The 72,089-nt window shown below is 35.9% G+C and overlaps 1 protein-coding gene across 2 annotated transcripts; it reads right to left on the reverse strand.

The window, feature by feature from the left end:
• Positions 1-3,714: 3,714 nt before the first annotated feature.
• Positions 3,715-39,561, reverse strand: RBM46 (RNA binding motif protein 46). 2 transcript variants are annotated; one of them, XM_035023204.1, is made up of 4 exons: positions 39,389-39,561; positions 35,557-36,024; positions 34,041-34,823; positions 3,715-3,945 (listed from the first exon to the last, which is right to left on the reverse strand). In XM_035023204.1, the coding sequence occupies exons 1-4, from the start codon at positions 39,537-39,539 to the stop codon at positions 3,746-3,748; spliced, it is 1,602 nt and encodes a 533-aa protein (XP_034879095.1). In that variant the 5' UTR covers positions 39,540-39,561; the 3' UTR covers positions 3,715-3,745. The 2 variants fall into 2 exon arrangements, with proteins under 2 accessions (XP_034879095.1, XP_034879096.1); XM_035023205.1 differs by lacking the exon at positions 3,715-3,945 and adding an exon at positions 12,358-12,413.
• Positions 39,562-72,089: the final 32,528 nt, after the last annotated feature.

Genomic DNA, 72,089 nt, shown 5'->3' on the forward strand with positions numbered 1-72,089 from the left:
CTCTTTCTATATAGGAATAAAGAGTGTCTCTTTTTGTACTTCTTAATATGCACCAATAAATGTATTATTTTAATCAGTCCCCTAATGATGGGCATTTGGGCTATAAAAAATGTTTCAATGAATCACCAAAATATATCATTTTGCACACACATGCAAGTATATTCCAGAATTAGGATTGCAGGGTCAAAAGATTGAAGTATTTGTAATTTTTGACAATAGCTGCCAAATTGCTCTTTGTGTGAATTATACCAATTTATAATCCCAGCGGTAATATATGAGAATGCTTGTTTCTTTAAAATCTTACCAAAACTTTATCAAACCTTTGAATTTCTTCAAATCTGAACTTTTAGTTTGCACTTCTGAGATAAGGCATCTTTTTACACATTTAAGGGCCATCTGTTATCTGCCTATTTTATCCATTTTTCTCTTGAGTGGATGGTATTTCTTTTAAAGATTTTTATTTAAGAGAGAGAGAGAGTGAGCATAAGTGGAGGGAGAGGGACAAGCAGACTCTGAGCACACAGCCTAACATGGGGCTAGACCCCACAACCTTGAGCTCATGACCTGAGCAGAAATCAAGAGTCAGATGCTTACTGACTAAGCCACCTAGATGCCCCCTGAGTGGATGGTCTTTTACTGATATTTTAAAATATTAGAGATTAGCCCTTTGTAAAAATAACTTGCGATTCTTGTTCAAGTTTATCATTTGTCTTTTGACATATGGTATTTTCTTGCCATGCACACTTTTCTTTTCAAATTGGACTTAACCCATAATGGCTAACAATAATGGCTAACAATCTATAATGGCTACAAGATTTTAAGTCATAGTTAGAGAACTCTTTCCCACTGTAACACTATAAAAGAACTAAACTAGAGAAATAAAGGTAAGCTTTCTGCATAGCCTTCTGATCTGTTTACAAGGGGTTTTATGCAAAATAGATCATCACGGGGACGCCTAGGTGGCTCAGTTGGTTAAGCATCTGCCTTCGGCTCAGGTCATGATCCCAGGGTCCTGGGATCGAGTCCCGCATCGGGCCCCATGCTCCGCAGGGAGCCTCCTTCTCCCTCTGCTTCTCTCTGTCTCTCATGAATAAATAAAATCTTTAAAAAAAATAGATCATCACTACATAATAGGACCTACTCCACATCTCAGCCATGGTCTCTTGCACAAAGCTGCAGAGAGAATTTGATAAAGGACTGTCTTAAGAATTGTTTCCTTGACCAATGAGCTATATCAAATAGCTAAGAGGCTTATCCATAATAGTTTTGTGATGAACTAACTAGGGAAGCCCGTATTTGAATCAAAGGCCTTATACAGCCTGTAAGGACTAAAGCATCAAGTAATTACCAGCTGTGTTCACAAGCCAAATGAAATTTCATGTGCAGTATGAACAAAATTAATTGCTCATTTATAATATATAAAGGGACAGTGTTTGACATGAATGTACTGATTTCTAGATTTCTGCTTGAAGGGAGAAGAGATGAAACACTGGTACAAATAAATGAATAGTGTATAATTTATATAGTTATATCCAAATAACATCAGCTACCATTTGAGTGCCTTCTACTTGCCAGGTATTTTTAACATACCATTTTACAGATGGAAAAGTATGGCCCTGACAGATCAAAAACTGTCTTTAAGTTCAAAGAACTGTTACTTGGCAGAAGTGGTAATCCAATATGATAGCCAAAGCTTACATATTTTCCATATTACTATGGATCTCCAAATACACTGTGTGGCTGGTAAGCTCTCTCAATTGTTTGTGGCTTTGTTTTTTAATGAAAAATGCTATGTGGGAACTTGTAATTATGATTATTTGGGCCATTACATTCCTATGAAAAACTATATTAATGTGTTTTCTTTTGGTTTGGAATCTGAGTCACCTCCATATCCAAAGGGTATTAGCACAGTAGTGACTACTAAACACTATGTGTTTGCCAAAGGAGTGACATGAACCTGTAAATCATGGTAATTAAACTGCAAGATCTACACAATCTATGTCAGGAAAAAAAATTAATTTTGGTTAAGTATAGTATCTATGCTCATTTAAATTAGAAAATCTAAGGCAGTAACCTGGAAAGTTAAGTACTGCATATGGTTAAATGGAATGATCATTCTAGAGGGTGAAAAAAAATGAGACTACAGTTGACCCGTGAACAACAAACACAGAGGCTGGGGGTACCAACTCCCCCCCCCCCGGCACCAACCCCCACATAGTCAAAAATCCACATATAACCTTAGACTCCCCCAAAACTTAACTACTAAGAGTCTGTTGATCTGAAGCCTTACCAGTGACATAAACAGTCTATTAACACATATTTTGTATGCTATATGTATTATATACTGTATTCTTACAATAAAGCTAGAGAAAAGAATATGTTTATTAAGAAAATCATAAGGAAAATAGATTTACACTACTGAACAGTATAAAAAAATCCTTGTATAAATGAATCCGCCCAGTTCAAACCTGTGTTGTTCAAGGGTCAACTGTAATTTATTCTCCATACAACTTCTGCTAGAAACTTAAGCTAGAAGAAATATTTGCAACCATTTCATATTCTACGTATGCAAATCCCATGTCCTATTATGCTGCTACATAATGAGTTAATCAACAAAGTTAACATCTGGTATCTAAGAGTGGAAAAATTTTTGTCCCTGATTATCAATTATGTAAACCATCATTAGAAATTCATCATAAATGTACATTACCAAACCATTAACAGTCAAAATGGCTGGATTCACTAAGTATTCATAAATAAAAGAAGGAAATTTCACTGGCTTCATCAACAAAGTATTTCTATTGGCTCCTGAAAAGGATTTTGGTTACTATGTTTCACAAAACTAACAATTCTTTGTCTGCAGTATGCTTTGCTTTGGTCCCATGGACCATGACCAGAGGACCATGGCCTCTGAAGAGGTCAAGGTGACTGTGAGAGCTAACATTTTTGTGCATACTAATAAACAAAAATAAAACACATGCATATTAGAAGCATCACATATTTAATGTCAAAGAATTTGAATTCAAGTACAAAAATTAAACAACACATGATTTCAACATTAAAAAACCAGAACACTTATTATTCAAACAACTATACAATGAATATCAAAAACACAAAAGCACAACTATAAAAACCTGAAATACATTAACAGCAAAATTAAAATTTATTTCTATAACAAATAATTAACTAAAATATTTATAGTTATTTTCAAGGACCACAATGGTAGACTGCTTTTCCTTTAGTACTGCATAAAATTTGTATCTTAATCTTTTTGCCCTTCATTTCTTTATACATAATAGTTAGATGCTTCGGGTTATGTAACTGTTATAATCTCTAATACAGATAAGTGATCCTTGGTAATCAAATCTAGTATAACGATCGTCTGCAAGTGCTTAAATATTTGTGAAATGCTATTTGGCAAAGTTATTATGCAAAAATTTAACATAAACTATTGGGTTCTACTGCCCTCTCAGGAATTAGAAGTATTTAAGATCCCAAAAGTTTAAAAAGAGTAGTTTGCTATACCTTTATCAAGAGAAACCACTGAATAACTTTTTAAACTTAGCATTTTTACAAGTTCTACAACTGTAGGTTCTTCTGAATTATGGTTGATGTTTACTATGTTGAAATAAATATATATTTATCATTTTAAAACTAAATGTGCAAACCGATTCTAAAATAAAACAGTATTTTAATTTGCATGCTTTACAAAGAAACTTGCATACTCATGTTTACAATATCTTCTTCAGAAGAATGAGGCCTGATTGGAGATATATAGTCGCTGTCCAACATGGCTGCCATTAGCAAGTGATATTGTTGGTGACAAGGGATAGCTTGGATAAGAATAAGGCCTTGAAGTGTAAGGAAGCACGCTGGGAGTCCCAGAAGAGAGAGTAGTACTAACAGGGAAAAGACTATTTATTGAGCTGCGACGGAAATTGTAGTCTGTAAATAAATACATGAACAATTATGCTGCACATCTTTATGGATACAAATTTAATTCAAAGAGACAAAGCATTAAAACTATAATCACAGTTTAACATAATGTTCTAACATTCAAAATCCTGCTAATATTATCTCGCTGGTAAAGACTATTTCAACATTCACAGCATTGCAAATCCTGATAATTTTATCAGTCAGTCCTGTTCCTTTCACTGACACAACATTTCAGAGATCTTACTAGAATGCATTCTTGGATATCTTTTACTTGCATATCTATTAACTGTTTTGTGTGTTTTTGATCACAGAAAAAAGAGAACCTCTGATTTCTCTTGTTCCACAATGCAGCTCCTTTTAAATTTGGTTCTGATGCTAAGGCGTAGTCCATGAAAAAAAGATAAAAAACAGCAAATTCATATTTGCTTATTTTTTTTAACTGTATTAGGCATTAAACCAGCAGAAACATCCTCCCCTGGACTGCAAAAACATTTGGTGTAAACTAACTGTCCAATATTTCATTATTTAATTATTTAATTTAACATCTGTATAACTCAATACACCAATTTAACATTAGTGTTCCTATTTGTACCATAAAACAGTAAAATGAATCATGTTTATAAAATAAACTTCAAGAAACCATTATCAACTTACAATATAGAAAAATCCAAAAATTAAAACCAAATTATTTTTTTAAAAACCAGTTATATTCGTATTACTATTTCACAATAAACATTCATCTTATGCACCAATAATTTCCTGCTTCATTAATTGTAATGTTTATATGTGTGTATGAATATTAAAGACCAAATTTGTAAATCCTGTACTTTCCAAAAACTCAACTATGTTCTTTAGGGCAGAATAAGCCAAGGGTCTAACAATGACTATAAAATGACTATTTATAAAAGTTATGGTGTTTTTAGGAATGGAAGAAAAGGAATTAGGTAATCTAATGTACAAGTCAAGTTTTTTCTATATTTTCCTGGTTTTATAGATGAGGCCTAAAACATATGAGCATTAACTTAATGTTGTCATGGGACTTAATATTTAGCCAACAGGAATGAGATCAACTGCAGGAGAATAAGCTCAAGCAACATCAGTAAGGACCTAGTTAAGAAAAAAAATGGAAAAAATAAAAATCAGTTAAATATAGGTTTAATTTCTAGCACTGCAAAACTCTAACTTGATTAATTCTATAATCTTTTTATTTTTATTAATGGTACCATAAAATCAATAAAAGCAGTCTGTTCCAAGAAGACAAATACATTTAAGATATCCAGTTCAAAATATTTTCAGTATTTTGAAATTGGATAAGGAATTACTTTGATACCATTTGCTTTTCTAATATCCAAAGTAGGATAAATAGATTATCACAGAATTGTTTTTCTTTTTTTTTTTAAGATTTTATTTATTTATTTATTTGAGAGAGAGAGCACATGAGAGGGGGGAAGGGTCAGAGGGAGAAGCAGACTCCCCGCCGAGCAGGGAGCCCGACGCGGGACTCGATCCAGGGACTCCAGGATCATGACCTGAGCCGAAGGCAGTTGCTTAACCAACTGAGCCACCCAGGCGCCTGAATTGTTTTTCTTCTCTTAAAGGATCCACTATGCCTAAAGGGTATGGTATTTAGTATTAACAGAAACCTTAGTGCTCCTATAATTCAAATTAATTGCTTAAAAAAAAAGTTCTGATTCTCTCCTCTTAAAGAATATTACACAAATACAGTCAATTCCTTATTAGACATGTATCTATGATACAACTAGCTCTTTCAATTTTTAACAATGTGGTCATAGACTATATGATTCAGAGGAGCAGATCTTTAGTTACACTTCTGTAGGTGGGGAAAATGTAGTTTTCAGAGAAATCACTTTCATTTTGGGTTTATAACCATGTGACAGTTAATGCAGCCTATTCACTGAAATGTAGATAAAAGAGATATATATCTTCAGGGAATGATTTCACAAAGAAGATAGCCAGACAATTGGCTACTGGCATAGTACTTAGGTCTGAAAATGGGCATTTTAAATAGTCTCCTACTGTAAACCTTTAATTTAAAAATACACTAATCAACTGTCGTCTTCTCACATTTCTAAGGAAACTAAATTAAAATACAAAATTAAAAGTTGACTTTGATGACCTCATTCACACAGGATAAATCAAGAGAAAACAATTTCCCCCTAGTACTACAAAGGTTAGGAAATGAAAAGCTTCAATGTTCATAAGACTTTACAAGCATTTCAAAAATAAATTTTATTATAAGAATCTAAATATGTTCAGAAAAAATCTGGGTAATTAGAAAATATAATACATATCAAACTTAAGATAGTAATTACTGGCATAAACCTAGATGAATCATGTTTTCCTTAGATCTAACACATATCACAGAAAATAAAAATCAGAAAGCATCACTGATTTTTATGAAATAAATGAGTAAGTGAGTCAGAATTCCTAGCATATACTTACTTGCCCACCCCTGGTTTTTCTTCCCAATGAATATCCTTAGCTCTTCAATCCCACTGTTTCTGTGTCAGACTTGGATCTGTCCTCCCCTTTCCCCTTCTTAAGGGAATGATAGAGCCAATTTCAGAATTTAAGTTTTACACTGATAATTATTCAACTGTCTTAATACTTTTTAAACTGAGGTAAAATTTACATACAGTGAAATGCGTATGTCCTATGTGTTCATTTCAATGAGTTCTGATAACTCTATAAGCCTATGCAACCAACACCTAAAACAAGATAGAAAACATATCCATCAATCCAGAAGAAGCTCCTTGTGCTCCTTTCCAGTTAATAGCCCTTCTGTTGGAGGCAACCACTTTCTGATTTCTCACTATAGCTTAGATTTGTCTGTTCTGGGACTCCATATAAAATGAATTTTTTAAGAAATTTTAATCCTAGCTTCTTTCTCTCAATATAATTTCTAAGACTCATTATGTTGTGTATGTCAGTTTACTCCTTTTTATTGTTCAGCAGTATTCTGTTGTATGTATACACTGTAACATTTTTTTATCCATTTACCTGTTGACAGATAAATGTGTTAGTTGTTTCTAACTTTTGACTATTATGAATAAAGCTGTTACGAATATTCTTATACAAGTCTTTTTTTGTTTTGATATCTTTTCATTTCTTTTGGGTAAATAACTAGGAGTGAAACTGCTGGGTCATAGGGCAGACAGATACTGCTCAACAGTTCCCCAGTGTGACCATCCTACATCCACACCAGTAAACTATCAGAGTTCTGGCTGTTGCACATCCTCACCAACATTCGGTATTGCCAGTGTTTTGAATCATACCTATTCCAGTGATGTGAAATGGTATTTCATCTTGGTTTTAATTTGGATTTCTCTCATGATTAATAATGTGTTTAGTCGCCCATGTGAACATGTTCTTTAGTAAAGTATGTATTCAAGCCTTTTGCTCATTTTTATTGGTTTTACTTTTTATTGTTGATATTAATAAAATTTTTAACTAATCAAATTCTCTAATTCAAAATCATAAACCAGGGATAGGTTGGTCCTCATAAGTCTCTAATTCCAACCACCTCTTTCACTAAAGAATGACACAGACAAAAGATGGTTGATTAAGTGACTGCTGGATACTCTTACAGTTAAATGAAGAAAAATGAATTAAAAATTAGGTCTCCTAATTCCTAGGAAAGTATTATTTCTACTTGACCAAGCTTTTGCACTCTGGCAATCTTCTCAAAACTGGGATGAGGAAAGTGTCTCAAGACGTTGCTACAGATAGAGAGTAGAAATACAATAGATGGTGCTCTAAGCTATCTGGCTGCTGCTTGCACCTACCCACCCCCACATTTTCCATTTCGACCCACACAGCTCTGCATTCCCGTTTTATACGTTCAATATTATCTAAGAATGCCACTTGAAGAAAAGCCCTTTTGTAAAAAAAAAAAAAAAATACTACTAATAATAAAACGACTTGCTCTAATGTAATGATTAGAGATAGCATTTTGATCAAATCGTATAGAATTTCATATTTATAACATGAATGAAAACATACAAACATTTTCAGAGAATAACTTTGGTCTATACAGCAAATAGGCTTAACCTTAAGTGCCAATTCTCATCAAGCAGTAATGGCTCAAAGGACCCCAGATTCCCAAGGATTCAGAAGCTGTGGCTAGGACGAGCAGAGTAACTGTTGGGCCACTGACCTGGGAGTGAGGGCAGAGACTGGCAGCACATTCACCACCTGTTTGTCAGTCCCACTTTTGTAAGTGATAATTCGGTCTACTACCTTTCTCTGTCTGACACAAGAGATAAACACCACCAGGATGCTCCTCGGTGAACATCTAAGCAATGGATATACACTGCTTTACTCCATTTGTGTCTCATTTGTTTGTTTCTAATTCTCCTACACATCTTGGTCAAAAACCATGGATTCTCAAACTGCTTTTCTGCTTCATGTGAAGAGGGAGGAAACCCTTAATGGAGACTTTAAATTGAATTCAAAGTGTCTTCTTATGCTTATTTTGGTATCTTTTTCTTCTGGTTTGTTTCTGACAGTACTTATTAATTTTCCATTAATAAGTACATTCCTCATAATTCTTGTTAACTATTTTTTTTCTTCTCCTTAACTATTTCAGCTCTACCTTCACGTCCTCTCCCTCTTTTTGATGTACGCTTAAGTGTACAATTCGTGGTTTTTAATAGATGCACAAAGTTGTGCAACCAGTACCACTATCCAGAACATTTTCATCACCCTAAACAGAAACTCTGTACCTATTAGCAGTCACTCCCCTCCCTCTCCCCCAGGTCCAGCAACCACTAATTTTTCTGTTTCTATTGATTTGCCTGTTCTGGATTTTTGATATAAATGGAATCATACAATTTATGTTGTCTTTTTTAACTAGTTCCTTAGCATTTGTTTTCAAGGTTTACCCATGTTGTAGTATATATCAGAACTTCATTCCTCTTTAGATCCCTTGCGTGAAAACACCACATTTTGTTTATACACTCATCAGTCAATGGACATTTAGGTTGTTTCTACCTGTTGGCTGTTAGGAATAATGCTGCTAAGGAGTACTGTGTACAAAATTTCATGTGGACATATGCTTCCAATTCTCTGGAGTAAATACCTAGAAATTGACATGCTGGGTCATAAGGTAGTTTTATGTTTAACTTTTTGAGGCGACTATAAGACAGCTATACTGTTTTCCCCTCCCAAAAGCAGTGTATAAGAATGAAGCCCCTGATATTCTCATCTATGAAATACATTTCCCATACCTGTAATACATATTCCATACCTTTAATACATATGTTAAGTACTTCTTTAGATTTCTATAGGATCTTTATTAAAATTTTTGAAAAAATATCATTTCGCCATTTTATTATTTCAATTTCTAACATTCAAACAGGCCACAACTGAAATAACTCAGTAACTTTCTTTCACTGAACTCCATCTGCCAAAGTGTTAACACTTGTTAACACAGCATTGTATACACATAGAACATAAAACATGGCTGGGTTCAAAGAGAGATTTAAAAAATCTATATTATAAATGACATTTATCATTTATTTTATACTTTCCATACTAGTATTGTCAAGAACTAACGGTAAAGCAGAGGAAGGAATTTTCAAAATCGCTAATTATTAAACAACTCATAACCTATGACATATTTAAAATCATTAATTAGAAATTTTTAAGTGATATTTTTGGCTACAACAAATTAGTTATTATCAAATTTACTGGCATTTTTATCTCCTTTACTTTCCCTATTACAAAATTAAATTAAATTTTGACCAAAACAAGGTATTTTTACCCTCTACTTAATTTTTGCTATAGGCAACTGATAGCAAAGAGCAAGAAGTAGACATGAAATGACCAATGTTTTCTTCTTAAGACTAGGCTCAGAGAGTAGCTTAGGTCAGTTTTTCTGTTTTAAGATGATTTTTAGGAGGTATGTTAATCTTAGTAATGGTGGCTTGGATAAGAATGAAAGTTATTATCTCTAACTCCTTTTTTATAAAGTTCTAGTTGGTTAGTTCTCTGTTTTTACTAGAGTAATTGTATTTTTTAGATTCAGTTTTGGGGAAAAAATCATCTGCTTTTGTTTTTAATTAAAGTATTTTCTAAATTTACAATATATTTTCTATATAACTTTGAAAGAGTGATTTGAGTTTCAAATTCTTACTGTGAAACTTTGACAGTATATAACAATTTTCATAAATGTAATTGTCAGATACCTGTACTTTTATTTTTAAGAATTTACTACTGTTTCATTCTAAGTTATCTAAAGATTGTAATTTAAGCTTTCAAAAACAAAGGTTTGAAAGTCTAGGAAAAGCAATCTATAGTAATAGCAATCAGATCGGTGGTTGCCTGGAAAAGAAGAGAGAAGGAGGAACAGGTTACTGCAGAGGTGACAGAAATATTTGTTTTCTTGATTGTGGTATCATTTCACAGATGTATATATAAACCCAACTGACCAAAGTGTACACTTGAAGTGTGTACTTTATTGTATTTCAATTATACTTCAATAAGGTTATAAACAAAACCCAAGTGTTTGAGGGGCGCCTGGGTGGCTCAGTCGGTTAAGCGTCTGCCTTCGGCTCAGGTCATGATCCCAGAGTCCTGGGATAGAGCCCTGCATTGGGCTCCCTGCTCGGCGGGAAGCCTGCTTCTCCCTCCAACCCTCCCCTGCTTGTGTTCCCTCTCTTGCTATCTCTGTCAAATAAATAAATAAATAAACAAACAAACAAACAAACAAACAAACCCAAGTGTTTGTTAGTTTCAGTGTTTCCAAACCTATATCCCCGTACGATTCAAGTACCTCAAAACAAGAATTCCTTAGCCAAATAAAATCTTGAAAAAAATCTAGTAAAACCGGATTGAACACTTACACAGGTTGCTACTACAATGATTTTCAATATGCTAATAAGCATTATGATTTTTCCTAGGGCAGTATATAGTACACAACTTTTCCCAAACTCGTTTGACCTAAGGAACAGTTATTTCACTGACAAACTTTGCAAATCACTTTGGGAAGAATTTTAATGGGGCTAATATGTAATAGGGAAACATTAAAAACAAAACAGAAATATTCTTGAACTATGTTAAACACAGTGATTACAAATTCAAGTGCCCTCAGAGGCTAAGATGTAACAAACAAATGAAAAAAGAACTCAAAGAGGACCAAATGTAAAACAGGTGTCTAGCTATTTGTACTGAAATTAAATCTAGTTGCTTTCCTTTCAAAAAAACAAAGAGACCAAACAGACCATATCTAGAGCTTCCAGTTTGCTACCGTTGTTTAATAGATTATGTCAAATTCCTTTTAAAGATAGTTTCTAAACCATTTGGAAGAGATTAATAGAAAGGCAACCTATAAGAGAGGAAAATTACGATCTGAGTCCTACAGTTTATCTAAGCTTCAGTATGACTCAAAAATTGCAGCTCATTAGAAAAATTATCTGGGCAAAAGTGAAGAGAAGATAAAGGTCTTAGGAAAGATAGCAACTCTTTCAAGTTTCATTTCTATCAGTAAAATTAGTCCTCATAATTCAAAATTTGAACTATAGAATCTTATAAGAAAAGGTATTTCTGAGAATAGCATCATATTCGAATTTTTATGTTAAGATCTACAAAATAAAGTTATAAGCCTCAAGCATAATAAATACATTTCCTTGTATCTGAAGTATGAGTTCTATTAATGAGTTAATATTTATTGAGTACTTATTAAGTGCCAAAAATAACTATACAACATCAGCACTACTTAATCCTTATAAAAGCCTTACAAAACAAATAGTATTATTTTCCTCTTTAACAACAAGGAAATTGAGGCACAGAAAGATGAAGTTTTAGCTTCCTTAAGAATACAGAACTAAAACATGGATTCTACCCAGGGAACCACAACATTTCTTTTTGCCTCAACACGTGAAAAGGAATTTGAATGAAAGTAATCTTTATTCAAACTATAAACTACCTTTAACATTCTACTAAAACTTATCCTCTCAGTACCACGTTGGAAAAACTAGAGTGAATCCTGGTAAATAACTTTTATTCTAAATTGTATCAACAATAACTGTGGTTTTATTTGTTCAAAAAAACAGATAAGAAATTTTCAGATAAGCTTGAGAAATGCTGAATAATCTACATATAACACACTCACTCCAACATCTACATTAAAATACTGTTTGCCATCTGCAGTGGTTCACAACATACACTAGTATGTTATAAGCTTTGAGAAGAACCTGAAATATGGAAACCAGTTTAATTTTTTAGAACTTTGCTTAATGAATCTATGATTAACAAAGCTATTATAATCAAATATTTCACAAGCTTCTTTAGACAATTTTAAATATTTCTTCTTATAACCATAAGAAGAATAATTTATAACTGGCTTTCTGAAAACTAAATATATCACTTAATATTCCTAAAAGACTTTTTCTTACCTGTTTATTTTCTCCAAATTCTTCTACATAGGTCCAGGCTGAAGAGATTGTGTTCCCTGTCTGTAAGCAGTGAAGACAGAAAAGAATTGAGTCTTTAGATTGATGTTATCCCTAATCTTGGAAGTGCATGGAATCCTTGATAACTTTAAAAACCTTCTGATCAGTAAATAGGAAAATAAACTTAAAGAACAAAAGAAACAAGTGACAAATAATTATCATTTCTGAATCTCGGCAAAGATGAACAAAGAGAACAGTACTTTGATATATGAATGAAAAGTATGAGTTAATACATAATCAAAAAAAAAATCTTTCTATACCAATTAAGTCCTTATTAGTTGGTTTCTCCAAGAAGTACTAATAAAATAAAGGACTTTAAAAACAAATAAGATTGCCCAATTTCTGATAAGCAGACAGCCCAAAGAATCTAAACAAATTTGAAAAATATCAAATATCCTTTCCTTCTGTCTGTCATAAAAAGAGATAGATGGCCAAAATAATACTAAGCTTAAAAAAACATGTTGCTTATTAACAGCTAAACTTTATCTACTTGAAACCTAATATAACCATATATAGTACAACTTTGGACATCCATACATTTTAGTGGTTATCTTTATATCCCTTAAAGCTTTCTGGTAGGGATGTACATCCAACCCTATGCTAAGATATTGTGCAAAAAAGTATGAACAAATGAAAATGTTTGATGATCCACATAGAACTACAGATTTTTAAATAGCCATCTTAAAGATTTTAACTCAGTAGAAAAAACAGTCACAATATTTTCTTGATATGTACATAATGAAATTAGGTAACCTCAATCAACCCTCCTGGTGAGAATTAGAAAATGCAGGTAATTATTAAAAAGCAAAAGTACTTATCAAAAAGCACTGAGAAGGACCAAGGAAGACAGTGAAGAATTACAGCACCATGATCTCGGATAAGAAGGAAACCCAAAATAGTTTTCACATCTTTTGGAGGTGTGTTTCCCCTAGGACTGACCAATTCTGAACAGGGATCTGACAGTCAACGGAAGATAACAAGAGACAAATTTCTGAGGATAAAAGGACAAAATCAGAACTGAGGAGCTAGTGATAAGGCATGCCTGGAACCTGAATAAAACTGAACTAGAAGTAGACCAACTTTAAAAGAGACTAAATTCAACTTTAATTCTTACCAATCCCTGCCTGGATTAATAAGGCAATCTGTGATTGCCAGTCCCTTGGCCATCTTTCTGAAGCAAAATAAATCTTCCCTGAAATAAACATAACAGCATACTAGCTTTCAAACTGTCCCTATATTTTTCATAGACAATATCTGACATTCAATAAAAAATAACCAGTCATACAAAGATAAAACAATGTGACCTAAAACCAACAGAAACAACAGTCAACAGTAACTGATCTACAGGGAACTTAGATAAAGTTTTCAGAACTGGATATTAAAATAACTATGCCTAATATGCTCAAAGAAATAAAAGACTAAAATTTTTTAAGGAAAAATATAAATCATAAAAGAGTCAAATGCAATTCTAGAACTAAGAAATAAATCCAAATAAATGGTTTTATCAGCATGTTAGACACAGATTAAAAAAAAAAAAAAAAAAATGAACCAGACAAAAGGCCTGAAGAAAATACACAGACTAAACATATAAAAAAGTGGAAAATGCTGGGGCGCCTGGGTGGCTCAGATGGTTAAGTGTCTGCCTTCAGCTCAGGTCATGGTCCCAGGGTCCTGGGATCGAGCCCCACATCCAGCTCCCTGCTTAGCGGGAAGCCTGCTTCTCCCTCTCCCACTCCCCCTACTTGTGTTCCCTCTCTCACTGTGTATCTCTCTGTCAAATAAATAAATAAGATCTTAAAAAAAAAAGTGGAAAATGCAGAAAGAACATAATAGATACATGGAATATAGTAAAGAGGTCTAACATAGGTGTAACTGGAGTACCATATAAAAAGGAAGAAAAAAATGAGACAAAAGCAGTATTTGAAAACAGAATAACTTAGAACTTTCTACAACAAGTGAATAACATTGATCCACAGATTTTAGAAGTGGTGAAAAGTCTCAATTAACATAAAAAAAACAAGAAAATAGTATGTAAGCCCATCATAGTGACACTCCCAACAATCACAGATAATGAGAAAACATTAAAACTCCCTACAGGGGTGATGAGAATTTATGTTCAAAGGAACAATAAGTAAATTACAGCTGACTTCTTGGCAGAAACAATGGAAACCAGAAGACAGTGAGTGGAATTATAACTTCAAAGGACTGAAGGAAAATAACTGCTGATCTAAATATATATATCCTTTCAAAAGGCGGGTGAATCAAAGACATATTCAGGTAAACAAAACTGAAGTAATCTGTCATAAGCATATCCACACCAAAGGAAATACAAATGAATGTTCTTTGGGCAGAATATAATCATAGTGGAAACTTGGAGATGTAACAGGAAATGAAGAGCAAAGGAAATGGTAAATATGTAAATGGTAAATGAATACAAATGTATATGAACAAAAAACTATTATAATTAGGTATGTGGGGGTTAAAATATACAAGTTTAAAACTTTGGAAATACCAGGGTGTAACTGGGTGGCTCAGCCAGTTAAGTGTCCGACTCTTGATCTCAGCTCAGGTCTCGATCTCAGGGTCATGAGTTCAAGCCTTGCATTGGGCTCCATGCTGGGTGTGGAGCCTACTTATAAAAAAAAAAGATAAAACATATGGTAATACCAAGACACTATGGAAATTGGAAGAAATAAAGTGTACAAAGGTTCTTACACTGTTTAGAAATGTGATAAAAGCATTAATATTAGACTTCAATAAGTTAAGAATGAAAGTTGGAGTCTACAAGGTAATCACTAAAAGAATAGTAAAGATTCTACAGCTAATACAGCTAAAAGAAGAGAAAGGGACCAAGTAATCATCTCTCTAAAGGTCAGAAAAGAGAACAGGGCAAAAGAACAAGGAATGGAAAGCAAATGGCAAGATGAGAGATTCTAAGCAAATCAATAAGTACATTAAATCAAGCTGACCAAACACTCAAAGAACAGACTTTCAGCAAAAACAACAGCAACAAGAACAACAACAACAGAACCTAACTATATATTGGTCTCATCTTATGGCTAAGATATAGGAAAAGTAAAAGTTACAAAGTGGAAAAATATATAATATGCAAACTAACCAAAAGACAGTTTATAAGCCAATGTTAACATCAGAGGAAGTACAGTACACTTTAAGGCAAGAATGCATGATAGAGCTAGAATGACAGTATAATGATAAAAGGTACACTTCACCAGAAAAATATAACAATTCTAGATTTCTATGCACCTAATATATAACCTCAAAATATAAAAAGCAAAAACTGACAGAACCAAAGGAGAAATAAAAATAGACCCATAATCACAGTGGGTGGTTTTTATAACCCTCTCTCAATTACAGAATGAGCAGACAAAAAAATCATGAAACAAAAACAAATTTAAATATGACTAACAAACTTGACCTAACTGAATTGTGTGCCCCAAAAAGATATGCTGAAGTCCCAAATGCTCACACCTCTGAATGTGACCTTATTCAGAAACAGAGCCATTGCAAATGTAATTAGTTAAGATGAGGTCATAGTGGAGTATGATAGAGCCTTAATCTAATATGATTGGTATCCCTACAGGAGTAGAGAAAACAGAAAGGAAACTGCCTTGTGAAGACAAAGACACACAGAGAAGACAATATTACAACAGAGGAAGTGACTAGAGTTATGTATCTGTAAGCCAACAACTCGAGGACTGCTGACAACAGAAGCTAAAATAGGCAAGGAAATTCTCTCCTACTGGCTTGAACGGGAACATGGCCCTGCCAACACCTCGATTTTTGACTTAATTTAGTCTTCAGAATTGTGGGCGAATAAATTTCTGTTGCTTAAGTCACTCAGATTGTGGTACTTTGCCACAGCGACCCTCGTAAATACACCGCCATTAACAACTGCAAACACATTCTTTTTAAGCAGGCATGGAATATGTACATTAATTGGTTGATAAAAATCAAAAGGACTGAAATCATACTTTCTGATCATAATAAAAAATATATATAAGTAACTACAAAAATTCCCATATGTTTAGAATTTAGAATTTCTCGTGTTCAAGAAGAAATTAAAACAAAATATTTTGAAATAAATTATAAAAATAAAACACAGCAAAACATAAGTGTTGCAGCTATAACCATACTTCAGGAGGGAAATTTGTAGCCTGAATATGCATTATTATAGTAAAAGAAAGGCTGAAAACTCTAAACTAAGGATGGTTTCCTAGATATTTCACATATTCAAAAAATATATCACACCAATTGTATAAAAACTTTTCCACAGAACAAAGAGAAAAAACTTCCTGTTTTTAGGAGGAAAGGTAGGGGCCAATCTCACTAATGAACACAAGTGTAAAATCCTAAAGAAAATATCAAAAACCAAATTTAGCAACACATAAAAAGGATAATGCATGATGACCAAATTGCATCTGTTACAGAAATACAAGGTTGATGTCACATTGAAACACCAATGCAATTCACTACATTAAAAGAATAAAAGATGAAAATTATATAATTATCTAAGTATATACAAAAAAAGCATTTGATAAAATTCATCACCCAACTCATTCCTGGTAAAAGCTCTTAGCAAACTAGAAATAGAAGAATATGTCCTTAATGTGACAAAGGGCTTCTATAATAAAAGCTACAACAAACATCACACCTTAATGGAGAAATAGTGAAAGTTTAAAAGGATGCCTTTTATCATCATTTGTATTCAGTGCTGGATTATAGGGCAGTAAGGCCTATAATATATCCAGCAGTATAGCCAGTGCAGTAAGACAAGAGAAAAAAGAAAAGTATAAGGATAGAAAGGAAGGGAAAGGCTCCTTATTTGCAGTTGACATGACTGTGTAGGTAGAAAATTTAAAATAATGTAGGATCAAACCATTAGAATCAAATAAATAGTTTTATTCAATACATAAAAAATAAATTGTATTTATATAAACAGGAACAATCAGAAATCAAAATTAAAAGGCACTTTTACAATGGCATTGAACAACATTAAATACCTACAAATCAATCTAATAAAAGACGTAGGAGAAATTTACACAGTAGACTACTGAGTATTTGGAAAAATTAAAGAAAGCCTAAATAAATGGAGATCTATAATGTTCATGGATCAGAAGTTCCAATATTATAAAATGTCATTTCTTTGCAAATTGATCTGCAGATACAATTCAATTTTAATCAAAGTTCCAGTAGGACTTCTTTTTGGTATAAATTTGGTATAAATTTATAATCTAATTGTAAAATTCATATGGAAATGTAAGGGCTGAGAAGAGCCAAGATAATTAAGAAAAAACATGTAAAGATGTTCTCTACTAAATATTAAGACTTTTCAAAGTTATGTAATTAAGACAATGTAGTGAATTAAATTAGATCAATGGAATAAAGAATCCAGAATAAGCATGTATGTGCATATAGGTGTGCATGTGTGTACATATACATCCATACTCGATTTACATTAAAGGTGGCACTTCAGAATCATGGGAAAAGGGTAGTCTTTTCAATAAATAGTACTATGTAAATGATTATACATACTGAAGGTAAAATAAAACTTGAACGTGTACTTCACACCCTCACTAAATTTAAAAGATAAAAAAATTTCTAAAATATAATATAGGAGAACATTTCATGACTTTGAGGTAAGCAATGATTTCTTAAGCAGGACACAAACAAGACTAACTTTAAAAGATTGATAAATTGAATCATACTAAAATTAAGAACTTCTCTATTTTTCAAAGTGTACCATGAACAGAGTAGAAATGAAGTAGAGTAGTAAGCCACACAGTAGAAGAAGGTATTTGTAGAAAATATACCCAACAAGGGGCTTGTATCTTAATAAAGGCAAAAACAAGCAACGCACAACAATAAAGAGACAAGAAACTTAAAACAAGAAAGACATTTCATCAAGAGTGAATGAATAAAATCTTTAAAAAAAGAGAGTATTTTAATGCCCTATAATCCTATTAAAAGATGTTTGATATCATTAGTAAACAATGATATAAAAGTTATAATCTCGGGGCGCCTGGGTGGCTCAGTTGGTTAAGTGACTGCCTTCGGCTCAGGTCATGATCCTGGAGTCCCGGGATCGAGTCCCGCATCAGGCTCCCTGCTCAGCAGGGAGTCTGCTTCTCCCTCTGACCTTCCCCCCTCTCATGCACTATCTCATTCTCTCTCTCAAATAAATAAATAAATAAATCTTTAAAAAAAATGTTATAATCTCAATGAGATAGCAATATATACTAACCAGAATGTTCAAAATTTTCAAAGGTTAATAATACCCAAGTGTTGGCAGGAATTTGGAACAACCAAAACCCATATGCTGCTCATGAAGTGTAAATTTATATAATCACTTTGAAAAACTGGCATTATTTACTAAAGTTTTAAAAATATGACCCACTTTTATTCCCATGTATTCAACAGGAATGCATGCAAGAATATTCACAGCATCATTATTTGAACAACACAAACTGAAAGCACCTCAAATTTCTATCAACAATAGAAAACAGCAAATAAATCCTAACATCCTGTTGGAATATTACTATCAGAGAGAGTGAATGAACCGTACTGCCACATGCAACAACATGGACCAATCTTTATTCATAAGCATAATGTTAAAAGAAGCCAGACAAAAGTATATAAAATGCTGTACAAATTTCAAAAACACAGAAGTCAGAAGGATAGTTCGGGAAGAAAGAAGGTAATATGTGCATCAGGGTACAAACGAAGAAGCTTTTTGGAGTGTTGATATTTTATGTCTTCACCTGGTAGTTAAACAGATGCGGTCCCTCTGTAGTAATTCACAAAGCTTACAATCATGATTTCTGTATGTAATGTAATAACTTACTAAGTTAAAAAAAAAAAGTGGGGAATTACAATAGCTACCATAGTGATATACATAAATAAGAAACTGATCATTTATAATTATGATTAAAAAATAAAACTATTCATAACACAGTTATCAAAATAAAATAAAAATGATTCAGAGTAATTTAAAAACTATAATCATGATTTTCAGTAAAGATGCTAACTGAAATTACTGTTAAATATGGAACCAGTCGTCCTTCCATAAGGCCTTCACATACTATGACCTGGAGTTTTACAATTAATTTTTTGTTAATCTTTAGTTAAGTTTAAGAGGAAAAAATGCTGGCATTTAAATTATCAGTCTAGAACAATTACATTTCTGTTAATGTACAGAAGAGGTGATGATAATCCTCAAAGGAAAAGTAAAAACCATCAGCAGAATCTCAAGTAAATGTCAAACACAAGGTTACTACTGGTGCTTTGTCATTTGTTAGCGTCATTCCTTTTAAAAAGTATAGACTGTTAATAAATTTAGTCTAAGAAATTATTTCAAAAGAATTTTTTTTTTTTAGTTTCAGGTATACAACATAATGATTATTCGGTAAGGGATTATTCAGTAATCCAGACACAAGGGAAAAGCTAGAGAAAAGAAAAGGCATGTCAAAAAGTCAAGAATCAGAATAGGATACATTAAACTTCAAAGATCAGAAACAGGATCTTGTTTTCTATAAAACTACAATCATTAGATACAGTATTTTTAGTCTTCTGTTATGTAGGAATAAAAGCCAAAAAAAAAGGTAAACTAGGTAAAATTCTTACTAATTAGGGTATTTATTTTCATTATATCCACTAAGACCTAACATTGTAGATATGAATTGTTCTATAAACAACACTACATCAAAAACTAATGATGTAATGTATGGTGACTAACATAATAAAATAAAATTTTAAAAAAAATTTTAAAAGTCACTTAAAAATAATTGTATAAGCATACTGTGTATCTTTGAAGATTTCACTGGTTTTCAGTTTGAAGAAGAATTTCATATAAATTTTTAAGTAACTGGTACAAAAAATGAAGAACTGTGTTTCAGACTTTCAGGTATGGCATACTGCTCTTTCTTCTTTTCAAAACAGAAAATAACTGAATGCACAGGATTCCAGTATATTCCAACTTCTATATTAGCAACCTGAATTTTCAGGGTTTTTCCTGCCTTTAGAAAACTAAACTGAAAGAACTCCATCTTCTTAATCTATACCTGTTTAGAAGAATGAAGAAGAAATGCAAGCTAGTATAATAAGTTTAGAAATAACATACAATAAATAAGCTATTGCCAATTATTTTCCATTTGTGAAGTCTTAACAAATGTTATAGATGGCACTAAATGTAACTATGGCTTATGTAATAAACTTAAGAAGTTATCATAATGGTTAATAAAATTATAAAACTGTATGTAATATGATCTATTATATTCCATACTACTATAATCAAAATCTATTCTTCCACTATCCAAATTTCATTTATAAATACATATATATAACATATACATCTTTAATATAAAATAATCCATGACTCAAGTCTATATTTCAAGGATTTCACTATTTTGAAATACTCATTTCATCAGCATTTTAATAACTATATACTTGTAATTTCTACTTAATTGAACTATAAGTATATATCATCCTGTTAACCACCATTCATAATATAATTGTTCTGTGTTTATACCTACCAACTCCATATCTCAGATATTTCTTTTCCAATATCACTTTTTTTCACTTCCTGCTCAAAGCATAGTCTTTATCTTTCCTAAGAATCTTTATCGTTTAATCTTAGAGCATGTTGATAATTTTCAATTATTTGAAAAGCACTATATGCTAAATATTAAAGGAGACAGTACTAAACTATATAAACGCAGTAAATAATAATTAAAAAAAAAAAACACGTACAAAGTCCCTTGGCTTTACAATCCTGAGGGATCAAAAGTTTTATAATAGTAAATAAACAGTAATCTAAAAATTACTATATTGTTGAGTAATATTATAAAGAACAAGTCATCCTCAGTAGTTACTATGTCTAAGAAAAGCTTAATATAAGAGGTTAAGTAAATGAAAGTAAGTAGAAGAATATTCCAAGCAGAGTGACCAACACTAAGAAAAGCCTGGAAGTGCCAATGAGCATGATAAATTCAGATGATCAAAACAAGAGGTATTTGTCTATGGTTAGGTAAGATGGGGAAAACCAGGAGAACATTCTGAACAAGAGAATGTGGATTTCAGAGGACCTGATCATACCACAATAGCAAGCCACTGCTGGTTCCTGAACAAGGAAATAACAATGAAAAAACATAGATACAACTGGAGTGAAAATTTATATGGTTGAATTATGTGTTTGAGATGTTTTGAGTATAATCAGAGAGCAAATGAGAGTACCAAACAAGAGACCATGAAATAGATATAAACAAACTCTGCCTATTTGAAATTCTGTCTAGCATCTGATAGAGGTTAAAACACCATCTGCCCCCTTGACACACATGCTACTGGTTGTCAGTGTTCATCCTAAACTTAAAAATCCCAAAGTTACCTTGTAAACAAAATATGTTCACAAGATCTCTGTAATTTAGAATGATTCATTTAGATTTGAGACAGATGTCCTAGATCCACACTACACTGAAGTGGTCTGATATATGGGCTTGTAAGACTGGTAAAGATAAACTGTCTCTGAAAAGGATGTAAAGCATGGAACAAAGACCCATCCTCTTCTATTTTAATTTTTAGAAGAATAACTGGCCAATAATATCCTACAAGTTCACAGTTTGTTATCAAATGTTTAACATTAGACTCAGGTCAGTTTTTCACTTGAATCGCGTGATATTACAAAGACCAGCAGCTAAGAGCATACGGCCTCTTAGCTAACTGGGGGATCCTGGACAAACTATTTAATTTCCTAAAGGCTCAGTTTCTTCATTTGTTACCAAAAAAAAGTGTAGACATTAAAGTAATATTTACCTCAAGGAAGTGTCAGAATAATGTATTATATAAAGGCATTTAGCATAGTACCTATATAAGTGTTCAAAGAATCTTAACTATTATTATTACTAATAATATTCATTATTAATGATTAGAAACTGTTTTCTTAGATTTGTTTTCTGAGTAAATGTTATTTTTCAATACTTATATGGCACATTTTTATATACAAAAGGCACTATTGTGGGCCTTTTAACATTTTAACTCATTTAATATATACCATTACCCTATGAGATAAATACTGTTAACATTCCCATTTTACAGATGAGGAAACTAAAGAACAAAGAGGTTAAAATAACTTTTCCAAATAAGTAATGAAGCTGGGATATGAACTCAGGAAATCTGGCTCTAAATCCCATGCCCTTTTAGTCTAGGAAGCCTAAATGCTATACTAAATTTAAAGTACTGACTCATTTTGCTGAAATTCTTTCTAAATGCAATGTACTATTTCCTCACCCTGACCCTCTCATCTCAGATTAGGTCAGGTCATCCAGTTACATATTCTCAGACACCCTGTACCTCTTCAGAGTGTTTATCAGAACTGTAACTGAGTATCTTCCTCATAGAAGGTAAACCCTATGAAGGCAGCAACTGAATCTGATTCACTAGAGATCCTCAGGACTTTATAGACAAAGTACAGTGTTCAGTAAGTATTTATTGAATGAACACACATATTAACAAGGATTAACAATCAATCAGCTGCCAGTTAATAAACCAAAAAGGAGAACAGAAAGCCTAAAGGAGTGAATAATAAACAAAAGGGTTATTCATATGAGAATAAAAATGCCAAAACCAAACTTTCTTATGTTAAAGTTTCGAAAAGCACATTTTCAGAGGGCTTCAAAACTGCAAGGCTAATCTACTCTAAGTGATGTTATGGAAGATAATTCGGAGTTATAATAGTATAGTAAATAAAGGAAATAGTCTTTCCCCATACATTTCTTTAACAGTATAAACAGATTTAAAACAAAGGTTATTATTATTTTTTTTTTTTAACTGAGTGCAACAGAGCTTTTAGTACTTTAAATACTTACATGGTTCTGGGTTGTATTAAATCATAATATGCCCCCCCCCCCGAAATTTTCCTCTATTAGACCTAATTCTAACCCCTGGACTTCATATTAAAGTCTTTTTTCCTATGTGCCAGCTCTTCAAACACTTGAAGGCAGCAATCATATTTCCCCTGTAAATATTAGTATTTATGGACTAAAAAGCCCCAAATTCTTCAGTTGTTCACTGTCCTACTTCGCATTAGAGTTTCCAAGTCCTCCCTAGTTGTCAAGAATTAAACAAACCCTAGTGCCCAAAAGAAAACAAAACATTTCACATAGAGTCTGAGCAGGATAAAAATATTTGGTCTGGAAACAACACAACTTTCCTATATTACTATTATATGAATTTGAGAATCTCTAGAGTACAACTCACTCTAATTTTGATAAAATAATTCAAGTTCTTAACTCTTGGCTGGTTGGCTAACTTTCATTTTTTGCCAGCTTATTTACTTAATTGTAAAAGTATGTTATACAAAGTGAAAAATATATAAAATATAAATGTATAGTTACATTATTTACAAAATAAAAATATATACTCACCCCCCAGGCTTAGAAACAGAAAACTATCAATAACTTGGAAGTCTCTCTTGCATCCTTTCCAATTTCTCCTTCTAACCCTTAAAGTAATCATGATCCTAATTTTTTTTTTAAAGATTTTATTTATTTATTTGAAAGAGAGAATGAGAGACACAGAGCACGAGAGGGAAGAGGGCGGAGGGAGAAGCAGACCCCTTGCTGAGCAGGGAGCCCGATGTGGGACTCGATCCCGGGACTCCAGGATCACGACCTGAGACAAAGGCAGTAGCTTAACCAACTGAGCCACCCAGGCGCCCATTATGATCCTAATTTTTAAGTGTTAATCATTCCCTTGCTTTTCTCTATGGTTTTGCCACATATTCATATACCCCTAAACAATAAATTGTTTAGTTTTGCTTGGCTTTATTTTCCTACTCATAATTTCCCATTGCTTCAATTCTTTCAATTTAAAATTTGAATCTTGGGGTGTTCTGGATGGCTCAGTCGGTTTAGCATCTGACTCTTGATTTCGGCTCAGGTCAGGATCTCAGGATCTCAGGATCTCAGGATCTCAGGGTCATGGGATCAAGCCCCAAATCAGGCTCCCTGCTCACCGGGGAGTCTGCTTGAGATTCTCTCTTCTCCAACTCTGCCCCTCCCTAGCTCGTGTGTGCTCTCTCTCTAAAATAAATAAATAAATCTTTAAAATTTGAATCCTTTCGTATTTTACACATTTTTAATAATCCACTTCACATCTTTCATAAAATGAAGTAAGGATTAAAGTGAATAACCTGTCCATTACCAGCAAAAAAAAAAGAGATAAGACAGAGGGACGATGAATATTCTACTTAAGTCTGTGCACTCCACCAGCATGAGAAAATGCCATCCTCCCCAACAGGAAACTGAGCTGAGGAGAAGTTTCCAACTTTTCCTAAGCTGGGTTTTATAACAGGGCTTTAGAATGTATGTAAAGTCCCTGAATTGATGAACCATACATGTAAACAGCATCCTGGGATAAATAAATATAATTAAATAAATAAGCCAATTATACTTGGATTATTAAGTTTTGGTTTATTCATACCTCATATCTAAACATAAATATTTGGGAGTTGACTATAGAATTTTTGTCATAGAAATGAAAATGAAATTTTTCTTGTCATTGAAGGAAATGAAAATAAAAATTACCTGAAAATTCATTTAAAATCTTAAGGCAATGGAATCATGCCCTTAGTTACCAATTCAAATGAAAGAGTGCCTGACATCACCAACCTACTTTCTGAAGCCTTAGAGGACTGATGAAAAAGCTTGTCCATCTCCCTCCCCAAGTCATGTTCACTAATGCAGCAACTCCTTCTTGTTTGCACATGAACTACAATAAATACAAATAAATAAATAAGTAAAAATAAAGTACAAAGATTTTTAAAAGCCAACAGAAGAGAAGTTTTTTAAAAAACACTGGTACATAAATAAAAGTAGATGATTGCAAAAAGAACAGAAAAAGCACAGATATCCTAGCTGCACTGCAATACAAGAAGCTAAAAAATCTTGTCTAGTACTAAGTAAATCATAGGATAAAAATTTAAGAAATGAAAAAGGAAAAACAATTATGACTATTTCATATTTGTAAATCCCCCTCAGAAGCTAGGAGAGTGCTTTCATGGGGCAAGTAATCCTATTTTTGCTTAGTATCTCCTTTTTCCCTCTAGTTCTTAAGAGAAAAGGAATAAGCTTTCCAATGCTCTAGTACCATCACTATTTCTGTACTTGATAAAGCTAAGTTTCATACCAAGGAATCCCTAAGGGATTCTTAATCACTCAAGGAAACTTGATTTGTGAGAGCTCAAGGAAACATGGAGACATAATACACACAGGTAAGAATCATTTAAATTAATAAACATGTCCCTGCTTGAATTAGTTTTTTACTTTTGGTAAAAATTATTAACTTTGGGCGCCTGGGTGGCTCAGTTGGTTAAGCGACTGCCTTCAGCTCAGGTCATGATCCTGGAGTCCCAGGATCGAGTCCCGCATTGGGCTCCCTGCTCGGCGGGGAGTCTGCTTCTCCCTCTGACCCTCCTCCCTCTCACGCTCTCTGTCTCTCATTCTCTTTCTCAAATAAATAAATAAAATCTTAAAAAAAAAAAAATTATTAACTTTAGTTAGGGCAGAATATAACTTTAAACCTTTTTTTCCAAAGATTCATAATGGCTCACTTGGAGTCTTATAAATTCTGTGCTCAAAATAATCTGTAATTTTCATAAATTCGTAACTACTGATTTGGTCATTCTTGAACCAAAAATTAACACAGTAGTGGAAGAAAAAAAAAAAAAAAAGCCATACACATATATGGCACAAAAGCTGCAAACTGATTTGTTTATCCCATAACCTAGCCAGTGACTGAAAAACGTATTATGAAAACAAAGGTAACAAAAAAAAAATACTAAGTTAATGGGCTTGCACTGCAGTCTTACAAAAATCTACATACAAAACAGGATTACAAGGGTGCCTGGGTGGCTCAGTCATTAAGCATCTGCCCCTGGCTCAGGTCATGATCCCAGGGTCTTGCAATGGAGCTGCACATTGGGCTCCTGGCTCAGCGGGGAGCCTGCTTTTCCCTCTCCCACTCCCCCTGCTTGTGTTCCCTCTCATGCTGTGTCTCCCTCTGTCAAATAAATAACTAAAATCTTAAAAAAAAAAAAATGGATTACAAAAAAAAAGTTAAAAAAGTAAAGTATTTCTAGTAATATCCTTTCTAGGAAACATAATGAAAGAAAATCAAAATGTGCAAGAGAAAAAGTGACAGTCAACATAGATATCTACTGTATAAGGAAGCTGGAGTTGTACATCCTAGTTTACACTTTTTTTATTTATTCAAGTTTATTCAAATGCAAATCCCTTGAGTTAATCTGCATATAAAAATCAAGCTATGCTGTTTAAACACAAAACAAAAGAGACATTTCAGAGTACACTCACCAAATTACCAGGCAATACAACAGACTGTTTTCTAATGATTGCATTCCTACTTACTTTTTAACCTAAAGTTATAGATACAATTATAGTAGAATTCATTATCAGTGTGGTATACAGATGATATTTACCGAATCAAAACAATGCAGGAAGGTATATAAACAAATCACTTTCTTAAAATTTGAACTATATTATATATATAAAAACCTACATACAGGTCATTTTTATAGTTCAAATGTCACTTACTATGAGATAGTAATGGCTCACATGTAACTAGCATATCTTTAGGCAAATACTACAAATTTAGGGAGCAAGGAAATCAGAGTACTTATTAATATTCTGGTGATTTAAAACTTCTAATTAGATTGGGGGACTAAAGTTTTTTATCTTGTTTTCTTTTGTTTTGAATCCCCGTAAGTAAGAGCACCATTCTTGGAGGTAGTACACTACCATGTCTTACATAGAGGATGTATTACTCTAGAACAGAGGAAATTGCTCTACAGTAGATGATATATCTGAAATTAACTAATAAAAGTAGATACTATATGTAATCTATCCAAATGGCTTGGAAGCAACTGACACTGAATAATTTTAAAGTAGTTAAAAGCACAGATAATTACTTGAATAAAATCATCACAGTAAAACCATCTTTCCAAAACCTTTTGTCTCCATTCACTAGTCCACTCACTAAATTATATTGCTATAGCATAAGTAATTATTGTCTACTAAATTTTAAATAGGAAACAGAAATAGGGGCATGACAGGCAGAAGACTAATGCAGTTTTTCATACAGATTTTGCTAATTCTAACCACCCCTCCCAAAAAAATAAGCCATAAAGGAGAGAAATATCAATATAACATTGAAATTCCTTTCAAAGCCACACTAAAAAAATATATTTAGAAGACATGATGTGGCAAAATTATAAACTGCTGCTGACATCCAAGAATGGAGTATACATGCAAAATTTATTGTGGCATTTGATACAAGAGGGGAAAATTTACAAACCATTATTTTTTAAATATTAAATGACAAGATCAGATATTAAATTTAAAAATAAAGCAGTAGCTACTGTTAAAATGTGTATTAGAACAAGTATTTTAGGAATGTATTAACCAACGATACAAAAGAAAAAAGGATCAAACATGATTAAATATATAAAGCAAATGAAATCACAGATCACATTAGCCAGTTAATAACATAACTATGGAATAAATACTGGTCACATGATATGTTTTAATACATATCATTATTTTCCTAGATTCTCTGTTATAAAAGAAAACAAATTTCCAAACTTTTAAGTAGTTAAGCTGTTTTATAAAATCTTAGTTTTGATTATATTTAACTGAAAAAATTCAGGGAAGGAAATAACCAAAAAGCAATTACTTGTCTTCATGCAAATAAAATAGGTGACTCTCCTTTTTTTTACCAACTGCTCTGCCGTGAAGTAGACAGATAAAAGCTTTCAATTATATAAAGAAAGGGATATTAAACTGATAATTAATTCTTACAAAAGCAGCTCTTGGTTTTAAACTATTTGAATTCAAATATATGTTTTGGTATATATAAAAAATTCAAATATTATTTCTGGTCCTACATAAGATTTTTTACTGTATTTTAAACAAAACCATAAGTTGGGGGGATAGAGGAATCCTTAAAGCTCACCAAGTAAAAACCCTGATATTTTAGAGGTGAAGGCATGGAGGTGCACAAAGAGTGAATGATTCATTTGCCATCCAAGGTCACGGTTTGTTGGTGGTTGAGGCTACAGGTCCTTATATTTTCACTCAATACTCTGTGTTAATAAGTTGCTTCTCTCACATTCTAACTCCATGATAATTATGGTTCATTAATACAAAAGTATTAATAAGAATTATGAGTAATACCAGATGATGATATTGCAGGAAAAAATAGTATGTTTCAAGAGGAACAAAAATACATTTTCATTAGCACTGGGCCCTCTGGAGGGTCAAAGACACATAGTTGAGTTAATGGAATTTTCATTTCATTATTTGGTCATATGAAAACAAATTAATGTACACATGTTGATGCTATTCCTACTTCTTATTTAACTAGGCGAATTTTAAAGCAAATTCAGCAAATTATTTTTCTTTAAAACATCAATTTGAAATAGTATCATCGAAGTTAGGTCTGTAATTAAAACTGGAAAAAATAACTTTCTAAAAGCATTATTTTTCTTTTAATTATTTATAATAAATTTCGTTATGATACAACCATTATATATATTTAGCTTGTCTCCCAAAATTATTTCCTAAATTAAAAAAAAAAGTTTCTCTGTTTCAAAGCAGTTTGTTAGCAAATTTTTTAAATCAAAATTTTATTTTTGCATTTCTGCCCATCAATCTGGAAATAATGATAGCTCGTAAGAAAAAAAAGCACCAGTTATTTTTCAGATTAAAACTTCTCAGAAGTTTTACTTTCATCCTATTGTGTCTTCTATTTTATAACTTTCAACCAAATTACAAGTGGTAGCAAAAATCAAAACCTAATTTTAATGATATTAAAGGGATAGCAAAGATAATGGCTATCATGCTTAGAATATATATCTAAATATTTTACCACTCTATGACCAGAAAATATTAAAAATTCTAATGAGTATGTCATTACAAAGTCAAATATGAGAAGCAATATGTAAGTCAGCCACAAAATGAATACTTTTCAAGTACAGGAGATAGTAGAAAGATGACACATAAAATAGTCCACACAAGTTAGGATGGATTCATCCAGAAAAAATCACTTGCTCAGAAGAAAAGCAACTAAAGCCAACACAGTTGTACTAAAAAAACTTGCAAAGTTTTAAAAAGCAAAACTGATGAAATTTCAATTAATTAATGTCCACATCTTTTCAATTTCTAATCCTTAAAATCCAACTGAAATCACCAAAGCAAACACTATACACAACTGTTTGCCATTAACCCCCCAACATGCTATTTTTCTAGCAGGTATTTGCTCATATTGTGCCCCTCTGCCCATAAACTCTCCTCAAGATTTACAACTCAAATCAGGTGGGAGGTGTGCCCTTTCTTTGTACCCTCAAAACTTCTGCAGAGTTTGTCTCTGCCTTCTTCAATAGATGATGACTCCTTAAGACCAAAAACAAAGTTTCATTTATATTTAACCCCTGAAGGCTACAAAAGTATACTCAGCACATGAGAGGCATTCAAGAAAATTTGTTCTTTAACAAACTTCATCAGTCATAGCCAAAACAATAGTATACAAGTCAGATGAAATTAAATCAATGGCACAAGCTGGTCTGTGACAGAGGTTCTTTACTCCTGTTTGAAAGCTTTGTGTGGTTCATACAAGTAACAAACTGCCACTTGTGTCAGTATTACACAAACACAGAAGTAAGAAGAGAAATGCCTTGCCTTCAATTAGTTACTAATAAATTATATAACAAGGTGAACTGTCAATACACACTTGAGGCTACCTCCCTCCTTCCAGTAAGTGTTCTCCAGGACTTTCTTTCTTCAAAACTATAATTCTCCAGGACCTTCCTTTATCTCCTTGATTTTGCTTATCCCACTCCTACGTGGTGAAGAATCCTCCAGGGGAAAGCAGTGGCAAAATTGGAAGGCCCATACTCAAAACAGAGGCAAATTTTAGGAAAAGCAAGATTATTCACACTGATAGTCTGATCCATTATTAAACAAATACCAAATTGTGAAACAGAAAAAAAGAGATATGATACTGAATTACCCACGATATCTCCATACATCAACTACTTAGCATAGAACCTATCTATCTCTTAGCCCACAAGTATGTATTCTACGTATTAAGCCCACTATGTATCCCACATATTATAGGTGCCTAAATATAAACAGGTGACATTTCTTATCCCGTTGGTTGGGTGATCAGTTTCCAGTGAGGTTAGGGAGATCATTCTCAGACATTATGAAGATGAAGACAGTCTCCAACTTTGAAGTTAAAAAAAAAAAAAAAAAGAGGGTTCAATTTTGGCATTAATCCCAGCTTTTAGCTTCTTCTATTAGGGATATTTTGCTTAAAACAGAGTTCACTTTAAACAGGACCAAAAAACCCAAATTTTTTAAAAATTGATTTTTAAAGTACTACCCACCAAGAACTTTTGGGGTTCTGCTAAGAGCATTAAATGGTCACTAGAAGTAAACTCACTGATCTCTAGTACTCGTTTAGGTACCTATTATAATCCCTTTATAAGAAAACTATTTTCCTCATAACACCAATGATAATCCTTTAACTGAAGTCTAACTTTTTCTCTTTTATTTTACAAACTCAAAAAAGGGGCATAGTAACACCAAAACAACGTGGATATTAAAAGTACATTCTTAAAGGACTCTGAAATAAAAAGGTAAATGACTATATTACATGTAATAGTCAAAGATCATCAAGGTAAGACTGGATAATAATGCTCAAAATAGCATCAAACTGAAAGGGTTAACAGAAGAGTATCAAAACAAACTTAAAAAAGAAAAAAATTACTACACCCAAAGAAAACATCTTAAAACCATAGTTAAATTCACTATCTACAGAGGTACATTCAAATCTTTAGAAAACAGAGACAAAAGATGATTTAATATTTAATGAACTCTATTTGAGAGACTCCAGGAACCAATAACAACCTCTCAAGATCTCAGAAAAATCCAATGCTTGCAACATGTAAATATTTAGCAGGATAAGAAGAACACACCACTAAGAATACACCACTACCACCAACTGATCTCAACCCTTAAACCAACGAATAAAACCCTGCAACCTTTAGATCTGCACCTAAAAAGGCATCAACTCTTTAAAGCCCAGAGACTCCAATATTAACAGAAGTAAAAAGCAAACCAGAATACTGCTACAACAATATTCAATCTATATATACCTTAATCTCCCATATAGCAACATGTAACCTCCTGGCTATCTATAGTTCCTGCCCTACTTTAATAACCTCCAAAGGTCAGGCATTTGTTTTCTGATTAAAGATTTCTAGACCCCTGATTTCTGATTCTTCTACTTCCTTAAAATCTATCCCTCCTTCTCCTCAGCTGCCTCTACTCAACCTTCACTCACATTCCTAGTCAACTGCAGTAAGGATTTTTATGTTACTTCCTGTAGACAAGGCCTCAAGCCTCGTGTAGTGCATCCAAGCCCTAGTGTTTAATTAAAATTTTTGGCTTATATTTGGATCTTAGGTATTCTCTCTGATGCTAATTAGAAACTGAGAAAATATTTGAAACACAAATTGTCCATTGTTTTATTATAAGGAGCTTTTTATATAAGGTTGATAAAATCTGAAATAGATGACTAAAGCAAACTGTGCCCTCTAAGTATTTCATTTATTGAAGCTAATTTCATCCCTAAATAACAAAATCAAGTTGGGAATACTATACCTGAACAGGGGTTCTCTTTGGGAACTATAAGGTCAATACAAATTAACTATGGTCCTAGGACTCAAGTAAAAACCATCTTAATAATGGAATTAAAAGCTGATGAAAAACCTCTGGTTCCATATAACATCTGATCTTCTTTATGGGATAACCAGATGGGCATATCATGTCTAAATAGAAAATCTGACATAAACTAAGACTATATTTTAAGAATCTTGGAAATTTAAGCCAAGTTAAATTTGTAAGGAAACTGAGTAGGGACAGAAATATGTTTCAGCATTACTATGTTAGATCAGATACAAGTATCTTGAGAAAATCTTGCTCAGCAGCTAATTACCTGTATTCCACTCCAAAAAAATAATTTGATCCATTTCTTCTAAGAGCCCTAATTTGAATTATTTGCTGTTACTATAATTTTTCTTTAACTTAATTGTCTTTATTTAAAGAAAAAAAATGGAAGGCCTCTATTTTGTGCATTAATGAAAATCATACTTAAGAATTTATTAATTTCAATGACTGTAAAATTCCCAAACGTTTCCAACTAATAATTGAAGATACTACCGAAAAGTTTTTTTGAAAGAAATCCTACCTTCAGGCCTAAAATTCTAATGATCAGAATCTCCTAAAAATATGCATACTGTGGGAGTGGTTATGATGGATAAGCACTGTATAAAATACATCTATACAATGTATAAAATTCCCTCTCCCCTTGACAATGGTTTTCCTTTTAGACGGCCTTCTTTTTAACAAATTTGAGAGTATCAATTTTAAATAGACATAAGCTTCAGTAGTATGGTTCTGCAACCATATAACAAATCATCAATGTTAAGCTAAGAGTTTGACAATTATAATTAAGAAACAATTATAGGGCGCCTGGGTGGCTCAGTTGGTTAAGCGACTGCCTTCGGCTCGGGTCATGGTCCTGGAGTCCTGGGATCGAGTCCCACATTGGGCTCCCTGCTCAGCGGGGAGTCTGCTTCTCCCTCTGATCCTCCCCCTCTCATGCTCTCTGTCTCCCATTCTCTCTCTCAGATAAATAAATAAAATCTTTAAAAAAAAAAAAAAAGAAACAATTATAATCTTTCTTGGGGACTCTTCCTTTTTATTGTTTTTTTTTCAAGAAACCACTATTCTTCTAATAACTATCATTTGGGGCACAAAATAATCACCAACTGCTATTTATAGCTGCGTTAAAAAACAGAAAAAGTGGTGGTGGGGGGAGGCTAACATAATAAAAAACAAAAGAAATATCAGAGTGATATTGCATCTCTTCCTTCACAATGCAAACTCTTTTGTTACCAAAGCCTTTTTAACTATCCCTCAAAGGCATTAGAGAAACTTACTTTTTTAAAAGCATGAAATTAAAGAAGAGAATGGTCATAAACATCTCTTAGTGATGCTTTTTGTCTTTTATGAGTAATAATAACAAATTTCCAGATTGGTGAGCATAAGGCTGTGTCTACACATAACCCATCTGAAATACCTCTGATTTTACCAACTCCCTACCGCTGTCCCCCAAAATGATTACTGTGTAGACTTCACCAAAGATGCAGGGACACTCTTACAAATTGGTTTAAGTAACATCCTATAACTTACATAGAAATTATTAAATGAGGATAAGTCATTACAAAAACAATAAATTAATGAAATAAGATCATGTACTCTGTAAGAGTAAATCAAAACCAAATTTTCCCCTAAGTAATGTTTAAAAAGCTAAATATAGGAAGATTATACGAGAGAAAAGTCTCAACAAAATTTACCATGAATTCACAAAATTGAGGTAACATTTATGTTAAATACCACAAATTCAAAGTAATTTATAATAACTGTATTTCCTAGTTTCATATTCTACAATAATTATTTAAAGTATTTTTAAACTTACCCAAATGAAGTAATGTAAACTGGGCTGCCAGTTCCTTTGCATCTTCTAACGTAGTACAGAGCTTGTCTGGCATAAAGTAACTCTGGGATCCATTTGCAATAGCAGGAATAACAATTTTATATACCAAGAGTACTTTCCCATCTTGACTTGTTGTTGAATATAAATAATATTCTGGTGGTGCCCAATTATTTTTGTTGCAGTAATAATCCAAATGCATTACTGCAGAATTGAAATGATTGGATTTTAAAGAATACATACTAATTGGAGTAAGCTTTGTTCCAGGAAAAAATGGGTAAGTGCATCTTTCAATTTCGGGGGGGCTTGGGCTATGCTGACCATTGAGACGAGCTGGAAGAGTTGGCGGTTTGCCTAGAGTTTTTGGGTGGCTCTCTTCCTTGTTAGCAAACACAATCAGGTTTTCAGAATTAGGGCTAATCTGACCATTAAGATGCTGTCTCCAAGTGTTTTCTTTATTTACTGGTTTTGCCAGTGTTACCTCAATACTTGCTCCATCAATGCATTTTCCATTCATAACAGACATAGCAGCCACTGCATCTTCTCGGTTGAAGAAGTGAACAAAAGCATAATCTCTAAGTTTCTTTACTCGTTCAACTGCACCAGGTTTGAATTTGTTGAATTCTGCTTTAATAGTTTCCTCGGTAGTTGAGATCATTAAATTTCTTACATAGAGAACTTTAACTCTCTGCATGGTTTCCTCATCAACCTCTTTCTCCGGGTCAGCCCAATCTACCTGAATGGTATGGCCCCATAGTTGGAATGTACCTGTAAAAAAATAAATTAACCTGAAGACAATTAAAACAACTAAAAGTCAAAAACTATTAAGTAAAACTTTCTCCAAAGAAGCAAGAACTCAAATACCTATCAGCGTATTTGGTTAAACACTAGTTTTTCACATGAAAACTTCCATGAAAGTTTTTACTAAGGCAAACCCAGCCAGAACTTACAGTGGAATTCATTTCAAGAATCAACAGAACAAATACATTTCAAAAATAGACTTTTATCAGGATGCCTGGGTGGCTCAGTCAGTTAAGCATCTGCCTTTGGCTCAGGTCATGTTCTCAGGGTCTTGGGATGGAGCCCTGCATTGGTGGGGAGCCTGCTTCTCCTTCTCCCTCTGCCCCTCTCCTTCCCTCACCCCCTGTTCATGCTGTCTCTCTCTCTCTCTGAAATGGGTTAGAGCTTAAAAAAAAAAAAAAAAAAAGGCCTTTATCAAAAAAATCAGGTACTGTCCTTTGGATTTTTATCAAACAACACCACCACAATAAAAGCATATATATTCAGTAAATTAGTATATTATTACAGATAATGACTCATTTTATAGGAACAACTTCTTGTCTTTTTAGAACCCTTTATTTTACTTCCTTAGTCAAAAAATCTCTATACCTCTTTAAGGGCATTATATATTTTCAAAATATTGATCTATGAGGTGCTGTCATTTTTCCATATTTACAATAAGGTTAATATGAAAAAATAAACTTTAGAAGGACAAGTTTACCTGGAATTAGTTTTCTCCTAGCCATAGCAGCAGCTCTGTGAGATTCATATTCAACAAATGCAAAACCACGATTTTTGGTCTTATCAGTTGCACTTGGATAAACAATGACATCTACAACTCCTTCTGTAACTTTCTTCATTTCATCCAAAATTTCTTCTTTCTTCTTTTCCTTAGGAATAGCTCCAATAAATAATCTGCAATTATCCAAGCTTACACACACACCAATAAACTTCCCTGGTCGAATCTCATAATTATTAAGAATTCTGATGGCTAATTGGGCCTCTTCTTTTGTAGTGTACATCACAAAAGCATACCCTCGATTTTCACCACTAAATTCCATCATAAGTCGAAATTCATATATCTTTCCAGCTCTTTCAAATACAGGAACTAACTCATCTTCATACATATCACGAGGTATTTTTCCTACAAAAACTTCACAGCCTCTAGGTGGAGGTGGACCTTCCCAACCTGAAAGACAAAAATAAACAAATTCTAGTAAGATATTTATATGCACTACTCAATGACTCATTCATTCCACAAATTTACTGTGCCTTCTATGTGCTGTGCACTATTCTAGATGTTGACGATACAGCAGTGAACAAAACAGAAGACCCTTCCCTCATAAGGCTTATATTCAATAGAGAAAAGAGACAATGATTGGTAAATGCTATGAAGAAAAAGCCACAGAAGAGTTGGTATTTTTGGTAGTCAGGTAAACCTTCTCTGCGCATATGAGGTTGAAGCGGAGACCTGAAAGAAAAATGAGGGAATAAACCTTCACAATATATCATTAAGAAAGAGCAAGTGTTTTATACATTAGGACAACATACAGTGCGCAGACCTGTACGGCTAACGCATACCTGAGGCAGAATTAAAGTGGTGGTCAGTGTTGCCATCCCTGTGGCCAGAGGTCAAGATTTTATTTTACATCTAGTAGAAAGTTAATTGGAGGGTTCTGAGCAAATCAATTACACCGGCTACCAGTAGAAAGGCAGGACATCATATTTATATAGCGGTTTCCATCTGGTTTGCCTCTAGTATAAACACCACTCCTCTCTACTCACTGCTTTCAAAATCCTCCCAAAAACAACCTCCCCTTTAATAGCTAAAGTACTCTTTTCCCCAGTGACCCAATCCTGACTTCTTTATAAACCCAACTAGAAAACCTGAAAGACTCCAACAAAAGTTGCTAGAACTAATACACAAATTCAGCCAAGTCGCAAGATATAAAATCAATGTACAGAAATCTGTTGCATTTCTATACACTGATAATAAAGAAGCAGAAAAAGAAATCAAGGAATTTATCCCATTTACAACTGCACCAAAAACCATAGGATACCTAGGAATAAACCTAACCAAAGAGGTAAAAGATCTATACTCTGAAAACTATAGAATGCTCATGGAAGAAAATGAAGAGGACACAAAGAAATGGAAAAACATTCCATGCTCATGGATTGTTAGAACAAATAATGTTAAAATGTCTATACTACCTGAAGCAAGCTACACATTTAATTTAATCCCTATCAAAATACCACCAGCATTTTTCTTTTTTTAGAAGATTTTATTTATTTATTTGAGAGAGAGAGAGCACGAGACGGGGGAGGGTCAGAGGGAGAAGCAGACTCCCCACTGAGCAGGGAGCCCAACATGGAGTTTCATCCTGGGACTCTGGGATCACGTCCTGAGCCAAAGGCAGACACTTAACCAACTGAACCATTAAGGCATTCCATCCACCAGTATTTTTCACAGAGCTAGAATAAACAATCCTAAAATTTGTATGGAACCAACCACAAAAGACCCCAAATAGCCAAAGCAATCTTGAAAAAGAAAAAGCTGAAGGCAACACAATTCTGGACTTCGAGCTATATTACAAAGCTAAAGTCATCAAGACAGTATGGTACTGGCACAAAAATAAACACATAGATCAATGGAACAGAACAGAAAACCCAGAAATGGACCCACAACTATATGGTCAACTAATCTTTGACAAAGCAGGAAAGAATATCCAATGGAAAAAAAAACAGTCTCTTCAGCAAATGGTGTTGGGAAAACTGGACAACAACATTCAGAAGAATGAAACTGGACCCCTTTCTTTTACCACACACAAAAATAAATTCAAAATGCATGAAAGACCTAAGTGTGAGAAAGGAAAACACCAAAATCCTAGAAGTGAACATGGCAGCAACCTCTTTGACCTCAGCCATAGCAACTTTTTTTTTTAAATATTTTTATTTATTTATTTGGAGAGAGAGAGAGAGAGCACACATGCAAGCATAAGCAGGGGGAGGGGCAAAGGGAGAGGGAGAATCTCAAGCGGACTCCGCACTGAGTACGGAGCCCAATGTGGGGCTTGATCTCATGACCCTGATCGTGACCTGAGCTGAAATCAAGAGTCAGATGCCTAACCAACTGAGCCACTCAAGTATCCCAGCTGTAGCAACTTCTTACTAGACACATCTCCAGAGGCAAAGAAAACAAAAGCAAAAATGAACTACTGAGATTTCATCAAGATAAAAAGCTTCTGCACAGTGAAGGAAACAATCAACAAAACTAAAAGTCAGCCTACAGAATGGGAAAAGATATTTAAATGACATATCTGATAAAGGGTTAGTATCCAAAATCTATAAAGAACTTATCAAACTCAACAGCCCCCAAAAAACAAATAATCCAGTCAAGAAATGGGCAGAAGACATGAATAGACATTTTTCCAAAGAAGACATCCATATGGCCAACAGACATGAAAAGATGCTCAATATCACTAATCAACAGGAAAATACAAATCAAAACTACAATGAGATACCACTTCACACCTGTCAGAATGGCTGAAATTAACAACACAAGAAAGAACAAATGTTGGCAAAGATGCCAAGAAAGGGGAACCCTCTTACACTGTTGGTGGTAATGCAAACTTGTGCAGCCATTCTGGAAAACAGGAAGTTTCTCAAAAAATTAAAAATAGGACTACCATATGACCCAGCAATTGCCCTACTAGGTTATTTACCCAAAGGATACAAAAATACTGATTTGAAGGGGCACATCACCCCAATATTTACAGCAGCATTATCGATGATAGCCGAATTATGGAATGAGCCCAAATGTCTGTCAACTGATGAATGGATAAAAAAGATGTGGTGGTATACATATACATGGAATATTACTCAGCCGTCAAAAAGAATGAAATCTTGCCATTTGCCACAACATGGATGGAGCTAGAATGTACTATGCTAAGTGAAATAAGTCAGTCAGAAAAAGACAAATACCATATGATTTCACTCATATGTGGAATTTAAGAAACAAAACAGATGAACATAGGGGAAGGGGGGGAAAGAAAAGAGAGGGAAGCAAACCATAAGAGGCTATTAACTATAGAGAATAAACTGAGGGTTGCTGGAAGAGAGGCAGGCCAGGGGACAGGGGGGTTTAAAGAGGTGATAGTTATTAGGGAGGGCACTTGTTGTGCTGAGCACTGGATATTATATGTAAATGATGAATCACTAAATTCTACTCCTGAAACCAACATTACACTATGTGAACTAACTAGAATTTAATAAAAAATTGAAAAAAAAAAAAAAAACTTCCTTACTATTTCTTAACCGACTGAGCCACCCAGGCGCCCCTCCTTACTATTTCTTAAACAAAGAGCAGAGTTGAAAAAAATGTAAGGGTCAAACATGCATAACACATATAATCTATCTCTTCTCCCTCACAACACTAAAAACGATTGCTAAGGTCTTAAAGCAGTTATAAGGAAAGAACTATTGTGTGGGGTATTTGTGGATATATATACATAATGTACATTAAAGAGTCAGTATTTTTTAACATAAATCCATACCTGGAGGAGGACCACCAAATTTCCTTTGCCCATTTTCTTGAACCATGTTGTAACCAGTCTTTTCCATCAAAGCAAGTAATGCTGCTTCATTTTGAGTACCAGTTCTGACTTTACTGCATCCATTTGTTCCATCTATGTTTTCTTCATTCATGGTTGCAGTTCCTGAAACAAAATTCAAAAACAGTGTTTATGACATGAAGCACCTGAGATCTATGAAGGATTTCTTTGCGTTTCAAGAAACCAAAAACAGTTGTGGCTGCTACATTTGTTGACCACTGTGGTCCTGCCCACAAAGTTCTGCTCCACAATGGATGCTGGGAACTTCATTTAATGTCACTGATCAATTAAGTAGTACCTTTAGAAAGCCTTAGCTACAAAAAAGGGAGGCAAAATTTAAAAAGAGAAAAGAAAAACAAAAAAAAATATAAAACACAAATAAGTGAAAAGGAGTTAGCGAAGAAAAAAGCAGAAGTAACAAAGATACTGCCATCAACGATTATATGATCACTGCTGATCTACAGAGCACAAGGTTTAAATTATTTTTATCATATAGGCCAACTGGATTTTACTATGCCTTACACTTTTCAGATAAATGTAGCCTAATGCCAATATGGCTCATGTTGCCAGCAATCATTAAGAGCTCCACCAGTTATCAGAAATTGAACAGATGCTTGGAGTAAGTAAACAGAACTTCAAACCAGCCCCTGCTCCCAGAAGAAGCTACTAGAGAAAGTAGGGATCAAAACCACTTCCTCTGAGCAGAAACAGGAACTACTGTGATTTCCAACTAGCAGCAGCTTAAGAAAATTACATCAGGGGCTCATCGGTGGCACAGTGAAACATCTGACTCTTAGTTTGAGCCCCAGTGGTGATCTCAGGGTTGTGATATTGAGCCCCGTGCCTCAATATCAGCGCAAAGTCAGCTTGAGGTTCTCTCTCCCTCTCCCTCTGCCCCTCCTGCCCATGCTCTCTCACTCTCTCTCTCAAATAAATAAATCTTTAAAAAAAAAAAAGAAAGAAAGAAAATTACATTAATGGGTAAGCAGGAGCTAGGGAGAACCTGAGATCTGTGTTGACCACTGTATATAAAAATGTGTTTTTATTTTTTTTTAAATGAACTTAATTACCAAATCCTTAGGTTGTCAGAAAAATCGCATTGATCCTAAAGATTAATACTGTGATTTATTCTGTTTCTTAACTTTATTTTTCTCTCATTTGGTGCTATCATGAACAAATACAAAAATTAAAATCCACAGCAGTGCCTGGGTGGCTCAGTTGGTTAAGCATCTGCCTTCAGCTCAGGTCATGATCCCAGGGTCCTGGGATCGAGCCCCGCATTGGGCTCCCTGCTCTGGGTCTCCCTCTCCCTCTGCCTGCTGCTCTCCCTGCTTTTGCTCTCTCTCTGTCAAATAAGTAAAATTTTTTTAAAAAAATTAAAATCCGGGACGCCTGGGTGGCTCAGTCGGTTAAGCTTCTGCCTTCAGCTTAGGTCATGATCCCAGGGTCCTGGGATGGAGTCCTGCGTCAGACCCCTTGCTCAGCAGGGAGCCTGCTTCTCCCTCTGCCTGCCACTCCCTCTGCTTGTACACTCTCTCTCTTTTTCTCTCTGACAAATAAATAAATAAAATCTTTAAAAAAAATTCTCTTTAAAAAAAATTTTAAATCCACAGTATGGGAAATGCACTGGGCAAGCCATTTTGACTTTCAACAGAATTTTCCTAATTATAAATGGAAACCAAGTCATTGTAGCACAGCATTTTAAAAAGTATGAAATTTTCAGCCAGAGCACCTCAGTTTGACTTAGCTCTGCCACTTCCTAGCTGTGCAAACTTGGTCAGCTTATTGTCTCTTTACTCACTGTAAAATGAGAATACCAAGTTATTGCAAAGTTGCTGTTAGGATTAAATGGGGCAATAATGTAAAAGTCTTGTTAGAATTACCAGAGGCTTAATTAAAAAGTTAGTTCTGGTAAATACTAGAGGGCAGCACATCTTAATTTTTCCCATAGCCACATGGCTTTTGTTTTTGCTTTTTTCAGAAACATCTTGCATTTTCTCAAAGATTGGGGCGGGGGGATTGTGATGTGGCAGACACAAACCTAGGGAAGGTGGGAATGGAGAAGACATCACCAAAGAATCACTGCTCTAGAGTAAGTGAAACTGTCACTGCAGTTTTACTCCCCAGTACTTAGTATAGCACAATAGCTCTGACTGCCTAGATTCAAATCATTTTGCACTCACTAGCTATAATTTTGGGTAAGTTACTTAGCCCTTCTGTATCCTAATTTCCTCATCTTTAAAATGCAGATAATACACTGCCTATCTCATAGCTTTTATGAATATTAAGTCAGTTAACTGTTCTTAAAAACTTCTAGCACTCATTTTTTGGACATGAACACAAAAACCAATGTTTATGCATATATTGGAACCTTTCAAATCATTAAACATCAGCAAATAACCATAGCTTAGAATCCAGATATTTATCTTTACAGTAAATGATTTCAGAAGTATGACACTGGATAGAAACAGGCTAAAAATAACAATCAGAAGAGGTTCAGTTTATTTAGTAGACTATTATAAATGACAGAAAATTTCTACACATTATCTCTAGTCTCTACAACTACTAAAAGGGAGTCTCAACCTTGCTAAAAGAAAATTATCTCCACAGATAAAAAAAACCGAAGCTAAGAAAGATAAATTATCAAAGATCATAGAGCCAGAAAGTGGCACAGACAGAATTCAATCCCAAGTCTGCCTGATCTCAAATATCCCCTCCTGCCAAGAAAATGCCTTTTTGCCACTTTACCTTCAAAGTCCCTCAAAAAACAAAGAAGTATCCAAATTGACTTTTATGCAAGTAGAATATTCAGAAATTATAAATTAATATACCTGAGTCAGGTGACCTCTACGGTCCCTCCTAGTTGTAAAATATCTGAAGTTTTCTGAGTGGTGAATATAGCTATAAACACATTCATATCAGACACATCACACACATACAATCTTTTCAGTCTTTAAAGCTCTTTGCAAGCTGTTATATTGCATTCAATGGAATAATTCTGAAGAAAACAAGGCAGGAAAGTAGCTCCTAGACCCATAATAGTTTCTACCTGGCATCTACCTCACTTCCTTAAACTTAGTAGCCCAGTTTTTTTTATGACGCTAAGATTCATTTATCAAACTACCTAATGAATGTATTGAAAATGAGATATTAGGGACACCTGGGTGGCTCAGTCGATTAAGGGTCTGATTCTTGATTTCGGCTCAGGTCATGATCTCAGGGTCCTGAAACAGCCCCACATCGGGTTCCACGCTCAGCGAGGAGTCTGCTTGGGATTCTCTCTCTCCCTCTGCCCCTCCCGCACCCCCACTACTGCTCTCTCTCTTAAAAAAAAAGAAGGAAAGAAAATTAGATATTCAGTAGGCATCCTGAATTCAACATATCCAAAACTGAATATCACTTTATCTTCCAAACCTGTTTATGTTCCTTCCTGTTTTACATCTCTATCAATTCATCCATTCAACCAATAAATGGCACCACAACATACCCCCTCTCTTCCAAACTTTCACAACCAGAAACTCGTGAGCTAATGCAGTCTTCCTTTGATTCACAGTTAATCAGTCACAAAGACCTGCATATTTTACCTCTGGATATATCTTGAAATCAATCTCTTCCTATCCATCCCCACGGCCTGTTCTCAATTATTTTTTACTGGAATTAGCACTAGGTTCCTAACTGTTGTTCCAGGTTTTAGTCTTATGCCCTCCAAACAAAATCTCCATGATGCTATCAAGGTGATATAAAATACGTATCTGATCATCTTAAACTTTGACTACAAATCAAAACTGAGGGGAAAAAATGAGTACATTTATGGTTTAATCTTAGAATCAAGAAGCCCCTTCTAAAATATAAACAAAAAAGCCTCAAAGGAAAATATTACTATATTATTTTTACTACATAAATATTAACTATTATTTTGAAGGCAAAAAACAAAATCAAGACAGAAAATTATAAATAGGGAAAAATGATCTGCAACACAGAGCAGCACGGTGTCATAATTAAGAGCAAATTCAAGTACCTAAATAATTGCTTAAATGCAAATCCTGGTTCTCCCCCTTACTAGCTCTCACTTTGGGCTTCAGTTTACTTGTCCCTAAAAAATGGATACTAATAGTTTCTACTTTACAGAGTTGCTACCAGGATTAAGCATAAAGGGCTTAAAACAGCATTTTGCATATAAACACTATAAATGTATTTACTAATTAATATACAATAAATAAAACTAACTTCTAATAAAGTATTGTCTAATAAATTTATTAATAAAATAATAAGAAAAGCACAAACTGCAGACCAGGAATTGCAAACTCAGATTCATTCACTTGTTCAACATATGTTTGTTGAGCACCACTGTACTATTCCTTTTGTCTGGATACATCAGTAAATGAAAGACCAAAATTCCTCCCTGGCATAGCGTGTTAGCCAGTGGCAGAAAACAACTGATAATAAAAGTAATAAGGAAATAATATATGTTAAAAGGTAGTAGTGTGGCGGGGGGGTGGGGGGAGACAGGGATAGGACACATGGAAGGAATTGAGAGAAGACAGGGTGCAATTTTAAATAGGATAACTACTACTGACCTCAATGAGAAGACACAGACCTTATAAGTCAGATCACAAAGGACTTCAGCTTTTATTCTGAGTTAAATGAGGAGCCACCTAGGTTCTTGAACACAAGAGTAATATGATCTTTCCTTTTAAAAGGATGATTTGGCTACTGTTTTGGAAAGTCAAAAGAGGTGGGATGCCTGGCTGGCTCAGCTGGTAGAGCATGGGACTCTTGATCTCAGGTTGTGAGTTCAAGCCCCACACTGGGTGTAGAGTTTACTCAAAAATCAAATCTTTAACAACAAGAAAGGAGAGCAAAAGTGGAAGCAGGGAGACCAATGGGAAGACTATAATTAAAACTCAGGTGACAGATAATGGCAGCATGGACCAGAGAGGTTGGTGAAGGGGAAAAGAAGAAAAGTAGTCTCTGATATGAGATATATTTTGAAAATATATCCAACAGAATTCACTGACAGACTAGATATGGATTGTGAGATAAACAGAGAAGTCAAGGGTAAGATCCAAGTACTGGCCTGAGCAATGAGAAGCAGAAAGATGAGGAAGACAGAGTTAGAACAGATTTTAGGGGTAGGATCAGAGTTCAGTTTTGGACATGTTAAGTTTCTGTATCTACTAAATGACCAACTCAAATGCCTACAAGGCCCTGGGAAAAAATGTTAAATGAGCAGAAAGGCCAAGGATAAAACTCTAAGAAATGCTAAGCACCGTCTGAAAAGGGCATTGACTACCCAATTCTAGCAAACTGTTACCATGATCAAATCCAGTTTGCCAAATTTCCCAATTTTTCAGGAGGGAAGCCAGAAATCTGCAGATTTTTATGTGAAATCGCAATTTTTAAAATTTGAGAACCAAAGAGCTGCTTTTACCTACTAAAATGGCAAAACCGGTGGGAATGCAATTTGGTGCAGCCACCATGGAAAACAGTATGGAGGTTCCTTAAAAAATTAAAAACAGAATTACCATATGATCCAGTAATTCCATTACTGGGTATTTACCCAAAGAATACAAGAACACTAATTTAAAGATATATGTGCCCCTGTGTTCACTGCAGCATTATTTACAATAACCAAGAAATGGAAGTAACCTAAGTGTCCACTGATAAATGAATGGATAAAGAAGATGTGGTACAGTGGAATATCACTCAGTCATAAAAAAGAATGAAATTGTGCCATCTGTGACAACATGGATGAACTTAGAGGGTATTATGCTGAGCAAAATAAGTCAGAGACAGACAAATACCATAAGATTTCACTCATATGTGGAATTTAAGAAATAAAACCAAATGGACAAACGAAAGAGACAAAACAGAGACCCTAAAAAATCCTCAAAACAAACTCTTAAATACAGAGAACCTGGTAGCTGCCAGAAGGGAGGTGGGTGAAACAGATAAGGGGATTAACAGTATACTTAGTTAGATAAGCACTGAAAAATGTACAGAATTGCTGAATCACTATATTGTACACCTGAAACTAACATAACACTATATGTTATACTTTAATAAATAATAAAGTAAAATACTGCAAAGCTACATAAATGTCATTTCATTTACAGGTGCAAATACTCACAGGCATTAAAATGGCATGACTAAAAAGTAATCTGGTAGAAAGTCATGTTCAAACTTAGTCCTGGGTATATATTAGTTCTAAATTCCAATTCAAAACTTAATGAGTCAAATTCTCACAATTCAGTACAATTCTCTTACATTTATTAAATGTTTTCTATGTCCGAGTCACTTTACTGGACTTTCAGTCACACTGATGACCCTGAAGGGTAGAACTACAATCATGAGTGTTTGGTGCTGGGGATAGAGAGTATGCCTTAATATAACTTTCTACTAAGCAGACAGAACTGTACTAAGTTAGAAAGGACTGCCACAGAAGGTAACTTCCTGCCAAGTGGAAGTATTCAAACATGGGCTAAACATGCTGTAGAGATTCAAGCAAAGGGGGCACTGCTGGACGATGTGGTTTTTACCATTCCTTCCAAAATTTAGTACAGAGTTAAAGCAATAGATGCTGCCTTAAAAGAACTTATAATCCAGGATATAGTAATATCATCATCATCCAGTTAGATGCCTTCTGTTTTAAGCCTGCATTTTCAAGAGCAATCTCTCTAAGAGATTCATGGTTCCTTAAAAACAGAGTATTGCATAGCCAAAACAAACCAAACAAAAAACTGAAAATTATTTCAAATATAAAAACAGTAACAAAAACTATACAGACCAAACAAAACACCTACAAATTTTCTATGGTTTTAACTCTGGGCTGCTTAAGGGCAGAGATTCCATCTGCCTTGAGCACTTTGCCTGTTATCCACTACAGTGTTTGGTACACAGTAGGTACTCAATAATTATTTCTTGGATGTGGAGTCTAACAGAAAATTCAGAAAAATCCTTACCAGGACTTCATAGACTGTTAAGAGGCATGTATTTCATTGGAATTATCTTTTTAGAGGGAAATTTGGCAATATTTATCAAAATCTAAAATGTTTATAAACTTAATAATTACTAAACAATTAACTACAGATATAGTTGCACAAGTATGCAAAATATATATGTGCAAGCATGTGGACTGAAACAATGTATGTAAAAGCAAAAATCTGGAGGGGCCCCTGGGTGGCTCAGTCCATTAAGCATCTGCCTTCCGCTCAGGGTCCTAGGATCAAGCCCCGCATCAGGCTCTCTTCAGCAGGGCATCTGCTTCTCTCTCTTCCTCTGTGCACTCTCTCGCTCTTGCTCTCTCTCAAGTAAATAAATAAAATCTTAAAAAAAAAAAAAGCAAAAATCTAGAAAATAGCTATTTGTCTATAAATAAAGTATTCAAAAATTATGGTATAACTACATAATGGAATATTATGTAACTGTCAGAGAATGTCAGACTTTTATGTACTGATATGGACAAATACTCAAGAAATATGAGGAAAAAGTACGTTGGAGAACAACTGAATGCTTTGTTTAAAGATATTCACGTATACATTCACATGTTTGTAGAAGCGTAAAAAAATTTTAGAAAAATTTACAAGAAACTTTAACAGTAGTTATCATTGGTAAGTAGGAATAAGGAATCAAAGCACCCTAACTTCTCACTTTCCTGTGACTGTCAAGAACATGTGCTACTTGTATTGAAAGTAAGAAGCCTTTTCAGGGGCTTCCCACTGTTCCTTAAATATAAAACCTAAACTCTTTAAAAAGCCATAGGGGCGCCTGGGTGGCAGAGTCGGTTAAGCATCCAACTTTTGGTTTCAGCTCAGGTCTGATCTCAGGGTCTTGAGATCAAGCGCATATCCAGGGCTGTGCACTCAGCGAAGAGTCTTGCTTGGGTCTCTCCCTCCTCCTCTGGTCCTCCCCCTCACTGCAATAAATAAATCTTTAAAAAGAAAGAAAGAAAAAGAAAATAAAAAGTCATAAAGGTCCTTTCACAATCTGGCCCAGCCTACCTCTCCAACTTCATTTCTTACTATATGTCAACAATACTTACCTATTTGCAATTTGTCAAATGTGCCAAGTTCTCACACACCAGCCTTTGTGTAGCTTGTTCCCACAGTCCTTTCTCTTTGCCTTTCCCATTTCTAATATCCTTCAGGAAAACCATCCCGCGACCCTCCCTTCTCAATGCTAAATTAGGTATTCCTCTATTTGTACTACCATCACAGAACCCATCTCAGAGTGCTGGTCTGTCAACCCCTTCTACCTCCTCCTCCCCTAAATTCTGCCATCTATCAAGAAAGGTCTAGTCTTTTATTTCCAAATCTCTACCACCATGTACACTCCCTGGTATGTGATTACTGTTCAGTGAATGAGACAGAAAGGGAGGGATACTGTGATTTAGAAATAATAGGCTTGGATGAGAGAAGACCTGAGTGCTATGCTTAGTCAAGAGAACTTTGATGAATTACTTTACAACCTTTATCTTTCCTAATCTGTGAAATTCCATTTTATGTTTATTTCTGCATTCAGCTATTTATGCCTGCATGATGACAGGCACTTTATAAACATTATTTCATTTAGTACTTAAAATAACCCTGTGAGGTATTATTCTATTCCGTTTATAGTGCTAGTAAATTGGTAGAGTAGATATTCAAATCAGAGACCTGTCTGCCTAAATATTGGGCTCCTAAAGCCCTACTTTAGATTACCTTCATTTTAGATATTTAATAATCTGAGATCTCCAAAAAGTGATGTGATTTGCCTGAAATCATATAAATTGTGAAACTGAACCTAAATCCAGACTTTTTCCCATCAATAGTTTTCTTTAACACGACTATAACAACTATTCAATTACTCATGCCTCTTTTGAAAACTATAGCATCATTTAAAAAAAAAAAAAAAACTGTATTAATTTAAGAGGGAGAGAAGTCAATAAAAAAAACTTTTTGGAAAAACTCTAATAAAATAATTTCAGGTTTATTAGAGACCTTAAAAATAATTTCATTTTATCACCCACCTGATGTTTGCATCTCCTTTACAAAATTGGTGCAAAGCAGTCACCTATTTTATTCTTGAATTCTTACAAGAAACTCACTGTTCTCTAGAACAACTTAACTTTGGCTAACTCTTTAAGAAAGTTCTTCCTTATAATGGATAATTTCTTCCTTTGTAACTTTCACACACAGATCCTCATTTTATTCTTCTGGCCAAACTGAACATGCCTCTTTCATAGAACTGCACGTGAAAAATGATTCTCCTCTTCTTCAAGCTAAACATTACCAGCTCCTTAAATCCAACATTTCCTAAAGTGTTATGTCCCTTAGAATATTATTCCAGGAGCTATTAACAGGCCTCAAAAATGTGTTCCATACCTAAATACATCTGAGAATCACTATACCTCTCTCTTAAAAGTATCACAATAAGGGGCGCCTGGGTAGCTCAGTCGTTAAGCATCTGCCTTCGGCTCAGGTCATGATCCCAGGGTCTTGGGATCGAGCCCTGCATCGGGCTCCCTGCTCTGCGGGAAGCCTGCTTCTCCCTCTCCCACTCCCCCTGCTTGTGTTCCCTCTCTTACTGTCTCCCTCTCTCTGTCAAATAAATAAAATCTTAAAAAAAAAAAAAGTATCGCAATGAACATCAGCATATTTAAGGCCATGAAAAGTTTCACTTAAAACAAACCTTTCACCTTTAACTCCTGTTTTTCAAACATTTCAACACAATACCCTAATTTTCCTTGCTACTTCTATTAACTTTCTATAAAATTATTTGGAAAATGCTGCCTTAACTGCTCTTTACATGATACAGTTTCATGTTCCCACACTATCCTGTCTCTTTTTCTTTTAAAAGCATAGTGGCCAAAATTACAGAGGAAAGATGACATTAGTGTTCTACACAGCTGCATGGCATTGATGGTTCAAATCAAGTACACCGTCAACAAAATACCCAAATCTTCCCTAGCCTATGTCAAAGTAACTGGATTTTAAAGCCATACTGAATTTCATATTAGATTCAACCCACAAGTTCTTCTTAACCTCCCCTGATCTTTTACCCACTTGTGTCCCAGCTATGAAATGGCCTGACTTAACCCCCTTTTCCAAGACATAACTTTTTTTTAAGGGAGGGAGAGAGGCACGAGAGGGGAGAGGGAGAAGGAGAGAGAGAATCCTAAGCAGGCTCCACACCCAACACAGCCCCAAGATCATGACCTAAGCTGATCCAGAGTCGGACATTTAACCAAATGGCCCCCCAGGCGCCCCCAAGACATAACTTTCTTATTCATGCTTAATTAAGAGCAAACTTTCCAAATATAATCAGAAAATATCTAAAAACTGCCCTAGTTGGACCAGTGAATAGTAATGATTCTACATTTTCTTTTTAAATAGTCAACATTCTGTCATCCTTGTAATGTGACTGATTATCCACCCATTAATACTATTTGGGTCCTGATAATTCATTTTAAAAATGTATTTACATCTGAAGAACAAGTATATGTGATATTCTGAAGAAACTTTTTTTTTAAATAATAAAGCTACCTTTCTCCATTTAAGATTGTTTTTACTAGGTTTCGACATTATACTATCATTGAAGATTTTCTACTAAGAGAATATTAGAATTGCAAGTGGACCTTAGACCACCTCCAATTTTACACATAAAAAACCAAGAGCAAATAAAGTAGAGACTTGCTTAAGGTCACAAAACTACTAACTGAAAAGACCTGTGGCTTAAACCCTCAGACTTTTATAAACTCTGGCTCTCTTTCATTATTTAGTCCAGAGGGACCTTAATGGTCTAAACATCCCATGGGACACTGCACTAGGCCCCTTACACTAAAGACACCATGTTGATACAATGTGGAGAATAGGAAAATATGAGATTTATATATTTTATTTTTTTTAAAGATTTTATTTATTTAACAGAGAGAGACACAGCGAGAGAATGAACACAAGCAGGGGGAGTGGGAGAGGGAGAAGCAGGCTCCCTGCTGAGCAAGGAGCGCAATGTGGGGCTCGATCCCAGGACCCTGGGATCATGACCTGAGCCGAAGGCAGATGCCTAATGACTGAGCACCCAGGCACCCCGATTTATATATTTTAAACATGCTACTAGTTTAATATGCTACCTTACATATATATTTACTGCTATAAAAACAACAGATATACCTTCTGCTTCCATTTTACCCAAAATGTAGAATTTAACTAATACACAGTTTTGTTTTGTTTTTCTGTAACTCATAGCTTACTCTAAATGGCCGATTTGTGCAATCCAACCCACCCCTGCAATTACTTACAGACCTATACTTTGGGTCAATTCATGTCTCTAAAGTTGTATTTTTAAAGATATTACCTAGGGTGTCATGCTGAAATTGGTTAATCCACACATTAAAGACTCTTTTTTAATAGATGACTAGAAAAATATGCTAGACTTAGTACATTTAAAGAAATCTCAATCAAAATATTTTAAAAACTTAAAATTACAGAAGTATAAGACATACAGAGAGTCACTAATCTCACCCTATTTTTTTTTTTTTTGTCTCACCCTCTCTTTAGAAAGGAATGTGTTTTGGGGCACCTGGGTGGTTCAGTCAGTTAAGCATCTGCTTTTGGCTCAGGTCATGATCCTGGGGTCCTGGGATCCAGTTCCCATCAGGTTCCCTGCTTAGCAGGGAGTCTGCTTCTCCCTCTGCTCCTCTGCCCCCCAAGCTTGTGCTCTCTCTCTCTCTCTCTAATAAATCTTTTTTTAAAAAAAAGAATGTAAAGCTTTATCTTAAAGCCTCCACACAAAAGTAACATATATACATATCTAATTTAAAAATCTAAAAATATCTACCTTTAATACCACACTTAATTTAACAAAATACATTTCTAAAAAAGCCAGAATTCAAGAACCTCAACCAGAGAATTAAAAATCAAATCTAAAACAGGCATATAATATCTTTATATTTATTCTAAAACATTCCAGAATCAATCTGAGAATTACCAAAATTCCAAGGAAGCATAGCAGTCCTATACGTTATAACAAAACGGACATACCACTGAAGCTTCTAGGCTCAATTAGTCTTGCTGAGCCAAGGAATCTGAGTAAAGGAAGGAGGGTCCTGAGCAAGAGAATGACATAAACAGAAAAAAAAAAAAAAAAGAAAAGAAAAGAAAAAGTGGGGATGGCAGATTAAAAGTTGTTATACCCACATATAAACACAAATAATCTGTTGTCACAGATAAATCTTTTTTCCTAAACTTTGGACTTTCCTCTCCAGCTCAGTTTCAAAAGGAAAATTAGAAGAAAAGTTAAAGAAAAAAACCTAAGCTATAAATTAGAAGGCCAAATGGCATAACCAATCAAAGGATAGGTATTCAAGGAACAGTTTGAATCAAGCCTTTAGCTTTAAATGCTAACTATATCCTCATTAATTTTAAGCATCTTAGTAAGTTGACAAAAATACAAATTTTCAAATTCATACTTTCAAAATAGAAAATATATTAATAAAAAAACTACTAGCACAATTTTAGCAAAATATACATGAAATTAATCACTTATCTAAAGGAATTTGTGTCAGCCGAATTCAAACTACTTAAATTGAAACTTCATCTTATGAATTACTGTAAAAATTTATGAAGTGAAAATGAACATTTTTATAAATTTTACTATAATTTTTAAAAAGTGAATGCAATAAGTGAAGAAAACATTAATTTTTAAGGTATCAAAATGCTTTTATAGAAAGCACATTAGATCTTTATGGAATTCTTAAATTACATGGTATTAAATCCCTATTTGTTAGTTCAATTGTTATTGAGTATGGTATGCTGAGACCACAGTTGCCAAGTCAGTGGAGGTTTTTTGGTGGCAACTCATTTTAGTGACAGACTGCACTATTTTCCACATGGTTGGAAACTAAGAAGGATTACTCAAAAGTGTATGGATTTAGAAGTCTAACATTATTTCAAAATAAAAGGTTATAGATGGATCAATTCAATTCCATTTTAAGTTATTTTTATTAAAAAAATGAGGACACATTTTTGTTCCTAGAAGTTAAATATATAATGTATAAAAAGTGTTGGTACAGGGTGTTTCACAACTTTTAGTAATACTGTGGAGGGCAGTATTGTTTTTAATTATGTAATTAAAAATAATTTTTTTAAATATTTTGTTGAACACAAAATTCTCTGAATTTAGAATAAAGATATCCACAATACAACCAAAATTCTTGTATGCCACTACACAATACACTGCTATTCCCCCTACATAAGGTCTTCTATAAGCTTTCATCCAAAATGTTACAATTTGAACACAGAAATCATATTTTCTTTCCTCATTTTTTTTTTTTTGTTTTACCAACGATCAGATAGTAAAATAAAATAAGACACAACCCAGCATTAATATAGAAATCTGGACAGATTTTACAATTACTTGATTTGTATTCACAAACACTCCTTAAAACATGTCTGTTTCGTAACAACAAAAATGACAGCATTAAAAATACGAGGCTTAATTTCAGTCCATAAATTCGGCATACTCTCATAATTGTTAACTCATAATACATCCAATAATACACGTTTATATTCCAGATGTTGATATGTATTATAATCTTTGGCAATAATGTTCAAGTCCAATACTCCACCCTCTAAAGTGAAAATTAGTAATTAGAGCAGTGTCTTAAACAGAAACTAAGGTGCTGCTAGTATTTAGCAATTGCAGCCATCTTTATGTCTATTATGGCATATAGGTGCAAACAAATTTTTAAAAAGAAACTTTTAGATGTGTACCCTGGAAAGAAGGCAATCATTACAGCTGAGGAGGAGCTTTAATTCTGAAAATCTCTGAATGGAAGTTTGTCCAACTGCTCAAAATTTGGACATTGTAGGGATTCTTGAAATGAAAATATCTTCCTATTATTCAAGTAAGGAAAATTCTACCGACATGTGCGTATGTTATTTATATATTAGTGTACTTAAACATTCAATATATCCTGCTTCCTGTTTCTAACGCCAGTCTCAAACACAAAGTGGAACAGATCTGTAAAGAGAAGCCAAGTCTTAAAAAGCTCCTCCTGATATTCCCCCGACAATACTGGCCTATATTAAAATCATCGTATATTATAAAGGCTATGTATTATTTGTCCAGAACCTAAAGAGAGAGCTTAACGAAACTTCAACATTAACTAAATTCACAAAGGAAGAAACTGGTGCTCAATTAACTGGTCCTGGCTTCCCAAGGATCTCGGAATTCACATCAATGCCACGATTAAGTCTCGGGTCTCTGACTCCAGGTTTCGTGGTCTTTCCAGGACTCCAAAGAAAATACCCTAAAAAGTTTGTAATTAAAACTCTCTGACGTTAGGAAACACAGATGATACTACGGCGTGTTATTACCGCCCATGGCTGCCTGCCGCGCGCGTCGGGGGGAGAGGGGGCCAATTATCTTTCCCGCACACCCGCAACCTCCCACTGTTCAAAACCCTACACACGAGAGAGCACTCGGGGAATAAATAGAAAGAGTCAAAGGCAGAGGAAAGTTCGAGGCTCATCCCCAGTTAGAACTCAGTGAAAACGACCTGATAGCCAAATCTCACCCAGCAGTCGGGACGCCCCGGACGTCGTCCCAAAGCCTCTAGAGGGGACGCGCGGGCGCGACAACGGCCAGACGCCCTTGACGTGTGGCGGTCGACGGACGCAGTGTTAGAACATGGAGGGCAGCAGGTGGGAAGCAGCCGGAAGGTGGCGGGGGAGAGCGGAAATAAGGCAGAGAGAGGGCAGGGCGCCGGGGGGCGGAAGGAGCCGCCGAAGGGCCCCCGACGACACGGGCAACTGGGCGCCAGACGGCTGGGACCGCGCGGCGCAAAGGATGACAGCAGGAGCTATCCAGTCAAAGATGCCCTCTGGGGCCGGGAAGCCGAGCCTGATGCTCGTCGGGGCAGGGGAGTGAGAAGGGCGAATCCCGCAGACACTGCCTCCGGCGGGGCGGGGGTCCCCACTGCGTATCTGGCGTGACAGTGTGTCGGACAGGGCCTTTTGCGGCCGGGAGGCAGGGTCTCCAGCCGTTACCAGCGGTTTGGCAGTGACCCCGCTGTCCCCATCCCCTCCTCACCCCTTCGGGTCTTCAAATGTTGGTCCTAAATCCCTGGGACCAACGACCACAAACCGCCGCCACCGTATCGGGGACCAGTCGGTCGGAGCGGGAGGCGTGGGCGGGGGGGGGGGTTGCCACAGGGGGAGGGGAGCCCACGAGGAGGAGCTCGCGCCGTCCTCGCGCCTAGGTTGTCTCCCAGCAGGCGCTGCGGGCAGCGGCCTAGGCAGCCCCACGAGGAGTGGAGCCTCAACCAATCAGTGACCAGCCCCGGGGAGGAGTCAGGGAGGGGAGAGTGGGCGGGACCAAGGTTTTAATTAGAAGGAGGCTCTCGAAAGGGGGTAAAAGCGGTTGGAGTGACAGGCACTTCAACCAATTGGGATTAGGAGAACGAGTTTTAGGGGGTGGGCGTACATGTAATGATGCCAAAAGAAAAGGCTGCGTGTTTTGTTAAGGTGTTTAAAAACAAAGACTATGATTTTGACATACTTTTTTTACATCGGGGAAAATATAGGTACATGGCCATGGTTCTCTAACGACTGAGCCATGGTTCTTCTCATTTGACGGAGTTTTCAAGTCTTAAACTCCTAATTTAGACCACTTTTAATAAGGGCGTAGGGATGGAGGATGGGAAGGTAGAAGGCTAACAGGCGGATTTGCAAACACGACTAGACACGTAAAAATTAAGTGCTTTAAATGCCTAGGAGAATGGGCTAAATCAGGAGACCGCATAATAGGCCTGATTCCACCCGTAATCAGTTTGGGGGAGAGATGGCGGTGTCGGAGTTGAAGAACCAGGTTTTACGCTTGTGTAAAACCAACTTTCGCGGATACAGTTGTGTGTTATTCTGCATACACGCCTTGAATTTTGCTTACTTTGAAGATAGAACATGAGTTTAAATTGCAAAGAAAATAAAAATGGCTTTAGGGACCTATTCTGTTGACTAATAGAAGAACAGGGCGGGAAAGAACCTCGATCACGTAGCTTCTGCTTTAACAAATGAGGGACTTGATGCCCAGAATAATTCACTGGGTTACACAAAGACATAGGTGCCCTCATACCCAACCTCGAGGTGCTTTCTTCCACATTAACTAGTGATTTCAGTTTGTTGTCTCCATATGTTCAAGACACTAATAAATGTCTCAAATTTTGTTAACAAGACATGCTTATGTACTTTTTACCCCTCCTCTCACAGTAGGAATTAACAAGGACTTTGGAGTCTGACAGAGCTGGACTCAAATCCATGTTACCATTTTGTGGTTGTGTCATAACTTCTCTGAGCCTGTTTAAAATGGGGATTGGGAGGATTTTTTTTTTTTTAAGATTTTATTATTGGGCGCCTGGGTGGCTCAGATGGTTAAGCGTCTGCCTTCGGCTCAGGTCATGATCTCAGGGTCCTGGGATCGAGTCCCGCATCGGGCTCCCTGCTCCTTGGGAGCCTGCTTCTCCCTCTGCCTTTCTCTCTCGCTCTGTCTCTCATGAATAAAAAAAAATAAAAAAATAAAAAAAAAAAATCTAAAAAAAAAAAAGATTTTATTATTTATTTATTTATCAGAGAGAGAGAGGCAGAAGGAGAAGCAGGCTCCCCGCCCTGATGCAGGACTGCATCCCAGGACCCTGGGATCTTGACCTGAGCAGAAGGCAGATGCTTAACCAACTGAGCCACCCAGGTGTCCCAGGGATTGGGAGGATTAATGATAAATAATGTTAACAAATACTGAGCACTTGGTTATGTGCCAGAAACAACTATAAGGTATTTTCACATATTAGTTCATTTAATTCTCACAATAACGTTGGCAAAGGTACTTGCCCCATGTAGCTGCACGTGTCAGATGAAGACAGCCAGACAGAGAGCTTGAGTAGTTTGTTCAAGGTCATACAGCAAGTAAGTTTATTTCTCCTCAGAACCCTGCAAACATAACCACTATGCTATACTGTCTCAAAATGTGTCCAGAGAAACAAGTGGCATAATGCCCAGAGCATGTTAAGTAGAAGTTTAACAAATATCTTCCTAAACTGTCTGCCCTTCAGTCCATGAATACCACCAATCTCACATATATAGACTATATGCCTATATAAATGATAATGAAATATAAAACAACTAGAAAATCTAGGCATAGAATGTAACTACTTGGCTGTTATTTTGTTTTGTTTTTTTAACACGTCAATTCTCTACCTCAAGAACTGCAAAGGTGGCAAGCTCTATCATATTGAGTACCATTAGTGACTAAACTATTTCTAGGACTTGTTCTAACAGTTAAAGTATTTCTAGGAGTTGCTGTAAGATCCTTAAAACCTCACTAGGTGGAGATGTCACCTTGTGAGGTGCAAAAGATAGTTCCTGGAAGTGGCCTGAAGGGTTATTTTACATTTCTATCTTCCTTTTTAACTTCCACCAGACACCCTCCCCCACCCCCATATAAAGAAAACCAAATAAACAAAGGCTTTTCAACTGGCATTAGCCAGGCCATAGAACGTTGCTTAGATGAAGACAATGCTATTTAAAGACCCTTGCAGTACTTACATTGTATGTCCTTTTGGTCAGATTTCTTCTAAATTTTTTTACCATCCAAAATCTATTAATAGATGTATTTTTCAAATGCTATAAAAACTATATTCTCTGTATATAAAAATAAAGGAATGACTTTTATTTCTCAAGGCTCCTAGAAAAGAGCCTCTTAAATACCTTTACCAACTAGAATTCTTTTTCAGGAATAAATTCCAAATTAGGGTTTGTTATAAGTTTGCAAGTTTATGGGGAAAGGAGATCCAAATTAATAGGAAGAATGAAGATAAGTGATATGGAGGTATTTTTTTTTTACTGAAAAGAAGCTTAAATTTGGATACTTGTTGGTAAGGGAAGAAAATAGAAAGGCAGCTCTCTCCATGACTATGGGACCTGGGAAGAAAAGTTATCAATAAAAATTGAAAGGGATGTAAAAAATATACTTGGTTCAAGTAGTCTAGATATCATGTAAATGTGTTTTTTCTCATATGAAATGCAATTTTTCAGAATAAATATCTTCATATACCTTCTGTAAAAGACAAACCCCCCAAAAAGGAAGAAAAACAAAAGGAAGTCTATATAAATGTTTAAAATCCAACTTAGTCCTGGGGCGCTTGGCCGGCTCAGTCGTTAAGCGTCTGCCTTTGGCTCAGGTCATGATCCCAGCGTCCTGGGATCGAGCCCCGCGTGGGGCTCCCTGCTCAGCAGGAAGCCTGCTTCTCCCTCTCCCGCTCCCCCTGCTTGTGCTCTCTCAGTCGCTGTGTCTCCCTCTGTCAAATAAATGAATAAAATCTTAAAAAAAAAAAAAAGTGCAACTTAGTCCTAACAAAAGAAATGGTGAATAGTTTCATACAAAAAAGAGCATCGTATAGTGTTAGAGCTTCCTCCCTCTGTATCTGGCAGTGTTAGTACAGATCCACCAGGAACATAGCAACTGTTTGCGTGTTTATAGAATTAATGATCTTTCTACAGGACACAGCTTGGAAGCTAAAGACCATCCTTTAATCTGGTGACTCTCCAGTCTAGATGATATCTCAAAATGCTTTCAGAAGTATGGGAGCTTTTAAAAAAAAGAAGTCTCAGAGTAAATATGTGTATTTTAATTCACTGACCCTCATTTGATACTTTCTGCTTAACAGATTAATTTGAACTTTTGATGTCTCCGGGGTGTAAATGTCAGCACCAAGATGATTATAAGGTGGAATAGGTGCTTTTTCCAATTGTGTGATAGGCTATCCCGAGCCATCTTTACATTCAGTCAGTGTACCTCCCGTGATTAACAACCTATCTTCCCAAGGCAACAAATTAGAAATAGAGATCTTTGTACATAAATTAATGGTCTCTACAGGGACCAAACCTGTAACTAAGGCCTCAGTTAACATAGGTGCTAACTAAAGGAAGCAGCAGTAAAGCCAACTTTTGCTGATTGGTATTAATTGTTAGTTAACATCAAGATCCAGTCATCCAATTGTTATTTTTTTAATCAACTACAATATTAGAAATAGTGCTTGACAATCCCATAAAAATCATCTTTTCCCCCCTTTAAGAAACATAGACTTAACTCATATGAAATAACTAGCATATGTAAAAAATAACTTTCTCTCTCTCTCTCTCTCTCTCTTTTTAAGTAGGCTCCACACCCAATGCAAAGCCCAATGCGGAGCCCAACCCCGGGCTGCAGCTCATGACCCTGGGCTTGGACTCATGACCCCGGAATCAAAACCTGAGCTGAGATCAAGAGTCGATGCTTAACCGCCTGGGCCACCCAGGCACCACTAAAAATTAACTTTCTGATTAAAAATTTAAACACTTGGTTGGGGAGAGAGTATGATGAACTCTTTCCTGTCTTATCTCACTGGAGAAGCTTTCTTAGGTAACAAATTACTGTGGAACTACAGCTGACCGACACCCTAGCAGTTGTTCAGCGAGGAGAGCCAGAATGGCTTGCCCCAAATCACAGAGCCAGTTCGTGGCAATACAGGATCTCCAGCTTCTCTTCTGACTTTCAGTCTTAAAACCTGGCTCTCACAGAACTTTTAAATTGTGCTTTAAATTCTACAGTGGTTTAACAAACCCCATCATAAATATATTCAATGAAGAAAATTATTTTGGCTGAGGACAAGAGGGTCAGCTTTGGCTCAGGGATATTAATACACCTGGCCATAAAGGATGTGTGAAGCAAAGCAGTTTCTTGGGTATTGACATTTCTTTCTTCTCGCTGCATGGGTGGTGCCCTCCCAAGGTGACTCCAGCTATGTCTATCTAACTCAGTTATTGTCTTAGCAAAAGAAGCAGAGGGAGACTCCCTCTCTTTGCCTAGGAGAACGTTTTTGCATTTTCTCAAATGCAGGGAATAGAGTCCATGGAACTCTAAGGGGGAAGTAGAATACCATTACAATCCACAATCCAGCCGGTCAGTGTTTTAAATTAAAGCATCAGATCTTTCTAATAAATCATTATATTTGTTTTAATTTGCATTGATCTGCTTATATGTACAACCTCTAGGGCATCCTTGAAATCACTGACCTTTTAAGTTTCGCCAACTTTTACTTATTCCATTACAATCCTCATTCTTAATAAATGGGATACTTTCCCTTTTCATCTCAACCCACATTTTAGCACCACTGAATTACTAAGCCCTTGCAAGTTAAAAAACAAAAACAAAAACAAAACCCTGAATCTTGTTCTGTCGAAATAATATATTTAAATGTAAACTGTGGAAAGAACTATGATGTGTAATTCTGATTTTCATCAGGACTGTCCTGTATATACGACGCAGGCTAACCAGACTGGGTTAGAACTGCTTCTTTGGTTCAGTCCAGCAGCCCTGTGTAACCCAAAGATAGGGCTTTAGTACTACAATAACTAAGAGACACAGCAAGTCTGTAGTATGTGTTTAGAGGGCTGGGAAGTGGCTGAGTAATATATACATCAATTAGCTAGATGTGGAGAAGTAAAGAAGGAATAGGTGTAGAATGACCATAAGGTCTAAATTCATAATGACTGCTTTGTTTTAAGAACAAATATTAATAGCATCAAATCATATTAAAATTTTACACAGGTTTGTTTTTCTCACTACTTATTTATTACATGCAACAGTTAAATATATATCTTAGTTTATCTTTGTAGAAAAGCCTGTTTTTATATACATCTCATATGTAGGATGGTTTAAAAAACAAAGAAAGAAAGAAAACACTGGAATTAGAGCCAAAAAATCTATATGCCAATTTCAGCTCTTCTTTTTCCAGTTGTATATGGCCTTGGTCAACTCAACATCTCTGAGCTTCAGTTTTCATGGTTGTCCAATGGACAAAACACCAACTGTCTCACAGGTGGGTCATATAAGAGGAGGGAACAAGTGAGAGGCCTGTAGGGCCCATTTCATTTGTGGGACGTGAGATTTTTAAGTGTCATCTTTTGTATTGTTGGTTGTGTGTTATTGTAATTTTAGCAGTTTAAAAATAGACATTTAACGGGGCGCCTGGGTGGCTCAGTTGTTAAGCATCTGCCTTCGGCTCAGGTCATGATCCCAGGGTCCTGGGATCGAGCCCCGCATCAGGCTCTCTGCTGAGCAGGAAGCCTGCTCCTCCCTCTCCCACTCCCCCTGCTTGTGTTCCCTCTCTCGCTGTGTCTCTCTCTGTCAAATAAATAAATAAAATCTTAAAAAAAAAAAAAATAGACATTTAACAAATTAAGTGCAATGTACTTTCTCACAACTCAGAATTGATTGCTGTTAACATCCAGTCATCTTTGCTTTAATTCTTCTTTTATTAAAAAAAAAAAGTGTATACATATGCACACGTATGATAAAAATTGAATCTCCTTTGGCCTCCCATTTATTCCCTTTGCCCATTGATAGGTTCATTTATTCGACATACGTTTATGGAGTGCCTACTACGTGTCAGGCATAATGCCAGTTGCTAGGGTGGGGATTCATGGTGAACAAGACAGAAATATGTCCTTGCCTTCACTTTACTACAGCCACACTGACTTCCTGATTGTTCTTGATTATACGAGGAAAACTTCTGCCTCAGGGCCATTACTCTTGCTAGTCCATATTCCTGGAATGTGCTTCCTATACATGGCCAAGTAGAGGGCTATTTCATCTTCTTTAAGGCTTTATTAAAATTCCCCTTTCTCAGTAAGACCCTCCAAGGCTATACTATGTAAATTACATTCTTCTTCCTCATCACACATACAAGCTGTATCTATCTCTGCTTAATTTTTCTCCACAGTGCTTCTCGCCATCTACCTCTCCATATTTTATCTTACCATTATCTGTCTCTCCTCCTAAAATATAGGATTCAGGAAAGCAGAGATTTTTGACTATTTTATTCCTTGCCCCATCTCCAGTGCTTAGCACAGTGCCCCTAACAATTATTTGTCAAATGACACAAAGGAATGAATAAAAGTTTAAAAATTAGAGGCAGCTAATTTCTTCTCAAATTTGAATGCTTAAAGTGACTGAATGAAAGGAAAGTATAATTCCTATGTGATTTCCCAAATTCCTAAAATGTTCATAGACATTATCTCCATCTCCCTGCCTCTATAGAAAAACTAAAGTACTTATTTTCAAAATATGAGCGAAATGATTTTCATAATGTCAGGGTTTAGAGAAGTTATCACTGAAGTATTTTGAAACTGATAGAAACGGGACTCCAAAATTAGCTTTCGCACAACTTAAGCTGCTCTGTTTATTTATCCCTGGATTTGAAATTACAGTGAAGCTTAAATTCCTGTAAACCCCAAGGGAAATTTTACAGTCAGCCTTCTCTTTGGCCTCTGGAAGTAGACTTGGCTGGCCCAATAGAGGACTCCCACCACAAGCATCACTGCAAGAGTAGTTCAAGGACATGAGCAACACTGTTCAACAAATATTTGTCTACCGCCTACTGTTCTCTAAGCACTTAGGAAGTCTAATGAGCTGTGTTTTAAGATATTTTTTTAGTTACAGTAATAAAGCGGAAATACAGCGGGCTTTGGAATGACTCATAGTTCAACTGCTGGCTGTGTTAAGTTTGGACACAAACAATTTAGCCTCCCAAAGTCTCCATCTACATATCAATTACGCATACAGCAATCCTGGCCGCCTTGGATGTTGGTAGTCTAGATGAAATAAGATACTCTATCAGTCAGGATGAACTAGGTTATACTGCAGTAATATACAATCCCACGGATCTCAGCTGAAAGTAACAGAGGTTTATTTCTCTCTTGAGCTACACTAGCTGTGGTGTGGTTCCCATGCAGTCATTCTGCAGCCCTTTACTCAAGAGCCCGGACTGATGGCGAACGGCTAGCTATTACATTGCAGGCTGCCATGGCAGAGGGAAAGGACCATCTCACCAGGCAATTAATTGCATGCCAGATGTCAGACTGACACATAGCCTTCCAGTCACATTGCATTAGCTGCGACTGGTGACATGGTGCCACTCACAAAGGGGCCTAAGAGGTATAATGCTAGGGACCCAGAACGTGAGCACCTGCATTTTGGCTGAGCAGCAAAATCAGTGACTGCCATACATGGTAAATATAAAGTGTTTAGTATAGATAGCATCCACCTCAGATCTGTCCCTTTCCTCTCTCAAGGTGACATCCTGTATGCCTTCTTGTTTACTAAGTAGAGATACCCACATTTCAAAAACAGTATCTTTGAATTCACAAACTGTGTTCAGTACAATGCTTGAACTAGAAAATGCGCCATGAAAAAATAATAATGTGATCAAATTAATTTGAAAAACACCATTCCCAATACATTGCCCTTCTTAAGAATGCTTATTGTCTAGGAGCTTATTAGAAGTTCGGAAATGTCCTATGGTAAAGATAACTGTTAACTTCTGTTTAACCCAAGGTTTAACAAACTTATTTTTTCTAAAGATTTTATTTATTTGAGAGAGACAGACAGAGAGAGAGAGGGCACATGAGAGAGGGGAGGGTCAGAGAGAGAAGCAGGCTCCTCGCTGAGCAGGGAGCCCCATGTGGGACTCGATCCTGGGACTCCAGGATCATGACCTGAGCCGAAGGCAGTCGCTTAACTGACTGAGCCACCCAGGCGCCCCTTAACAAACTTATTTAATTACCAAACAGGTTCATATTGTTGGAAAATGCTACTCCAATGACTGTAAATTTAGCCTCACTAAATTTCCGGATGACAATGAAAAGGTCTTAGCATTTAAAAACAAAATGTCTTATTCTGAAATTTATTATAGATTTCCTAGTGTGTTAGTTGTTTAAAGTAGTTCTCTATCAGTATATCAGTAAAAGGATGTTAATTACTTTATTCAACAACTATTTATTGAGAATTTAATTCTACCTCCGGTACTACCAAGACTAACACTACTATTTGCATTTATTGAACACCTCCTATGTACCAAATTGATATTCGACCCTCAAGAAACAAAACTGAAAAAGGCAGACAAGATCCTTGCTTTGATGGTGGTCGTGGTCTAAAAGAGGAATATCAGTCAGCATGGTTCTGAAGATTTTGCATGTGTTCATTCCTTTAATTCTCTTGACAACCCTTAAAGTTGGCATTATTATTGATCTCATTGTACAAATGAAGAAAAGAGAGGTTACACAGCTAGCAAAATGTCCAAAATCCAAGGATTGAATAAATAAATTGTAAAACATCCATATGGTGGTGTGTTTGATAGTCACTAAAAATTCTGTTATGGAAGAATATCTAAGAGGTGGAAAACACTGCTTATGATTTTAATGGCAAAAGGAGAGTCCCATTTTTATTAAAAGTAGAATATTCTTATGTAATATTAACAGAATGTTAAAAAAAAGAAGAAGATAGCAGGAGAGGAAGAATGAAGGGGGGGGAAATGGAAGGGGGAGACAAGCCATGAGAGGCTATGGACTCTGAGAAACAAACTGAGGGTTCTAGAGAGGAGGGGGGTGGGAGGATGGGTCAGCCCGGTGATGGGTATTAAAGAGGGCACGTACTGCATGGAGCACTGGGTGTTATACGCAAACAATGGATCATGGAACACTACATCCAAAACTAAGGATGTAATGTATGGTGATTAACATAACATAATAAAAAAACTATATTCATTTTATTCTGCTATAGTGTACATGTAATATAATTCTTTTGTTAAAAGAAAAAAGATAATGTGATTTTTAAGGAAAAAAAATCAGATAATTTATTTTTCTTCCTGCACTGTGGTGGCAGCCATTGAGTATGTCTGGGGTTCAGAAGAGGCTGGCTTCCAGCATCCTCCGTTATGGCAAGAAGAGGATCTGACTGGACTCCAATAAGACCATTGAAATAGTCAATACCAACTCCGGTTGGCAGATCTGGAAGCTGATCACGTGCAAGCCTGTGACTGCCCGTTCCTGGGCTTAATGCCAGAAAAGGGCAGGCATCTGGGCATAGATAAGCCAAAGGGTACTGCTGGTGCTCGAATGCCGAGAAGGTTACCTGGATGAGGAGAATGAGAACTCTCTACCAGCTGCTCAGAAGGCACTACAAATCTTAAGGTTGGTGGTCACCTGTGTAACAGCCTGTACTTAGCAGTCCAAGGGGAGCATGTCCAAGAGCAGGTGGATTCTCACGCAACATGTCACTAGCTGAGGGTTGAAGAAGCCCACAAGAAGCTCTTGGCTGACCAGGCTGAGACCCGCAGAGGTAGGCCAAGGAAGCACCCAGTGCCCTGAGGAGTCACTTCAGGCCAGGAGGAGCTCATCGAAGCTCATCGAAGCTATCTGTCCAAGAAGAGACCAAGAAATTAACCTTCCCCTCCTTTGTGCGTACACTGTGACCAAGGCAATTATATAGATCAATCATTCAGTAAAATTAGCCTTCATCTGCCACAGAAGAAAAGAGAGATAACTTAGTAATCCGCCAAAGAAATATGTGTTGCATTTAGTTTTAATAAGGAATCTGTTACTTGATTATGCACCATTTGTCTTGTCTGAACACACCCTCCTGATAAATGTAAAGTTAAAAAAAATCTAGATACTGCTTACTCTGAGGCGTAGAATCACTATGGATGGGTCGGCTTCTTATTATGAAGTCTACGCTGTCAAATAAGATTAACACGAGGTCAGCTAGAGTGTTATGTTGCACTTAGTAAATATTTAATGCTGGATTCCTCTTTACAGTAGAAATTTACCTCTTTAATTCAGATCAAAAGAGGGGAAAGAGCTTTTAGCTTAATTTAAGAAAAATTCAAATGTTTTACATGTCCAGACTGACAATAAGCATTTATTATTTTAATAACAGAAACTTGAGCATAAAATACCGACTGAAAGAATTCTTTTGAGAACCGACTTAATGAATACATAAGAGTGATTTATTTACCTTAGCGTATTTGCAAGTAAATGGGTGTGAGTAAATGACTGCTTTAGAAGTATTTGGGATCCCGGGCGCCTAGGTGGCTCAGTTGGTTAAGCGACTGCCTTCGGCTCAGGTCATGATCCTGGAGTCCCTGGATCGAGTCCCTGGATCGAGTCCCTGGATCGAGTCCCTGGATCGAGTCCCTGGATCGAGTCCCGCATCGGGCTCCCTGCTCGGCGGGGAGTCTGCTTCTCCCTCTGACCTTCCCCCCTCTCATGTGCTCTCTCTCATTCTCTCTCAAAAAAATAAAATAAAATCTTAAAAAAAAAGAAAGAAGAAGTATTTGGGATCCTTAAAATGATTGTCTCAAGCAATTTAAATATGCTCCCTTGTAATCTTGAATACACGACTAGTTTTCTTAAATTCTTGCAGAATTAAGCCTTAACCCATCCCGTTAGTAGTGTCAAGGAATACAAAGTGTAGCTCTGAATTGATGAGGTTTTAGGTCTATTGGCATATAATTTAGCCTCATTTTATCTGCCTTTTGCAGCGACAAGGGAATAACCAAATTGAGTATGTGACCAATTGTTAACTACTAATGAGGTTGGCAACTTGTGCATGGTGAAATTAAGAATAAAGGAAGTAGGGATTTAACATGATGGACAAGAAAAGGATGGGGTTCTTTTTTTCTTTCCCTTCCCCAACTTCTACTATAGATTATTTTTCTGTTGATGTGAATATTATACATTCTCTATGCCTAACTTAACTAAGACCTATACTCATCAACATTTTTATTTTTTCTATGATTAAGGCAAGGACTCTAGAACTCTCTCAGCTCCCTCTTTTCTTTACCTGCTCCCCAGCCAAACCACACACACATGCTTTGTTGCTGTTACATGGAATTTTCACTTTGGATTATCAGACATGTGTACACATGCACACATACACACATTCCTTTTCTTATCAATTATTTAATAAGTTATTTATTCACCCATTATTCCCATATATCTTATGGTGACTGGTTAGATTAATTTCTTTTTTTTCTTAGGGTATTTCCTCCAATAGTCTTTTCAGAGTTGTCCTTTGAATACAATCTTTCTGAGCCCTGAATGCCTGACACCATCGTTCTTGCTCCATCATATTTAAATAATAGTTTTCCTGGATATAAAATTTTACTTTCTCAGCTCTCATATTTCAACACCTTGAAATAGTACTTTGTTTTCTTCTTGTATCCAGTGTTATTGTGGAGATGTCTGATGTCAGTCTTGTTCTTTTGAAGGTGTTCTATTCTTTCTTTCTGGAAGCATTTATAATTTCTTTCTTTGACCTTAAATTTTATCATAATGTGTCTACATATAGTTTTTTTAAAAGATTTTATTTATTTATTTGAGACAGAGAGAGAGAGAAAGAGAATGAGCAGGGGATGGGGCAGAGGGAGAGGGAGAAGCAGGCTCCCCACTAAGCAGGGATCCCGATGCGGGGCTCGATCCCAGGACCCGGGAATCATGACCTGAGCCGAAGGCAGCCGCTTAACTGACTGAGCCACCCAGGTGCCCCTCTACGTATATATTTTTTTCTCATCCATTTTGTTTAGCTCTCTCTGAGCTCCTTCACTCAGAGATATTTCATCTTTCTTTCATTCTGGAATAGTCGTAGGCTTTTCCTCAAACATTTTCTTTTTTCCACCTAATTGTTTTTCTCTTCAAGGATTCCTATTAATTGAATGTACTTCTCTCCTACATTTAAAATTGTTCTTTTATACATCCTATCCCTTAATAATAATAATAATAATAATAATAATAATTTATATTTATGTAGCATTTGCTATGTGCCGAAGACTCTTCTGTCCATTTTGCATATATTAACTAATTTAATCTTCACTACAAATCTATAGGGTAGGTCCTATTACTCTATCCATTTTACAGATGAGAAAATGGTTACAATTAAGTGATTGCTCAGGGTCATTCAGCCAGTAAGTGGCAGAGCTGAGATTTGAACCTCTGCGTCTAGATCCAGAGTTCACATTTTTATTTAAAATCACTATGCCTTGAAGCTTGTCTTTATTTATCCCTAATGCTGCGGGTAGAGTTTTTTGACCTGTTTTATCCAGCTTCTTGTTAATTTTTGGTTATACACATTGTGCTATTTATCTCTCCTATTAAATTTTTATTTTAGCTCATGTTTTTCATACTTCACTATTTTTGTTTTTTTCTTCATAAGTACTAGTTCTTGCTTCACGTTACCATTAGCCTCCCTTATTTCTTAGGGAATATGTATGATGCTTATTTTAAATTTGACAGCTATTTCATTAATGTAACTTCATCCACTACAGCTTGTCCAGTTCTTTGGTCGCTGTTGTGCTCCTCAGCTCTCTAATGTTCCTTGTGAGCTCAGGGTCACGTTGACGCTCTTCATTAGTAATGTGAACTGAGGCCCAGTCCCTATATTGTATCCTTGCTGGTGAGTTTAGGGGGTTGGCAGCTGGCCAGAGGCTCCCAGAGTAAAGGAGGAAGCAGGGAGAACTCCAGGACCCCCTCTTCACTGCAGCCAGTACCACCCTGATACACTCCTCCCACTAGGGGCTGCCATTTTTCTGCATCCCAGTGTCACTGTAGGGGTTCTATTCTTTCCAATAGAATTTGAATGAATGAAATGATGTAACACTAACTCTTCCAAAAATTGTTCCCATGTTCTCCCAGGAACATAGGCAATATTAGGTCACCATTCTGTTATTAATTTTGGAAATGTTAGAAGCAGGATCTGGAAAATGTCTGCATTCAAGGAAAGTGATTTTGGTTTTCCCTTATTAGAAACTTCAGAGAAGAGGTTTAAGAGAATGTATTTAATAAAGTCTCACAGATGTTTTATCATCTAGTCAGAAACACACAATGAAGCTGAAACATTTAATAGAAGGAAAATTTACCAATCACAGCTAACATTTACTGAGCACTTACGTTGTTTTGGCACTGTGCTCAGAACTTTAAATGTGTTATCTTACTTATTCTTCACTACAATTTGATGTAAAAGTACTATTTTTATCTCTGTTTCATCAGGGAAGAAAACCAAAGCTTAGAAAGTTTAGTTGTTCTTCTTTTTTAAAGTTTTATTTATTTTTTTAAGTAATCTCTACCCCCAAAATAGGGCTCGAACTCATGACCTTGAGATCAAGAGTCACATGCTCTGCCAACTGAGCCAGCCAGGCACACGCCCCTCCCCCCCACTTTTTTTTTAACTTCAGTGTTCCTGATATGTAGAGATAAGAATTTAACAACCACTTTATCGTCAAGCATTGCCTTGTGATAATAATTATGAAATCTCTGGCACTAGATCTCAGTAGCATATTCCAATGCTCACAGAGCAAAAAGAAAAGATAATAACTTGGGTAAGTTGACAGATTCAGTGTCCGAGGGAATATGGAAATACAAACAAAAAGCTGGATTTTTTACACCCTTTTAGAAACGTTGGATAATCAATGTCTTGAAGCATGAGGTGGATTATTTCCAAAAATCTTGGTGAGAATCCCGTAGGTCATTAACATGCATCATCCTTGACCCCCTAGCACCACAGTTCTAAACGAAAGACATAACTTCTCATTCAAATAACTGGCATTTTTCACTAGGGTGATTATCACAGTTAATAGTTACCATAATATAGGAGGCCATAGAATGCCCAGGAACTTGTAAGTTTATTTTGTTCATAAAATGATGTGTGTGTCTATATAAAGATATAGATCACTAAAGCAATACGGTAAGCATTTAACTGCTTTGTGTTTAGAACTGGATTTACTCCTCATGGGGCTGGCCTCACTGAAGGACTAAGTAGGATCACCGGGCTCGTGCTATCCTGGGAACAAGTTCTGGAAAGGACTCCAGGGGCAGAAGAGGCACGACGCCGAGAAACTTGTCACTGCAAAGCTGGTCCTCACTGTGTGGCAGTGAGGTAGTATATTTCGGACTTTCAAAGCAGTAGAAAAAGATTTGACCTCCAAGTATTTCTTAAGTATTTCCACAGTAAAGAAGTATTTTCTCTGGTAGCTAAAGGAAGAAAATTAGGGGTGAAACAGAAGACAATATTCATTCTGTAGGCTTTGATGGACCATCTCCAGTATTTGTCAGAGTACTAAACCCTGAACGATAAGAGCAAAGGTGTTATGTACACCATTCCTGTCTGGTTGGTCCAAGAGGTAATTGTAAAACTATTGATGGACCTTATATATCATGGCAGTGATTCTTAAATTCAACTGTGTTTAAGAATTGTCTTGGGGGAGGGTCATTAAAAATGCGGATATTCAAGATGCCTGCCAAGATTTTGAATCAGCAAATTTAGCAACAGCAATTAGGTCAACTGCACAGAACAGAACATTCTAAAATAATTCCAACTGTCTGAATACATTAACAGCTTATTTGCTCTGAAGGAACACAGTCCTTTGGTCATCACAGGGACTCATGGTTCTTTCTTCCTGCTTCACCATTTTAGGTGCCTGGCTCCCATCCATAGAGTCACCTCATGACCCAGAACACCTGCTGGCCCTCAAACCATTATGTCCACTTCCAGGCTGGCAGTGAGAGAAATGGAAAAGAAAAAGAGCACTCCTTCCCTTTCAAGGTACCTTCCTGGAAATGCTACACAGCACATCTGTCTTCATTAGATTGGTCAGAACATTGTCCCGTGGAAATGGCAGACAGGAAATGTATTTTAATAGGTGTTTTGCTAGCCCCAACTAAATAAGGATCATGTTACTGAAGAGGAGAGGAACAATGCTGTTGTGATAGCCGACTAGGAATCCCAGCTCCACTGTATGTGGAATGTTGTCCAGGAATCTGCAATTTCAACACATTTCCTGGGTGATTCTGATGCAAGTGGCCCATGGAGGACACATTGGAGAACAGTACTGTAGACAATCATAATAAGGGAAAAAGTAGAATTGGATGATATTAAGGTTAATTTTTTTTTGGATGATACTAAGGATAAAAAAAAAAAAAGCAGTCCATTTAACAGAGGCACTCAGGCCTAATGAAATGTATACCTTGAAAAGAAAACTGACATTTATTAAGAATGCTGGAAATGGGGTGTGAGTGTTAATAAAAAAAAATTAGTTGGCTAAGTATTGTCATATTATTATATATGGACTACTATTCCCAAGTATTTGGAATAAACGAGAACACACACACACACACCCCCTCCCCACCCCGCATCCAGAGACTGATCATAATCAAATCTTTCTTTCAGGTGGAATCTTGAGTTCTGTAAAATCCCAGTTATCAATATGATTGCTAATGAATCTGAGCAGTTATTTTAGCTTTCCTAGGTTCCGATTTTAGAAAAGAGGTGCCCAGTGATGACCCAAGCTGTGGTTCACATTCATGGCCTCTATGTTCAGGCCACACTTTCATTTTCCTTCCCTCCTCCTCTCCCCAGCTGCTTCCAGACTTTCTCTATTACCCAGATTCGACTTAAAAAAAGCTTTTCACTGGCAGTAGCCCTTTCTCTTCATGAAAGAGCCACGCCAGCCTGGCCACTGCTGGGATTTCCAAGAGGTCAGCAGCTGGGGCACATCATTGGAATGGGCAGACCAACTAAACAACCATTCAGGGACCTCGGGGCCTGAGCGCCCTGCTGGCCTGGAAACCTCATGCAGTGCCCCAGAACCTCACTGGCCAGGCCCTGCTCCACAAAAGCACCTCAGCAGGGGAGACAAACAGCTGCTTTGCTCCCTAGAGCTAAGGCGCAGAGCAGAAACTGAGAACAGAAGAATCCCTGTGGTAAACATTAACGGAAAGAATTGGTGTGTGGGTCCCAGAAGGAACTGTAAGCCTAGAAATTAGAGTTTACAGCTTAGAGCATGGAACTCTAGCCTCTTGGTTAGCATGTTTTAAGCACATCTTTGGACTAAACCCACTGAAAGGCTCAACATGCTGTAACCTTCACAATAAGCTTGAGAAGTACGAAATATCGTCCCCCATTTGTACTGGAAAACGTTAAGAATGAGCTAGTTTGCCAAAGACTCTCAGCTGGTCAGGAGCCAGACCCACAGCCCAACCTTTCCATTTTACCCCAGAGGATCCTTGATGAAGACTGAACACAACTGTGGGGGGCAAGTGAAATTACGGTGGGGAATCACAGATAAATGTGATAATGTTTATGAAACAACAGAAAAATTAAAGGATTAAAGGACACCAACATTTCCAGGATGAATACATGCTCTTCCCATGAAATCTAGAAATACAATTATACTGACAGTCTCCCATAGATTAGATGGTGGACAAACAGGAACACTTGCAAGACAGAACAGGGCGTTTGGCAGCTTCTCAGAGTCATTAAGGGAATGCGTCACGGAGCCAGTCTGCAAGCCTATGCACCTCGCTGACAGGTGCGGTGCGTCTGCTTGGGGCAGCGAGCTGGGCAACAGGCCCAGGCCCTGGAAAGCAGAGCCAGGCAGAGACACTTGAAATCAGTGCGTGGCCCAGACTCTTTCTTGTACATTAGTTATCTGGGCAACAGAAGAAATTTAGCAAGGTGGAGAAAAGAAAGGCCATTTGTACCTTAAACCCAGAACCAAGTGCTAAGAAGCAAGATGTTAAATCATGGAATGAGAGGAACAAAGGATTAAACAAGAAATTTACAACACTCGTGATGTACTATATGTTGGCTAATTGCATTTAAGTTAAAAAAGAAAAGAAAAAGAAAAAGAAATTGACAACACTGAGGGATAAGTGCCATGTTCATGCCTATAAAGCCCAGCCTGATTAATATCACCATTAACACTGCCAGGCACGAGACTATGAGAGACAACACACAGCCACCC

This window comes from Mirounga leonina, unplaced genomic scaffold, assembly GCF_011800145.1.
Source record: "Mirounga leonina isolate KUSES-001 unplaced genomic scaffold, KU_Mleo_1.0 Mir_176, whole genome shotgun sequence".
Lineage (NCBI taxonomy): Eukaryota > Metazoa > Chordata > Mammalia > Carnivora > Phocidae > Mirounga > Mirounga leonina.

Coding starts and splice junctions, on each gene's coding strand:
- RBM46 (XM_035023204.1), bottom strand. CDS start 39,539: ATGAATGAAGAAAACATAGATGGAACAAATGGATGCAGTAAAGTCAGA. Junction 36,025..39,388: donor ATTTGGTGGTCCTCCTCCAG/GTATGGATTTAT, acceptor TTTGTCTTTCAG/GTTGGGAAGGTCCACCTCCA. Junction 34,824..35,556: donor TAGGAGAAAACTAATTCCAG/GTAAACTTGTCC, acceptor ATTTTTTTACAG/GTACATTCCAACTATGGGGC.